This window comes from Phodopus roborovskii, unplaced genomic scaffold (assembly GCF_943737965.1).
Source record: "Phodopus roborovskii unplaced genomic scaffold, PHOROB, whole genome shotgun sequence".
NCBI classification, from domain to species: Eukaryota; Metazoa; Chordata; class Mammalia; order Rodentia; family Cricetidae; genus Phodopus; species Phodopus roborovskii.
This window is the reverse complement of record NW_026126558.1, coordinates 28,516,897-28,588,985: the sequence shown is the minus strand read 5'-3', so window position 1 is coordinate 28,588,985 and position 72,089 is coordinate 28,516,897.

Sequence of the window (72,089 nt, the reverse complement as noted above, 5' to 3'; positions counted from 1 at the left end):
TAATATTCTATAAGTAATGTGAAATTCAAAAGCTATAGACCTACATACATGTATTAGTAATTCTCTAAATTCCTTTTCCTTTTTAATGCCATTATTAATAAACATATTTATTTATCTGGACAATAATTTGTCTAAAGGCAGTCAATAACTAGATCTTTCATTTTATTAGGAGAAGGTCTTTGATAACAATGTCTTACCATTGCCAGGTAACTGCCAGGATCACTGCCAGGATCCAAGGTAACATTATCATATGTACAGTTTAACAAAGCTTGAAGCATTGGAAAAGGCAATTTAACAAAGCTTGAAGCATTGGAAGGAACACTAGAAGATAAAATATATTTTAAAAATGATTTACTTGGTTAAAATTGGTTTTAGTTTATTTTTTGCATCATCATGTTACTTTATTTACTTACCATCATCTTTTGATTATTCTTAACCACACTAGTATTAATCACACATACACACACACACACACACACACACACACACACACTCACACACAAATTTTTATACACATACATGCATATGTATATATGACATACAAACTACTACTCTACTATTTTGCTTTTGTCAATTTGCCTTCAGTTTCTTTCCAGGATCTTTACAGGGGTAAAATGCAGTCTTCATCTTCCCAGAAACAGACTACTGTGTGTGAAATTTTCCTAGAGTTGAGAGGAGTAAGATTTAGAGCTATGTGGAAAAAGAAACAACAAAAAGCTAAAGAGGCAACATGAGTTAGGCATTCATAACATCCTGTGAATTGAACACATTAATACAAAAGAACAAGGCTAGGCTGCACTGTTTTATTTGACCTTCAAAAGTGAAAATAAAAGACATGTTCCAGTCATCTGATCAGTTGGTGACATCATCAAAGCTCACTGTAGCAATTACTTTTTTTACTCTTGTTCTCAATCTGTCCTTTAGATGTCAGCTATAATAGAAACTGACAGCAAATGGTAGAAAGGGTAAAGTAAAAATTTCAAAGCCACTTGTGAATTATAAATAAAGTATAACACCATATATTGAATTGTCACTCCAAATCCCTCACTCAGTGATGATAAGGAGGTTTGAACCTGTTTTAAAGTTTAATATGACCATCACTCAGTAAAGTGAACTTGCTTCATAAAATGATTCACACATCCATATTGCTACACTTTCCTTAACCATTTTCACAAATCGTTGTCTTACCTGCACCTGATACAAATACTTGTTCACAGATATGAGAAATGAATTTTCAGCTGTCATTTTCATGGAATGAATATCATTTATTTGGGTTGTGGTATATTTTTCATGAACAGTATGACTTAGCATTATGAATTTGACTGCTTTAACATGTGCTAAACTTAAGCATATGTGTGTGCATATTTGTGCCTGTGCATGTGAGTGTAAATTCATACAAAAACTGTAGTGTGTGTGTGTGTGTGTGTGTGTGTGTGTGTGTGTGTGTGTGTGTGTGTGTGTGGAGTCCTTGATTGGTTTAAATAATAAAAGCCAGAGTCAGACACAGAGGGAAATGATAAAGATCAGAGAGAAGGGGGAAACCACAGCATACTTTAATTCCTTAGTGTTTCAGCAGACAAGAGAGAAATTTCCTTTTACCCTGCTTATATCCTGTTTCTACCAAGCTACAATACTTACTGTCTATCTGTACAGACCTCCAGACCTCCATGGTTAGCTAGTGGCAAGCTCCACTCTCTGATCCCTAGACAAGCAAGATATCACCACAAGAGTGTGTATGTGTGTCACTGTGGTGTGTGTGTGTGTGTGTGTGTGTGTGTGTGTGTGTGTGTGTGTGTGTGTGCGCGCGCACATGCATGCATGTGACTCAGTTTGTGAGTGTAACTTCATCTTCCATGTAGAAATATTCTGGTCAAAGGAATAAATTTGAAGTTCATTTGAGGGTAACACTGAGAATTTATACCATCTTTCCTTATGCACAGAGCAAATTAGTTCATTTTTCCTGCTTAAGGGTCAGCAATTTTTCATTTAATTTTAAATCATTTCTTAGAATAAATAATGTCAATGTATTCTGACTAGAGTAATTTCTATCGAAAATAAGAGAATAACAATATTAGCAAGTGAAATTGTCTGCTTATTCATAGAATTTTAAACCTCTTCTTTACCTGCCTTTTCATAAGTCTGTATCTGTGAAAATGAATAATCTAGGACTTCACCATTCATATTTGTCTTTTAAATATAGTAAACTGATGTAAAATGGCAAAATGAATAAGCCACTGAAACTTTAAAGGGTGTATATTCTACTCCTAAGTCTGTGGTAATTAACAGTAAGTGATGAGAGATATCTTTATCTGAGGAAATGCGTGTAGTTTTCTAATGAATGTTATTTAACTTACTGTTGGTTTCTTTTTTCTTTTTATTTATTTATTTATTTATTTTATATAACACAGTCCATTTAAATGAAAACAAACATTTATAGACAATATTTGGGGATTTGGGTGTCGTTCTTTCCAAACTACTTCCTGCTGGTAAGGGGCGCTGTCATGGGGGATTCTAAGAAGATGCAGAAATCCTGGCTATAGACTGTAAGGCTGCTTTGTCCATCTGTTTTGAATGAAGGATCACCTGGTACTCTGTTTCAGGCAGTCTGGCTTGATCAAACCCCATCAGTCTGGAAGGAATCCACATCTTTTCATTTTCTGTGGAAACAAAAATAAAAATCCATTTCCACAGTAACTTGTCCTTAACTTAAATTTTATATTCAAAACATTCTTTTTCATTAAATTTATTATTTTACAAGTCGATCCCAGTTCCCTCCCCCTCCCTCCCTAACTCTCTCCTTACCACAAACCCTCCCTCTCTCCCTGTTTCCCTCCCTCCCTTTTACCCTCTCTGACCTCTCACATGCACCCTAACCACCATTCCCTCCCAACCCTGACCCCAATACCAAATGTAGGGGAATGCCATCCAGTTGGGGTCATGTAGATCTGACAGGTCATGTGAAGTAGGGACTAGGGCTTCTCTCCTGTCTCTAGATTAAGGCAGTTATCGCTCCATTGAGGATGTGTTATTAAAGTCCTTTTATGCTCCAGGGATACATCCTGGCTCCACTGTCTGAGGTCCCTTAGACTGCTCAGTCATTCTGGCTGAGACCCATATTCAGGGGGACCTGAGTCAGTCCCATGCTGGCTTCCCAGGTATCAGTCTGGTGGCCTGTTAGCTCCTCCTTTTTCAGGTAAGCTATCTCTATGAGTTTCTCCCATCTGGTCTTGTCCTCTCCATCTGCATCTGGGTTCTACTTCGACTCAGTGTTTATGTATGGGTGTTTGCTCCTGTTTCCAACAGGCATTAGTTGAGGGCTCCATAGATAAGTTAATTGTTGATCTCACTAGCCAGGAAGGGCATTTATGGTAGCCTTTCCATGGATGCTCAAATTGTTATTTGGCGCAGTCAAAAAGAAAGGTCTCTGGACCTTTCTTTGTGTTCAATTTTATCTTCAAGCCAATATTGGCTCCCTCTTCTTTGTTATCTCTCTCTCTCTCTCTCTCTCTCTCTCTCTCTCTCTCTCTCTCTCTCTCTCTCTCTCTCGTCTTCTATTATAACCAGGCTCAATCTTCCTGGTTGCACGTTTTTTTTCCTTTCCTTCCCCTCATTTTCTCCTACTTCTCTCTACATTCTATGCCCCCCCCCCACTTCCCCTGTGCTCTGGGGGACTTGTCACCACCCGGTTCAATGAGGGACTTTAGATTGAATCTCTTAGAATACACCTTATATCCTAGTTCCTCTGGTGGTGTGATTATAGACTGGTGATCCTTTGCTCTATGTCGAAAATCTATATATGAGTGAGTACACACTGGGTTCCTCTTTTTGTGACTGGGTTACCTCATTCAGGATGGTTTCTTCAAGTACCATCCACTTGCTGCAAATTTCAACATACCATTATTTTTTCTGCAGAGTAGTATTCCATTGTGTAGATGTGCCACATCTTCATTATCCATTCTTCAATTGAGGGGCATCTAGGTTACTTCCACGTTCTTGCTATTACAAATAGTGCTGCTATGAACATAGTTGAACAGAAGTCTTTGTTGCATGGATGTGGATCATTTGGATACATGCCTAAGAGGGGAATTGCCAGGTATGAGGTAAACTAATTCCCATTTTCCTGAGGTACCACCATACTGATCTTCAAAATGGCTGTATGAGTTTGTACTCCCACCAGCACTGGAGGAGTGTTCCCATTTCTACACATCCTCTCTAGCATGAGTAGTCATTGGTGTTTCTAATTTTAGCCATTAAGGTCGACTGTGTCCTTTGCCTTACAGAAGCTTCTAAGTTTGAAGAGGTCCCATTTATTAATTGTTTCTCTAAGTGTCTGTGCCCCTGGAGTTATGTTCAGGAAGTGGTCTCCTATACCAATTTGTTCAAGGCTACCTCCTAATTTCTCTTCTAAGCGGTTCAATGTGGCTGGATTGATGTTGAGGTCTTTGATCCATTTGGACTTGAGTATTGTGCATGGCGACAGACATGGGTCTATCTGCAGTCTTCTACACACCCTCATCCAATTGTGCCAGCACCATTTGTTGAAGATGCTGTCCTTGCCCCTTTGTATAATTTTAGCTGTTGTGTCAAAAATCAGGTGTTCATAGGTGTGTGGGTTAATATCAGGATTGTCAATTCGATTCCATTGGTCTACTGTCTATTTTTATGCCAATACTAGGCTGTTTTTAGAACTATAGCTCTGTAGTAGAGTTTGAAGTATGGAAAGGTGATGCCTGCTGAAGTTCTTTTATTGCATAGGGTTATTTTGGCTATCCTGGATCTTTTATTTTTTCATATAAAGTTGATTATGATCCTTTCAAGGTCAGTGAAGAATTGTGGTGTGACTTTAATGGGAATTACATTGAAATGTAGATTGCTTTTCACAAGATTACCATTTTTAGTATGTTTACCATACTTATCCAAGAGCATGGGGCATCTCTCCATTTTCTGGTATCTTCTTTATGTCTTTTATTAGAGCTACAATGTTCTTGTTATATAGGTCTTTTACTCTTTTGGAAAGCATTATGCCAAGATACTTTATGTTGCTTGTGCCCATTTTAAAGTGTGATGTTTCTCTGATTTCTTTCTCTGTTTCTATGTCATTGGAAAAAAGTAGGGCTACTGTTCTTTTTTTTTTTTTTTTTTTTTTTTTTTTTTTGAGTTTATCTTATATCCTACTAGATTGCTGAAGGTGTTTATCAGCTGTAGGAGTTCCCTGGTAGAGTTTATTGGGTCGCTTATGTAAACTATCATAATATCTCCAAATAGAGACAGTTTGACTGCGTCCTTTCCAATTTGGATCCCCTTGATCTCCTTTTGTTGTCTTATAGCATTAGCTAGAACTTCAAGTACAATATTGAAGACATATGGAAAGAGAGGGCATTCTTGTCTTGTTCTTGATTTTAGAAGAATCTCCTTAAGCTTCTCTCCATTCAGTTTGATGTTGGCAGTTGGTTTGCTGTATATTGCTCTTATTATGTTTAGGTATGTTCCTGTTATCACTGACCTCTACAAGACCTTTATCATCGTGTTGTATTTGGTCGAAGGCTTTTTCAGCATCTAAGGAGATAATCATATGGTTTTTCTTTTTCAGTTTGTTTATATGGTGGGTCACATTGATAGATTTCCATATGTTAAACCATCCTCCAATCCAGGGATAAAGCCTACTTGTCATGGTGGATGATTTCAATGATATATTCTTGAATTCGGTTTGCCAGTATTTTATTGAGTATTTTGCACCCATGTTCATCAGGGATATTGGTCTGTAGTTTTCTTTCTCAGTTGTGTCTTCGTGAGGCTTTGGTACCAAGGTTATTGTGGCCTCATTAAAAAGAGTATGGCAATGAACCTTTTGTTTCTATTTTGTGAAACAGTTTGAGGATTAGTGGTATTAATTCTTCCTTTAATGTCTGGTAGAATTCTGTACTGAATCCATCTGGCACTGGACTTTTTTTGGTTGGAAAGCTTTCAATGAATGCTTCTATTTCATTGCGGGTTATAGGTCTATTTAAGGTGTTTGTCTGTTCTTGATTTAATTTTGTTAAGTGACAGTTATTCAGAAACTTGTCCATTTCCTTTGAATTTTCAATTTTTGTGGAATACAGAATTTCAAAGTATAATCTGAAAATTGTCTGGATTTGCTCCATGTCCATTGTTATGTTCCCTTTTTCGTTTCTGATTTTGTTGATTTGCATGTTCTCTCTCTGCTTCTTTGCTAATTTGGTTAAATTTTTGTCTATCTTGTTGATTTTCTCAAAAAAGCAAAAAACAATATTTTTGTATTGTTTTCCTGGTTTCTATTTTGTTGATTTCAGCCCTCAAGTTGATTATTTCCTGGTGTCTACTCCTAAGGGATGAATTTGCTTCTCTCTGTTCTAAGGCTTTCAGTTGTGCTGTTAATTCTCTTATGTGACTATCCTCTGTTTTCTTCATATGGGAACTTATGCAATGAACTTCCCTCCTAGCACTGCTTTCAAGGTGTCAGATAAGTTAGGGTATATTGTGTCCTCATTCTCATTGAATATTAGAAAGTACTTAATTGTTGTCTTTATTTCTTCTTGGACCCAGATATGGTGCAATTGCAAATTGTTCATTTTCCATGAGTTTGCAGGTTTTCTATTATTTTTGTTGTTTTTGTATTCCAATTTTAAAGCATGGTGGTCTGATAAGATACAGGGGAATATTCCTATTCTCTTGTATCTGATGAGGTTTGTTATGCCACCTAGTATGTGTTCAATTTTAAAGAAGGTTCCATGTCGAGCAGAGAAGAAGGTATATTTTTTTGTGTTTGGATGAAATGTTCTATAGATGTCTGTTAACCCCAATTGAGACATAACTTCTGTTAGTTCTTTTGTTTGTTTGTTGAGTTTCTGATTTGTTGTCCTGTCTAGTGTTGACAGTGGTGTATTAAAATCTCTCACTATAAGTGTGTGAGGTTTTATATGAGCTTTGAGTTTTAGTAGTGTTTCTTTTATGAATGTGGGTAACTTTGTATTAGGGGCATAGGTGTTCAGAACTGAGAATTTGTGTTGATGGATTTCTCCTGCGATGAATACAAAATGACTGTCTTTATCTCTTTTGAGTAATTTTGATTTGAAGTCTAACTTGTTAGATATTAGGATAGCCACACCTCCTTGCTTCTTATTTCTATTTGATTGGAAAATCTTTTCCCAACCCTTTACCATGAGGTAATGTCTATCATTGAAGCTTAGATGTATTTCTTGTATACAGAAGAAGAATGGATTCTGTCTTCATATACATTCTGTTAGCCTGTGTCTTTTTATAGGTGCGTTAAGATCATTAGTGTTGAGGGTGAGTAAGGAAAATTGATTGTTGATGCTTGTTTGATTTAGGTTTGGTGTTGGCAGTGGTACTGTGAATATATTAGTTCTGCTTTACCCTTGGTTTCTGGTGTAGTTGGATTATCTGTTGCCTACATTTTGGTGGGCATAGTTACCTTCCTTGGGTTGGGGTTTTCCTTCCAAAACTTTCTGTTTGGCTGGACTTGTAGATATGTATTGGGGAAATCTGGTTTTGACATTAAATATCTTGTTTTCTCCATCTATAGTGATTGAGAGTTTTGCTGGATATAGTAGCCTAGGCTGGCATCCGTGTTCTCTTAATACTTGTAGAACATCTATCCAGGCCTTCTGGCCTTGAGGGTTTCCATGGAGAAGTCATGTGTAATTTTGATAGGTCTGCCTTTATATGTTACCTGTCCTTTTTCCTTCGCTGCTCTTAATATTCTTTCTTTATTCTGTATGCTAGGTGTTATGATTATTATATGTCGAGGGGTATTTTTTCGTTGGTCCCGCCTATTTGTGGTTCGGTATGTTTTTGTACATTCATGGGCATGCCCTTTTTCAGATTTGGAAAGTTTTCCTCGATGATTTTGTCAAATATGTTTTTGGCACCTTTGAGATGGGCTTCATCACCTTCCTCCATGCCTCTTATTCTTAGATTTGGCCTTTTCATGGTGTCCCAAGTTTCCTGGATGTTTTGTGTTAAGGATTTGTTGGTTTTATGTTTTTTTTTTTTTTTTTTTTTTTTTTTTTTTGGTCGATGAATCTATTTCTTCTAGTTTATCTTCTGTGCCTGAGATTCTCTCTTACATCTCTTGAATTCTGGTTAGTTATGCTTGTGTCTGTAGTTCCCAATTTTTTACCCAGTTTTTCTATTTCCAGCATTTCTTCAGGGTGTTGCCTTTATTTTGTCTATTTCAGTTTTCAAGTCTTGAACCGTTTCCTTCACCTGCTTAATTGTTTTTTTTCTTGGCTTTCTGTACTTTCCTTAAGGAATTTGTTCATTTCTTCCACTTTTTTGTTTGGTTTTTCCTCCATTTCTTTAAGGGATTTTCTCACATCTACTTTGAGGGCCTCTATCATTTTTGTGATGGTAATTTTTAAGTCGTACCCTTCTGCTTCCTTTGCTTTGTTGTTGTGTTCCATTCTAGTTGGTGTAGATTCCCTAGATTCTGGTGGTGTCATGCTTGTCTTTCTGTTGTTAGGTGTTTTCCTGTATTGCTGTCTTCCCATAGCTTCTTCCAGTAGGTGTTGTTGGTGTCTCCCCCTCTCTCTATGGTACTTCTCCAGTGGGATTATTTGGGTCAGAGATTCAATATCTGTATCTCTGGGTGGTCCAAGCTCTATAGGAGGTCTCTCTGCAGATAGATACCCAGGGATGGGATCAGGGCTGAGTATCCCGTAGAAGATGCCACTAGCCAATGGCTCTAGCCAATGGCTGGTGAAATAGGACAAAGGCTGAGCTGAAACTTTGGATGTTTCTGCAGGATAGTCTGATCTAACTGGAAACTGGTGCTCTCCAGCTGAGGCCTCCTTCTTTAGCAGAAGCCCTGCTTTGCGGGTCAAGAATCTTGCTGTGAGGGAACTCAGAGTTGACCAGCAGAGATCGGCGGATCTCTGGAAGGGGCCCAGGACTCCAGCAGAGGCCTGGAAGTGGTGTCAGAGACCAAGCAGGTGGAAATCACGGGTGGCCCCGCATGGATAGGCACGTCTCCTTTGTTCAAAGTTGCTCTGAGACGTTCACTGTTTGTTTCTTATACATTCTTGATTTCCCATGTTTGTATGAAATCTAGAAGTTCAAGGAAAAGCCTACTGTGTCACATACCATGCATTAATATTTGCATAATATTAATATCTTCGGAACTTTGATATAAATGATAGGGATGTTTCTTGTTATTCATTTATGGGACTACAAATATGATAAGAATGTTTATTTTTGCTGTAGGTAAAGATTTCTACAATTTTCAAGTCTATAATTAGTTTTAATTTATTTTTAGAAAAGGCTTGACATATTTGATTTGGAAATATGTGAGAAACATTTTCTTACCTTATTTCTATAAATATTTTCCATTTTTTCTATGTAATCCCTTACTGTTTCATATGCCCTAAGCTTATTGACCCACTTATAAACAGCGCAGCATATCATAGAAGTAAAAAGTTGCCATTTCCAAGGCTCGACTTTAAAGGTCTACCATTAACATATTGGCTCACATCCTGTTTGGGTCCATGACACTTGTTCAGTAGATCCATATTAAAAACAGATTTGGCAGTAAGCCCAGATTTTTTACTTAGGACAACATTTTGCCAGTGTTCAGTTTAACAGAATATGAAGAACTCAGTCCTTCCAGTAATCCCATGAATGATCATAAAACTGTATACTCACCAATAGTTTTACTCTAATTCAAGTCACGATTGACAATAAACTTCCGAAAACACTTGAGAAATTAATGCTTGTAAATGGTTTAATATTCCACAAAATGAACAATGAAAGGAACACTGTTTATATCACTACAGTTTAGGACTTTGATACATGAAAGTACATAATGAATACACTTCCCCATTAACACAAAATGTGACTATCAACACAGAATTTTGGACTAACAGATAACTTGTTAGGGAGAAAAAGAGTCAGAATATTTATTCTAAGTAATGAATGTAAGAGTGATGGTTAGATTCCTCTTCTCTATGAAAATTTGATTTCTTAGTATAAAAAAGAATTAAAAACAATATTAAATCTTCAAAAGGAATTCTAGCATTATCAAAATTGAAGTGAACAAATTTAGAAATTGTCTCCACCTATATTTAAAAAGTTGTTGAATACCTCATTGAGTAGAGACCTATAATCTCAAGATGTTGATTTTGTTTAATTCTCAGCTTGATATGACCTAGAATCAGCTTGTAAGAGACTCTCAAAGTGGGGTCATCTGAATTGCCTGCACTGCCTTGCTTGCTGTGGGAAGAACTAGTCAGATTGTGAATAGCAGTATTCCCTGTTTTGGAGCCTTGAACTCTACTAGAATATGGAAAGCTAGCTGAAAACTAGTCATTGATACATTTATATATTTCATCTCTTGAGTGTGGCTATAACCTACTTCAAACTCTGACAGCTATTACTTTCCCACAATGATGGACTACATTGTAAAGTTGTACATTAAGTAAACTTTTTCTCTCCCAAGACATCTGTCACTACATTTTTATCACAATGACAAAAATGAAGAAGAAATAAGTTAAGTAGTGAGTCAGGCAGGTATAAGGAATAGGTGAATAACCTGGGACCCCATTTGGCTTAGGCTATTATACCCACATTATTCTCTGAAAATTGCATTTGACTTCTAGATAACAGTCTAGGACCCCAGTGTATCAAGATTCAAGTATACTTGCTTTAAACAATGGAAGTATGGTAATCTTCTTAGAAACTCCTTGATAATGCCCATGTCTTCACCCTGAAATACAATTCCTGAACCAGAGACAATAAGCTGATCCATCCTAGAATGGGTTTGTGTGAATGCACAATAAGGCAAAGTGTGCTTGGAAGTGAACTTTTAGGGAGAATCTCTTATCTACCTTCTTGTACCTAAACAGAATTGGGCATGCATATGAGTAAATTAACATACATTTTGGGAAGAGACATACCCTATAGAAAAGAGTTCTTATATAACTCACTCTGTCAATCAAGGTAAAGGACTACCTACACTATACCTTTTAAGTAATCAAACTACTTCTTATCTTGAATCCCATAAAAAGAACCTATAAACATAAATTTTGATGGCATATGCTCTTGTATATATGTGCTTTTCTAACTGGTTGATGAATAACACCGATTGGCTGAATGTCCAGGCAGGAAGTATAGGCAGGGCTAAGAGATGAGAATTCTGGGAAATGTAGGCAAAGTCATTATGGAGAGCATGGAAGAGAGGATGCACCAGACCTTCTTGGACAAGCCAAGACCATGTAAAAATACATAGATTAATAGAAATGGGTTAATGATTAAGACAGAGCTAGCCAATAAGAAGCCCAAACTACCAGCCAAAAGTTTTATACTAACATTGCATCTATTTGTTGTTCACTTGAGGATGAAGGGCAGTGGGACCACCCAGTACAAAGAGCCTCTCATTATAAGATTTGACCCTTAATTAGTCATTCAGGTGGTTCTGTCACTCTTGACAGTGTATTTCCTTTTGAAAGTAATCATATTTTTAAAAGACTTATATTTCAAAATAATGTGGAACAAATGAAGCTACCCATTTGCCTTCTTTCTCTCAAAGATTTCTGTTATTTTGACTTATGGGGAGTGGATATGTGCAGTTCAACACAGGTGCCTTCTCAGGTCAGGCAAAAAATAAAAAATGAAAAATAAAGCCAGATCCCCTGATGCTACAGGTACCCACAGGTGTTAAGTCATGTGGCATGGATACTTTGAACTGAACTCGTACTCACTACAAGAGGAGGAAGTACTCTTAACTAGTTAATTTAATAAAATGACCTAACCCAGCAGGTAACCTGTAAGGCATAAGTTACATTAAAAAAAAGTTAGGATAAAAGTGAAAATATAATTTAAGAAGGTATTGATGGTTGGAGATTAATTTATACAGGTGCATATAAAGACTTTCTAGGACTTTCCAATGAGATCCGACTATCATGCAGAAACTTCCCAAGTATCAGCTCAGCCTTTGTCCTCTTCCACCAGCCATTGCCTAGAGGTGAGTCTGGGCCCAATTGGGGCAGCCTCTCCCCTACAACCTCGCCCCTGCTCGAACTCCCTGGGTTGACTCCTGATCCCGCTGCTCCTGTGTCCTGTCCCCACCAAGAGCACCCTTGGAGCTCTGATACACCTCCACCCTACCCCACCATGAGCCTGCTCCCCTACCCTGTGCCCTACCCTGCTCACTGTCCCTCCACTCTGGATGAGCACTGGAACAGAAGGTGGAGCCAATAATGCACCCTAACTCGGGGACTACTCAGAGCAACTCTGAACAAAGGAGACCTGCCTATCCATGCTGGACCACATGTAATTTCCACCTGCTTGGTCTCTGACCAAACCTCCAGTCCTCTGCTGGAGCCCCGGGCCCGTCCCAGATATGCACCTATCTCTGAAGAACCACTCTGAGTTTCGGCAGGCATCTTCTACTGGACCCTCATCCCTGACCCCATCCCTGGGTCCCTGTCTATGGAGAGACCTTCTATAGAGCTTGGGCCATGCACAGCTATAGATATTGAATCTCTGACCCACATAAGCCCACCGGGGAAGTACCATAGAGAGAGGGGGAGGAACCACCAACACCTACTGGAAGAAGCTATGGGAAGACGGCAATACAAGAAAACACCTAACAACAGAAAAACAAGCATGGCACCACCAGAATCTAGGGAATCTACACTAACTAGAATGGAACAGAACAACAAAGCAGAGGAAGCAGAAGGGAATGACTTAAAAAGTATCATCATAAAAATGATAGAGGCCCTCAAAAAAGATGTGAGAAAATCCCTTAAAGAAATGGAGGAAAAAACAAACAAAAAAAGTGGACGAAATGAACAAATTCCTTAAGGAAAGTAAAGAAAGTATAGAAAGCAAAGAAAAAACAATTAAGCAGGTAAAGGAAACGGTTCAAGACTTGCAAACTGAAATATAGAAAATAAAGGCAATCCACACCAAAGGAACGCTGGAAATAGAAAAACTGGGCAAAACTCGGGAATTACAGACACAAGCATAAACAACAGAATTCAAGAGATGTAAGAGAGAATCTCAGGCACAGAAGATAAACTAGAAGAAATAGATTCATCGACCAAAGAAAATCATAAAACCAACAAATCCTTAACACAAAACATCCAGGAAATGTGGGATACCGTGAAAAGGCCAAACTAATAATAATAGGCATAGAGGAAGGTGAGGAAGCCCAGCTCAAAGGTGCAGGTGCATAAAACATATTCAACAAAATCATCTAGGAAAACTTTCCCAATCTGAAGAAGGATATGTCCATGGAAGTACAAGAAGCATGCCGAACCGCATATAGGCTGGACTAAAGAGAAAATACCCCTGGACATATAATAATCATACCACCTAGCATACAGAATAAAGAAAGAACATTAAGAGCAGCGAAGGAAAAAGGACAGGTAACATATAAACGCAGACCTATCAAAATTACCCCTGAAACAGGAGCAAACACCCAAACATAAACACTGAGTCGAACTAGAACCCAGATGCAGATGGAGAGGACAAGACCAGGCAGCAGAAACACATAGAGACAGCTTACCTGAACAAGGAGGAGCTAACGGGCCACCAGACTGATAGCTGGGAAGACTCAGCCCCCCGCCCCCCGAATATGGGTCTCAGTCAGAAGGACTGAGCAGTGTAAGGGACCTCAGACAGTGGAGCCAGGATGTATCCCTGGTGCACAAAGGACTTTGCGAACACATCCCCCATGGAGGGATAACTGCCTTAACCTAGAGACAAGAGAGAAGCCCTAATCCCTAATTCACATGACCTATCAGATCTACATGACCCCAACTGGATGGCATTCCCCTACCTATGGAATAGAGGTGGGAGGTGGGAGGGGAGGGCGGTTAGGGTGCATGTGAGAGGGCAGAGTGGGTAAAAGGGAGGGTAGGAGGGAGTGGAGGGAAGGGAGGGGGGGAGAGGGAACTGGGATAAACATGTAAAATAATAAATTAAATAATAAAATGCTTTGACTCCAAAATTTAAGTTCAAGGACAAGTTACTGGGGAAAAGGTTTTCTCTTTTTGTTTCCACAGAAAATTAAAAGCTGTGGATTACTTCCAGAGTAATGTGGTTTGATCAAGCCAGACCACCTGAAACAGAGTACCAGGTGATCCTACATTCAAAACAGCTGGACAAAGCAGCCTTGCAGACTACAGCCAGGATTTCTGCATCTTCTTAGAATCTCCCATTACAGCGCCCCTTACCAGCAGGAAGTAGTTTGGAAAGAACAATGCCCAAAATCCCAAATATTGTCTATAAATGTTTGTTTTCATTTAAATAGACTTGGTTATTAAAAAATTTTTTTCTCTATGTTTACATGTTTGTGATAACTTTCAGGTCATAAAAAAAGCAAAGAACATGTGTGTTGTCACTTATTTATTTATTCATTTTTTGGCAGAGATTTGGTATAGTTAGACAACAATGCATATACAGAGAGAGAATTTCCCACCATTAATTCGCTTCCTTCATTCAAAAGTTACATAATGGAATAAGTAAAATGAACATTTAGAGACAGTAAATGCTTTCATCCTGAGAAATGCATACTTACCCTTTGCTAGACATGGGGGTAAGAATCTGAAGTGAATTTCTTATTTCATTTCACTATTCAATGGTGAAGTCTTATATTATTCCTTTGAGCTTTTTCTTGAGAAAAGAATAATGATTTCAGCAACAAACATCGCCAAATGATAAAATTCAAAAGATTTTAATTTATGTTATCCAATTCAAAGAATTGCTTTAAAACATCACTTTGTTGGGGAATGATAATAAAATGGGTGACATGTGTCAAGGACTTGCTTGGTTTTAGCATTGAAATTTAAAATTTGTATCTATTTTAGCAAGTAGATTCAAATACAATGGATTTTGTAAAGGCTTAATGGAGATCATTAACCTGTTCATTTTAAAATAGAGCTAAATATTGAACTGTGTTTCTTAAGCGCAATCTTAGTGTAATGGGGAGCTTTTTAAAAGCATTAAGATGAAAACAATCATGCAGGTAAATAAAAGCATTTGGCTTTACTGCCCAAATGTCTCAGAGACCATATAAGCTACTGTATTTGTTTGCTTTCAGGACTATTCATAATAGGGCGATTTATTCTGTCTTCTTCAAAAGACCATTGCTAAAAACCAGCCATTCTTAAAAACAACTCTATGGAGACAAAAGCCAGAGATGAGCCAAACATGCTACATATAAGAATGCAATATTTAATAGCAGCATATTTGAATTCATGTTTGAAAGAATACTTGACATCTAATGTGCCATACAAATGTAATATTGCATATTATTTTAGACAGGAAAGGTGTTATTAGGAAGCTACGGAATAATGTAAAAGAAAAGAGATATCCACTTGTCCATTCTGAGAATTCTATAATATATTTTAATGGTGGCATCGGTAGAAATTCCCATAAGTCTAAATTTATTTTATGTTTACCTAATCACAGTTAAAATCTTGCACATCTATTCATTGTAAAGCTGATTTACTAGTCTAAACCCTGTCCAACCTATCATAGTTGAAGCTCCATGGGAGAAACTTGAAAAATGGCATGTTCCACTCTTTGTGAGATGGCATTGATGCAAACAATTTGAAAAAACTAGACACATTTTAGTTTTGCACGAGCTAAAAAATCCACGTGTTGTGATCATTTGGAATTAAATAAAGATCTATACCATGTCTAATTTAAGAATTCTCTGTACCTTTGATGTTATTCATACAAAATACAAATTCTTAAGGTACTGATAGCTACAAAAATATTAATAATTTGAATAGTATATGGTTTTATTCTAAAAAGCAAACCCACAGGTTATATAATGTATATGTTTAAACCTCAATATGACCAACAGAACTATTTCTAATATCACTTCAATTTACCTTTTGAACACTGACACACACTGTTTCCAGAAAACAAGACTTAGGTTAATGAATTAATAAATGCCAATTATATGTCAGGTTTATTTATGAACTCCCATATATCTCTGCCCATTGCATTTGTATAAAATCTCCAAAAATACTAGTTCATATATATATATATATGTATATATATATATATATTCATATATATATATATATATATATATATATATATATATATATATGAGAATTTTCTGTAGTCAAATGTTTTTGGAAAATAGAATAAGGAAGTGAATCCAGGTTAATTGGATTTCAAAGTCCATTTCATTCTATTAAGCCAGATTGCCTTAGTTATTTTTATAGCAAAACAAATATTCAAAGTAGTTTTAAATTAGTTTGGAACTTATCTTAAAGCGTGTATATACTCACTGTTGCCAAAGACTTTTCATCTTTATGTAAAAACGATGCAATAATGCATATAAATTAGCTTGCACTCAATAAGAACTGGTTCATCCCCCACTCTTCCTCTAGCATCTGTGATATAGTTGAAGATGGATGTTGGAAGGTCGCATGACAGATGGGGGCCAACATGTCTAGATGCAAATTAAGAATTTAAAATTGGAGATTAGAATCAAGTACCCTAACAGGAAGGATTGGAAATCTTAAATTCTGGGTGATGCCCTGATTCTCATTGAGATTCTAACTGAAAATAAAACAAAAGTCTTTAAATTTTAATTAGCACCTTTTAGGTCTAGAAATATCACTGTACCATTCATGTAGATGATGAGTGGAAGATGATTTTTATGATAATAATGAGGTGATTTTTTGGCCATCAACATGGCCTCCAAAAGCCATCTGTTCACCTAGTCAGTGAGCAATAAGGATTTATGAGTGACTCCTAAATAACTCTGTGTGAATACAGCTGCTGCTTATTTTCATCAAACATCTTGATCTGTTCTTCAAACATTGCAAATTTGATGAAACCCAAACAGTTTGTCAACTACTTTCTTCTCTAATTAGGAAAATGATCTGAATGTTAAGAGCAATTGCAAAAGATGTTTCTGAATCATTCCTATTTAGATAAAGTCACCCATGTTGTAGATCTTATCAATGCCCAACCTCCCAGTGTCTACCACAACAAACAAGCAGAGCAAGAACATGTACAAATTCCCACATACTAAGGCAACTGTATGTATCATTCCTTCTAACATGTCTCAAACTTTAGGGAAGTATAGGGTTTATCTCTTTAAAATATATGCTCACTGAGAATGCTACTGAGTGAATACAACCATGATTGCTAATAGTTATCTTTATGGATGTTTTTCAGCATCTTAAAAATTCTTTTAAATTTTACCTCTATTTAAAAGGGCACAGAGTGAAGGTAAAAGCTATCTTAAGATCACAAGGCCAACTCGGTAATTAAAAAGAGAAAGGTAACTCCATTGGGGAATAATTCACATACATTAAAGTTTATACTTTTTGAAATTGGTAAGGGCTGTGTAAATCTTGACAAGCATTGTACTGTAAATATCATAAAATTGAAATATTTCTATTACTATGAAAGTCACTGCTATACCCTTTTCCAAGATATTCCACCCATCTCTAGCCAAGGTAAACTTAGTCATTTTATACTTTAGATTAATTTAGTCTTATTTGGGTGTGGTCACATATCTGTAATCCCAGTGTTTAGGATATTCATTCAACTTTCATAGTCAATGTCATCTATAAAATGGAGTTAAGGCAAATCTTATGATATTACACTTTCTTTTAGAAACAAATAGAACAGTAACTACTATGGTTTGAATATGAATAGTTGCCTGCAGGATCATATATTTGAACACTTTGTTCCGAACTGATGATGCTGTTATAGAAACTAACTGGTAATAAGTTATGGAACCACTTTGTAATTCAGAAAAAAATAATAGTTCTTTTTTGCTAAATTGTTAATACTTGGCTTTTTCCCCACTTATCCATTTATTTTAACTTTTGGTTTGTGTTGTATAAGAACATGAATTACTTGTAGTTATTGTTTTAACATTGTAATAAGATTTAGCGAATTCCCCTTATCATGGTAAAATGTGTTTTTTAAATTATTTTAGGCATTATGGAAATCTGGAGAAGAGGATAGGGAAGAGGGTAAATGGGAAGCAAGAGGCAACAGGCAGGACGGAGGGATGAGAAGACAGGAAAGAGGGGAAACTGCTTGGTAAGTAAATTGAATAAAAATTATGCCACTTAAAATTTTAAAAAAAGAAGAACATTAAAACATTTTTCTAGTTAATTTCACCTACCCATTATGCTGTCATGCACATTCTCCTTACTGCTATGTTACAAACACTATAACATATTGAATTTTACATAATCATTAGCTGTATATAGAATAACAAATAACCAAATAAAGGGGTTAGAGAGATCACTCAGTGGTTAAGTACACCAGTTGCTCTTCTAGAGGACCCAGAGTGATTCCTTGTACCCATAATGAGACTCACAACAGTGTATGCAATTCCTGAGTATTGGATGTCATCCGCTGGCCCCTGTAGACCTTGGGCACATGTATTTCACAGACACACATACAAGCAAAACATTCACATGCAAAAAGACGCTAAACAAATCTTTAAAAATAAAACAAAGTGAACTTTCATCTGGTATAAATGCCAGGTATAAGGTACTTGCTTTAATAAATCTTGAAGATCCATAAAAGTCTTATTCTCTTTTGAAGTCTTTCAAACTACTTTTCTTAGTAGGTTTCATAGAAATACATTGTTTCCCTTTAGTAATAGCAAAGAAGCAATGAACTTTTGTGACTACTCACAAAGGAGTTAACAAGGAGGTTAGAATCCTAAATTCTTATGTGAACATGAATTGTAGAGACTTTATAGTTTTGAATGAAGTAGAGGGTAAGAAAAAGATTGACAAAAACAACATATGAGGTAGTAAAGTTAATATATTCTAAATCAATTTTGTCTCATAATCACAGGACTTCAGGGCAGATATAGTCATGGACAAGGAACTGCTATTTAGGCACATAAAGATAGTCCAAGATAAATTACCTTCAGGCCCTGGACCAGCAGCATTACAAACTCTACACACAGAAGTTCTAGTCAATCAGCCTTTGTAGACTCCACTTCCTTTCACGGATTCCAGCTCACATTGCCCTGTCATCAGGGAAGATGGTCTTATATTCCTGGATTTGGCTATTACACTGTTGTGACAGTGGGTCCCAGGACACTAGAATTACTCAGGTTTATCATCCTGGGAGCAGGAAAAAGACCAAACATGGTGACCACAAGAGAGGGATCTTCTCTCCTAGAAAAAAAAAATTCATTCAGTTCTGACAAGTTTTCAGGCCACCTTGCAGGAGAGACTGCAGCCAAGACAATTATGGGTGAGTGACAGGTCTTTGACAGGGACCAGTTCATTAGTCCATACCTCTTGTCAGGATTTAAACCTAAACTTACCACAGTAAGACTGCAAAGATGGACTTTGGAGTGAGAAACCTTGAACCTTTTTATTTGTCCCTTCTATGTTTGTGGCCACATTGATTATGTCTCCATTCTCTGATTTTTCACTATGATTTGTCCCTTTAATTGGTCTGCTGAAGACAGCTGGCCAATCTTAGCTTGTTAGGGCAGCTGAAACCTAGGATCTGACCCTAATGCTTCTAGTAACAAGGTTGGTCAATTTTATTCTGACTGTGCTTCAATTTAAGAATTTAGCAGTCTCTAGAGAGAATAAATTCATGATGCACTTGTTTTTTTTCCTTTGCAATCGCAAAGCAAGCACGAAAAAGAAGAATTGGGGATAACACTAGCACTTCAGCGCAGCAGTCTGGAGGCTCCTATACCAAGGTGGAGAAGTACACTGCCTTCACCCAAAGATCACTTGCAGGTCTGTTTTATCTTTTTCACTTAATGTGTGAAAGCAAGTGATGAGGATTTTGTTTTGTTTTCTGAATTGGACTGCACCCTCTAGAATTGTTCGTATAAAATGAGACATAGATCTTTTATGAGTGTTGAAAGTGTTCTAAAATTGTTTTGCTGTTGCAGTTGCAAAATTTTGTAAATGTATTTAAAATATGTTTGTGTGAATCATGCCTTAATTATGTTTTTTTATCCAAAAATAAAATAAGAGAAGATAAAATAAAGTGTTTTCAGAAAGGATGGAATAAGAGGGTTGTGTGTGAGGAGCAGCAGCCAAATAAGGAATTTGGTGCAAATTAGACTGAAACCATGTTGCTCTTTAGAAGAATTCTCTCGGAATATTCCCTCAGCAAGGAATAAAGCACATGAATAATAGACATTTGATGTGTATTATATGGTTTGCTCATAGAAAGACCTCAGAGGAACAGTATTGTAGTCCCAGATATGGAAGGTCTCATCCTCATCTTGGCTGTGAATGTTTAGAGATTTGTATTGTCTGTATTAAAGTGCATCCTCATCAGGGATAAGGTAGTCTAAAGAATCAGCACTACTAGGAAGACATATGGCATGATCTATCTATTATAGATGACTTTTGTAGAACTTCATGTTCTAAGCCATTTACTCTACAAGAATCTGGTAAGCAGTCAGAGGACATAAACAAATTTGATGTTTATCAATTTGAAATATTTTAGTACCTAGTGAGATCCTATATTTGTTCAGGTGCTCAACCTGAACCATTTAGGCATTCTGACCTGAGTAATTCATTATTCCAGATATGTGGGGAAAGTGGACAGTTGTGTTTTCCTCCACACCATAGAAGATTGCTGGCCTTGATTCATGAGTCAATACTCAAACAGTTTTGGCAATAAAAACTGCCTCCTCTAAGCATTGCCACATGGCATTTCTTCAGTTGAGGAGTACTGTTCTAAATAAAGGAGTTTGATTAGTTTGCTTGCTTAAATACTTCATTAGGAAAAGCACCATGAAACAAGCATGCATCTAGTTGCATCAATTAAAAAAAAAGAGTTCTAGGTGATATTTCAAGTGTGCTCAGGTAGGCCAATATATATATATATATATATATATATGTATATATATATATATATATATTTAATTTTGATTGTCCAATTGACAAGATCTAGAATCACCTGGTATACTAGGCAATTATTATTTAATGAGATTAATTGAGATAAAAGACAAGCCCAAAATGGAACAGTATCATTTCCTGGCCTTGGGTCCTGGGCTGTACAAAAAAGGTGAGTCATAAAAGTGTGTACAACTGTGCCGTATTAATACACATGACTGTAATTTTATTAAATGTAAGCACAATAAATCATAAAAATGAATGCATTTACCCATGTTAATAATTCTTTGTCCAATCATGTGAAGGAGTGGCTGAGATTATGATGAAAAAAAGATAATGAGATGCGCTGTCTCCCAAAAGGGAAGTATCAATGTAATAAACAACAACCTGATATGGTATAAAGGGAGACCAAGAGAGATATCTAGATTTCCATCAAACTTGGAAATACATGGATACTCGACTCTTCTCCACTGGTATGGGGTTAGAAGAAGCTATATAACAAGTCATAGCTTTTAAGCATTGGCCAGAGGTAATAATGTCATCCCTTACCCTCTGCTGCCTGGAGAACATATATATCAGCAATAAGGAAATCCTAGTGAAAAGTCATACAATATTGCATGGAGACTTACAATGCCACACATCTCTGTGATCTTCCCAAGAACCCTTGCATGTCCTTAAAATATGCTTTGTGGGGATGTGTCAATGACTAGTTAAAAATACACCTGAGAAAAAAAGAAACATTGATGATATAGTTCAGAGGTTCAGAATTTGAACTGGTATACAAGACTCATGCTTCAGACCACAACAAATGTATAAATAAATTTATGAATATGTCTCTTCAGTGAAGTGAAAACTTCTTCAAAGTAAAGAAGAATAGATACAAATTAAATGAAACTTCTAAAAGTAGGAAACAACATATTCATCACTATACTAAACCTCAGTAGTTACAAAAAAAAAAAATAAAATAGAATAACCCCATGTGTCTTATCAGGCCACCATTTATAAAGTTAGAATTCAACATCAAAACAAATTGCAGAAACTCTAAAACTCATGGAAATTGAACAATGTGAAATTGCACCATTCCTGGGTCAAGGAAGAAATGAAGAACGAAACAAATGATTTCCTAGAATTCAATGAGAATGAAGACACAACATACAAAAACACATGGGATACTTTGAAAGCAGTACAAAGAGGAAAGTCCACTTGTAGAAACCTGAGAATAGACACATTAGACAATTAACAGCACAACTGAAAGCTCAAGAACATAAAGAAGCAAATTCACCATAGAGGAGCAAATGCCAGGAAATAATCAAATTGAGAGCTGAAATCAATAAAGTAGAAACTTGGAAACAATACAAAGAATCAATATAACAAAGAGTTTGGTTCTTCCAGAAAATCAAGGAGATAGATAAACCTTTGTCCCATCTAACCAAGAAGCAGATAGAAGACACAAATTAACAAGTTCAGAAATGAAATGGGGGACATAACAACATACACTGAGGAAATCCAGAGAAACTTCAGGTCATATTTTGAAAGCCTGTACTCCACAAAATTTGAAAATTCAATGGAAATGGGCAATTTTCTGGATAGATATAACTTACCAAAATTAAATAAAGAACAGATAAGCAATTTAAATAGGTTTATAAATCCTAATGAAATAGAAGCAGTTATCAGAGTTATTAAAAGCCTCCCAAGCCAAAAAAAAAAAAAAAACACCCAGGTCCAGATGGTTTCAGTGCAGAATTCTACCAGAATTTCAAAGAAAAAGAACTGTTAATACAAATATTCCTCAATGTGTTCAACACAATAGGAACTGAAAGGTCATTGACAAACTCTTTTTATGAGGCTACAATTACCTTAATGCCCAAGTAACACATAGACAAAACTATAAATGAGAACTACAGATCAATATCCCTCATAAATATTGATACAAAAATACTCAATATAATACTGGCAAATTGAATCCAAGAACACATCAGAGAACTTATTCACCATGACCAAGTAGGCTTCATCCTGGGGAAGCAGGGATGGTTCAACATTTGAAAATCCATCTATGTAATCAACCACATAAACAAAACGAAAAAAGAAAAATCACATAATAATTTCAATAGATGATGATAAAGCCTTTGACAGAATCTAGCACCCCTTCATGATGAAGGTATTAGAGAGATTAGTGATAAAAGGAACATACCTAAACATAATAAAAGCAATATATTTCAAACCAACAGCCTACATGAAACTAAATGGAGGACAACTCAATGAGATTCCTATAAAATCAGAAACAAGACAAGACTGTCCACTCTCCATATCTCTTCAAAATTATACTTAAAGTTTTAGCTAGAGCAATAAGAAAACGAAAGATCAAGGGGATACAAATTTGCAGGAAAAAGTCAAACTCTCACTATTTGCAGATGATATGATAGTTAATATAAGTGATCTGAACATTCTACTAGGGAACTCCTAGCACTGATAAACAACTTAAACGAAGTGGAAAGATACAAGATTAATTAAAAAATTAGTTGTTGATCTCACTCTCCGGGAAGGGCATTTATGATAGCCTTTTCACGGAAGCTGAGATTGTTAGTTGGGAACAGTCTTGTAGTTCTCTAGACCTTTCTTTGTGTTCAATTTTATCTTCAAACCAATATGGCTCCCTCTTTTATGTTCTCTCTCTCTGTCTCTCTGTCTCTCTCTCTTTCTCTCTCTCTCTCTCTCTCTCTCTCTCTCTCTCTCTCTCTCTCTCTTTCCTATCTTCTATTCCTAACCAATCTTCCTGGTCACACATGTTTTCCTTTCCTCCCCCTCATTTTCTCCTACTTCTCTCTCCATTCGCTGCCCCCCCCCCACTTCACCTGAGCTCTGGGGGACTTGTCCCTTCCCAGTTCTGTGAGGGACTTTATATGAATCTCTTAGAATACACCTTGTAGCCTAGTTCCTCTGGTGATGTGAATTATAGGCTTGTGATCATTTGATCTAGGTCTAAAATCCATATATGAGTGAGTTCCTGTTTTTGTGACTGAGTTACCTCATTCAGGATGGTTTCTTCAAGTGCCATCCACTTGCCTGCAAATTTCAAGATACCATCATTTTTTTTTTCTGCAGAGTAGTATTCCATTGTTTAGATGTGCCACATCTTCATTAACCATTTTTCAATTGAAGGGCATGTAGGTTGCTTCCAGGTTCTTGCTATTACAAATAATGCTGCTATGAACATAGTTGAACAGAAGTCTTTGTTGCATGGATGTGATTCCTTTGGGTAGATGCCTAAGAGGGGGATTGCCGGGTCCTGTGGTAAACTAATTCCCATTTTCCTGAGGAACTGCCATAATGATCTCAAAAATGGCTGTATGAGATTGCACTCCCACCAGCAGTAGAGGAGTGTTCCATTTTCTCCACATCCTCTCCAATGTAAGTCATCACTGGTGTTTCTAATTTTAGCCATTCTGGCAGGGGTAAGATGGTATCTCAAAGTTGTTTTGATTTGCATTTCCCTGATAGCTAAGGATTTGGAGCATTTTCTTAAGTGTTTTTCAGCCTTTTTGATTTCCTCTATGGAGAATTCTTTCTTCAGTTCTGTACCTCATTTTTTAATAGGGTTATTTAGTGTTTTGTTGACTAGTTTCTTGAGTTCTTTGTGTATTTTGGAGATTAGCCCTTTGTTGGATATAGGATTGGTGAAAATCTTTTCCCAGTCTGCGGGCTGCCATTTGTTCTTGTCGACTGTGTCCTTTGCCTTACAGAAGCTTCTAAGTTTGAATAGGTCCCATTTATTAATTGTTTCTTTCAGTGTCTGTGACCTTGGAGTTATGTTCAAGAAGTGGTCTCCTATACGAATTTGTCTAATGCCTGTTGAAAACAGGATCAAACACCCATACATAAACACTGAGTCAAACTAGAACCAAGATAAAGATGGAGAGGACAAGACCATGTGGCAGAAACACATAGAGACAGTTTACCTGAACAAGGAGGAGCTAACAGCCACTAGACTGATAGCTGGGAAGCCAGCATGGGACTGACTCAGGCCCCCCTGAATATGGGTCTCAGCCAGAAGGACTGAGCAGTCTAAGAGACCTCAGACAGTGGAGCCAGGATGTATCCCTGGTGCAAAAAAGGACTTTGCGAACATATACCCCATGGAGGGATAACTGCCTTAATCTAGAGACAGTAGAGAAGCCCTAGTCCCTACTTCACAGGACCTGTCAGATCTACATGACCCCAACTGGATGGCATTCCCCTACATATGGAATTGGGATGGGGGGATGGGAGGGGAGGGTGTTTAGAGTGCATATGAGAGGGCAGAGAGGGTAAAAGGTAGGGAAGGAGGAAGGGAGGGATGGGGGGAGGGAGGGAATGAGAGGGAACTGAGATCGACATGTAAAATAATAAATTAAATTTAAAAAAAAATGCTTTGACTCCAAAATTTAAGTTCAAGGACTGGGGAAAGTACTGGGGAAAAGTATTTCTATTTTTGTTTCCATAGAAAATGAAAAGATGTGGATTCCTTCCAGACTAATTTGGCTTGATCACGCCAGACCGCCTGAAACATAGTACAAGTTGATCCTACATTCAAAACAGCTGGACAAAACAGCCCTACAGACTACAGCCAGGATATCTGAATCTTCTTCGAATCCCCCATGACAGCGCCCCTTACCAGCAGGAAGTAGTTTGGAAAGAACGATGCCCAAATTCCCAAATATTGTGTATAAATGTTTGTTTTCATTTAATTGGACTTTGTTATATAAAATTAAATAAAATAATAAGAAAAAATAAAAAAAGATTAACTAAAAAAAAAATCATTAGCCCCATTATATCCAGGCAATAAATGGTGTGAGAAAGAAATCAGAGGAAAAAAAAATATCTTTTACAATAGCCACAAACAACATAAAATATCTTGAGATAATACAAAAAAAAAAAGAAAAGAAAAGAAAACAAGGGAAAGGGAAAAGGGAAAGACCTTTATAGGAAGAAGTCTGAGTCATTAAAGAAAGAATTAAAGATACCAGATGCTAGAAAGATCTTCAAAGCTCTTGGATAGGTAGAATCAACATGGTAAAAATGGCAATCATGCCAAAGGCAACCAACAGATTAAAGGTAATTGACATCAAAATGCAAGCACAATTCTACAAAGACCTTGACAAACATTATTCATAGTCCTAAAAACAGTTTGGTATTTGCCCAAAAATAGACAGACCAATGGAATGGGATTGAAAACTCTGATATTATCCTACACACCTATGAACACATGAATTTTGACAAAAAAGCTTAAATTATAAACTGGTATAAGAATGTTTCTTCAACATATGCTGTTGGCATTACTGGATGCTGACCTATAGAGGACTCCATATCTATCTCATGCACAAAACTTAAGTTCACATGGATCAAAGACCTCAAAATTAATCCAGCTATACTGAACCTCTAGGAACAGAAAGTAGGAAGTACGCTTGAATGGATTGGTACAGGAGAACCACTTCCTAAACATAACACCAGTAGCTAGCACACATATTGAGTTCATCAATTAATAAATGGGACTTCCTGAAATTGAAAAGCTTCTCTAAGGCAAAGGATACAGTCAACAAGACCAAATGGCAGCCCATAGGACTGGGAAAAAATATTCACCAACCCCATATCTGACAGAGGGCTGATCTACAAAATATACAAAGAATACCAAATAATCCTATTGAAAAGTGGGGTACAGATTTAAATAGAGAATTCTCAATAGAAGAATGCAAAATTACTGAAAGACCCTAAAGAAAGTTTTAAATATCCTCAATCATCAGGGAAATGCAAATCAAAGCAACTCTGAGATACTATCTGACTGCCTTCAGAATGGTTAAAATCTGAAACACCAATGATAGTTCATGCTGGAGAGGATGTGAATAGAGAGGAGAACAATCCTCAACTACTGGTGGGAGTGCAAACTTGTACAGCCATTTTGAAGAGCAGTATGGTTTGCTTGATCAACCATGTTAGTCTGAAAGGAACCCATAGCTTTTTATTTTCTGTGGAAACAAAAATAGAAGTCCTTTTCCCCAGTAACCTGTCCTTAGACTTAAATTTTTAAATTAAAGCATTTTTTAAAATATACAAATTGAATTAATCTAGCAGCATTTCTTTTAACAGTTGTTATTTTCTCAGCAGTCAAATGACAATATAGTACTGTACAGTATACAGATTCTCTCTGTTTTCCATCATTATGTAGTTTTTATTACTCTATTTCTTCTACTTCTATTTTTTCATTTTTTGAGACAGGATTTCTCTGTGTAACTATTATCTGTCCTAGAATTAACTCTGTATACCAGATTTACTTTGAAATCACAGAGATCTGCTTGACTCTCTCTCCTGAGTGCTTGAATTAAAGACGTGTGCCACCACAATCAGCTACTTTTTCTTTTTTATTATTCTTTTTTTTTAAATCATTGTATCCTGTTTTTTTTGTTTTGTTTTGTTTTGTTTTTTATCTCTCCCAAGCCTCTGTATATTTTAAAACACAGTGTAAACCTTTAGAGGATTTCTTAATCTGAATCTGTCTTTACTGTGAATCTTTATCTTTTTCTGGCCATGAGTCTTTTATCTGGTAAACAACAACATTGCTAAAATGAAAGTCATAGCTGTATTAGCTGGGGTCTTTCCAAGATGGTGGCAGGTAATTTACCCCCCAGAACTGAGAGCTATGCTAACTGCCTTGGTCTATGATACCATCCAGCAGCATGCTACTGGCTTGGGGTTATGGTCACTGCCATTGCCTGCTCTTGTACACACCATGAATTTGTTAGCAGAACTCTTTAAAAGCCTTGAGGTTTTTTGCTACTTATGCTGAGTCAAGAAATCTCCCCTAAAGGAGCAGCACAAATCTCTGCTTGTCTCTCAGAAAGCGGACCCCCAACTGAGAAAAAATGTTGCTACCAAGAAGCCCTGCTTGTCTCTGTTCTTTTGTTTTTAAAACCATTTCTTAAGCTTTTCTTAAGTTTTAAGTAGAATTTCTAAGTAGCAACATTGGGCGCCATTATGTTATACTTAGTGTCCTGTGTGCTGGTCTTGTCCCTCTGCCGCACCAGCCCCAAATAATGTAGAGATGCTGTATTAGATATAATTATGTTGGCCAGTTACTAGTTTCTTATTGGCTAGCTATGTCTTAATATTAACCCATTTCTATTACTCTAATTATTTTCACATGGTCTCATCTTATCAGAGTTCTGTTCCATGTTGAATCTCCTCCCTACTCCTTCCTCTCTCCATGTAGTCTTCTTTTCCCACCTTTCTTGCTTTCCTATTGGCCAACAGTGATTTATTCATTAACCAATAAGAGAAATATATTTACAGAATGATGTCTCCCATCATACATGGTCCCCTGGCAAATGGGGAAAGGACAGTAATTCCCTAGCAAATTGGGAGCATGGAGAGCAAGGAGGGAATAGGGAGAAGAGGAAGGAAGAGGTGGGCATAACAGAGCAGGCAGATTTAGTCAGGAAAAGAATAGAGCAGAGCAAATAATGAGATTCCATAATAGAGGGAGCCAATATAAACTTAAAGAGAAATCAAGAAATCTGGTACACTAGAGATATGTACAGAGATCTATAAGGATGTTCCCAACCAACAATCTAAGCAATAGTGGAGAGCATACCTTAAATGACCTTCCCAAATAATGAGGTTGATGACTACCTTATATGACATTCTAGAGCCTTCATCTAGTATTTGATACAAGCAGACACAGCTAAATACTGAGCCAAAATCTTAGTTTTCAGTTTCAGAAAGGGAGGAGTGATGAGCAAAGGGGTGAAGACCAGGCTGGAGAAACCCAAAAAAACTGCTGACCTGAACAAGGAGAAGCTCACAGACTCCAGTCTGATACCTACAACATCAGTACTGGACTGAACCAGATTTCCTGAATGTGCTATTTGTTTGGATAACTGGGTAGTCTATGGGGCCTCCTGTAGTTGATCAGTATTTATCCCTACTATAAGAATGAACTTTGGGTTGATTCCAGGTTCTTTCTATTACAAATAATGCTGCTAAGAACATAGTGGAACACATGTCTTTGTTGCATGGATGTGGATCATTTGGGTATATGATTAAGAGGGGGATTGCCAGGTCCTGTGGTAGACTGATTCCCAATTTCTTGGGGAACCACCATACTGATCACCAAAATAGCTGTACAAGTTTCCACTCTCTCCAGCAGTGTAGGAGTGTTCCCCTTTTTCCACATCCTCTCCAGCATTAGCTGTCATTGGTATTTCTAATTTTAGCCATTCTGGCAGGAGTAAGATGGTGTCTCAAAGTTATTTTGATTTTCATTTCCCTGATAGCTAAGGATATTGACCACTTTCTTAAGTGTCTTTCAGCCTTTTTTATTTCCTCTATTGAGAGTTCTCTATTCAGTTCTGTAACCAATTTTTCAATAGGCTTATTTGGTGTTTTGTTGAATAATTTCTTGAGTTCTTTGTATATTTTGGAGATCAGTCCTCTGTCAGATGAAGGATTGGTGAAGATTTTTTCCTAGTCTGTGGGCTGACATTTGGTCCTGTTAACTGTGTCCTTTGCCTTACAGAAGCTTCTCAGTTTAAGGAGGTCCCATTTATTAATTGTCAATCTCAGTGTCTGTGCTACAAGAGTTATGTTCAGGGAGCAGTGTCCTATACCAATTTGTTCAAGGGTACCTCCCACTTACTCTTCTAAGAGGTTCAGTGTGGCTGGATTAATGTTAAGGTCTTTGATCCATTTGGACTTGAGTTTTGTGCATGGCAATAGACCTGGGTGTATTTGCAGTCTTCTACATACCATCATCCAGTTGTGCTAGATGCTTTCCTTCTCCCATTGTATACTTTTAGCTGTTTTGTCAAAAATCAGGTGTTCATAGGTGTGTGGGTTAATGGCAGGGTTTTTGATTCGATTCCATTGGTATACCTGTCTATTTTTGTGCCAATACAAGGCTGGTTTAAGGACTATCGATCTGTATAGAGCTTAAAGTCTGGGATGGTAATGCCTGCTGAAATTCCTTTATTGTACAGGTTTGTTTTGGCTATCCTGGGTCTTTTGTTTTTTCATATAAATTCGATATTATCATTTCAAGGCAACCTACATGCCCCTCAACACAATAATGGATAAAGAAGATGTTGCACATTTACACAGTGGAAACTAGTCTGTGAAAAAGCAAGCAAACAAACAATCAAACAAACAAAAAACAATGGAATCTTGAAATTTGCTGGCAAGTACATGGAACTTGAAACAACCATCTTGAATAAATAACGCAGTCACAAAAAGAGGAATATGGTGTGTACTCACTCATATGTGGATTTTAGACATAGAACAAAGGATCATCAACCTATAATTTACATCACTCAAGTAACTAGGATACAAGAAGGAACCCAAGAGAATCATACAAGGCCCCTCATAAAAGGGGAAAGAAACAAGATCTCTTGAGCATTTGAGAGTGGAGAGGTAGTTAGGAGAAAGAGAAGGGGAGGGAGAACATATGGGACCAGGAAGATTGAGTCAGGGGAGGAACAGAAGAGGAGAGAGAGAAAGAGAATAGCAGTGGGAGCAATGATAGATTTGAAGAAAAAATTAAATCTAGAGAAATGTCCAGAGACCTATAAAACTGACCCCAACTAACAATTTGAGCAATCATGGAAAAGCTACCAGAAATGCCTTCCCCTGTTAATGAGATCAATGACTAACTTATCGGCCACCATACAGCCCTCATCTAGTAGCTGATGGAAACAGAAGCAGACATGTACAACTAAACACTGAGCAGAACTGGAAGGCAGATGCAGAGGGGTAGGACAAGACCAGGCTGCAGAAACAGAGACATCTGACCTGAACAAGGAGGAGCTAATGGGCACCCAGACTGATAACTGGGGATTCAGCATGGGACTGACTCTGACCCCCTGAACATGGGTCTCGGGTGGAAGGCCTGGGCAGTCTACGGTACCTCAGACAGTGTAAAGACGATGTATCCCTGCTGCACAAAGGACTTTGGGAGCACATTCCCCATGGAGGGATACTCCCTTAACCTAGAAACAAGATTGAAGGCCTACCCTCTACTTCAAATGACTTGACAGATTTAGATGACCCTTCCTGGAAGGCATCACCCTACATGTGGAGTGGGAGTGCTGGTGGAAGGGGAGGGTGTTTGGGGTGCATGAGAGGGTGAGAAAGAGGGAAGTAGGGAGGAAGAGGGAACTTGAATCAATAAGTAAATTTAAAATATAAAATAAAAAACGAAAAAAAATATAATGTAGAAAAAAAAAAAACAAGAATGACCTTTGGGAGCCCATTCCACATAGAGGGATGCTCCCTTAGTCTAGGCACATGGGAGAGGGCCTGGGCCATGCTCCAAATGATATGACAGACTTTGAAGACTCCCCATGGAAGGCCTCAACCTCCCTGGGGAGCAGAAAAGAGGTAAAATGGAGGTTGGGATGGGGGAATAGGGAGGACAGGAGTTTGTGGGAACTAGGATTGATATGAAACCAAGCTTGTTTCTATTTTAAAAGATATTTATTAAAAAGTAGGAAACAACTAGTGAAACAAGGAAACAACATATGAGGTAAATAGAATCATGGCCAGTAAACCAGTACTGCATTTGTTGGTAGAATAATTGGATAACTGCACCAGAAGGTATGAAAAAGAAAAAAAGTTATAAAAAATAGATGTTGAGATGGTTCACCATTAAAGGCATTTGCTAGAGAAGCCTTCTAACACCCTCCCACACACACACACACAAATGAGTAAGAGAATATATATATTCATCAAAGGATGAACTCAAGAGATTTTTCTATATCAGTGTGTAAAATCACATGCACACACACAAAAAGAAAGAGAATTCTCCTTTGTCACAAAGCACATTGCCAGAAGACAGTTACGTTTCTTTGGGCTCCTAAAATTCATCCGAGATTGAGCTGAACATTAAGGCTTCCTGCCCTTAGTGACTTGCTGGATTTCTGACCTAGTCTCCATGATTTCAGGAAAGTTGTTGGTTCATTGGGGCATGTTCCTTCTGGCCTTGCTTTCAGAAAGACTCTATTCTTCCTATGAAGATTCCAGATTAATGACTAATTGAAGCATTCATTTTACAATTGAGGCAAGCTTTCCACAGTCACAAACAGGACAGGCATTTCAAGTCCTACATTTCTACATGCATGCTTCTAGTCTCCATGCTGGAGGTTCAGACACAGCACAGTTTGTAAGAACACATGAAAATACATTTCCCAATACTATAATTTCTTTCTTTCTTTCTTCTATCCATTTTTCTTACTTTCCCTTTTTTTCTTCTTTCCTTCTTCCCTTCCTGTCTTTATTTGCTTTCTCCCTTCCTTCCTTCTTTCCTTCCTTCCTTTCTTTCTTCCTTCTGTTCCTCCTTCTTTTGTTCCTTTCTTTCTTTCTTTCTCCCTTCTTTTTTGATGCATTTTTTTCATTTGAAAAAAAAATAAGTGAAAACATACTTATACAGTGAGTTATTTACTAATTCTTTTAGCTATTTAAAATGATTTTTCTTATTTCCCTGAAACACACTATGCATATGCAGAAGGATACCCAAGGGAGAGCTATGGAACAAGATAGAAAGTCAGTGGTTGCATTGTTCCCATAGAGCAATAACCACCTTAAAGAATGGAAACTTCGAGTTGTCATAATTTGTTCTCTTTAAACATTTAAATCATATAGCTGCCTTTCACACATAATTGTAGTGTTCACCTAGCAATTTTGATGATTATTTCTACCCACATATTATTTCCCTATGGGAAAGACTGAAATGACTGAAAAATATAACACATAACAAGAGAGCACCATGTTCTAGTACAAGGGACTCTGGTTTCTCAATAAATACTACTTAGACAAATATGGAATGCCTGTAATGGCAATTGCGTTATACAAGGAAACATGGCGTTATATTATTTATGCCTCTGGAGACAGTCAGCTTTTGTTAAAAGACTGAGGGAAAGTCCTTGCTCCTCCAAAATACACTTTTCTATATAGATTCTTGGAAGTTTTTGTTCCTTGGTATTAGAGTGACCTTCATCTATTATATCTTGAAATTAGTATAAGTAGATAGAAAATGTAGCATAAGACCTTATTAAAATATTACAAAATAATCTACAAAGGTCTGATTCACACTAAGCCTAGTTATATTCTAAGCCATATCTTTCTTATTCAATAGGATTTAGATAAATTGAGCATATGTCTAACTATTAGAGTAACAATCATTTTCAATTATTTTCCTTGATGACAGTGAGCAATATTTTTGTTACTTGCATATGCAGAATGCATCCTGTCTTATCTGCTATAATTTAAGTAATGTTAGAAGACTTTTTGCTTTATCTCCCTAATCAACACAGCAGTCATAAGACTTTGTTTCTTCTCAAATCACAGTTCTAAAATTTGGTAGCAATTTATTTTGCTTAGTTATTGTTCCCATGGTGATTTTTTATGAATAAAAGAAGAATACCTTCCTCCTCAGATGGCACTGGTTCTCATCTTAGGAGGTCCCCAAATGGTATTGTATGTTACATTTCAAGCCATTTCATTTTAGAGCTTCACCTTGATGTAGAGCCACAAAATCTGACAGTGAAAAGACCTTTGGGTGTGGATTGTTGATGTTTATATTTGATCATTTAAAGTGAGTAGTTTGCCTGCTTTCTTCCTTTATGTCTAATGAGGACAGTGGCATCACTGTTTGAAAAGCCTGACATCATGTTTTTTTGAATACACTGTTTCTTTCTAGTATAATGTGCTTTAGAAAAGAATTTTTTGGAAGCCAAAGAAAACTCTATTAGTTGCCTGAGTCATTCAAGGGAACAAAGAGTTTGAGAATAAATATGCTGGGTGGAGGTGTGAAAAAAAATCTCAGGATCAGGAGGAACATGGTTGCCATTTTCAGCAGTTCATTTTATGTACCATGGACTTCAGTGTTCATCTAAACTACGATTTTCAGAAATGTATTTTCCAATTACTGAGAAATGTGTACAAATCAAAGCACAGATGGAAGGAGAATACAAAAAGAAGTGAGAAATGGAGGGAAAGGGGGCTAAAACTGATGCTTAAACTTTCCTCCACTCATAGGGAAGATATAGGCTGTAAGGGGGAATTGATTGATTTATCTGAACAGTGGTTTTCAACCTCCAATTTTGCAATACTTTAATACTGTTTTTCATTTTGTGGTGACCCTAGACCACAACATTATTTTCATTGTTGCTTCATAACTTTAATTTTCCTACTGTTATAAATCTGATATTCAGGATGGTCTTAGCTGAACCCTGTGAAAAGGTTACTTGAACCCTAAAAGTATGACAGCTTGAGAATTGCTGTTCTAAAGGATCATATTTTCTCAAAACTAATTTGTAAATATCTGTGTTTATATCCATAGATGTGTGCTACTCCATACTTTGATCAGTGGTGCCTCTGTTGGTGAAATGTTAACTGTTTCCCTTTTTTTTTTTTTTTTTTTTTTTTTTTTAGCTATTGTGAATACAGAAGCAATGAACATACTGCAAGAATCCCTGTAGTAAGATATAAAGCTCTTCCGGTATATAATAAGAAGTTGTATAGTTGGTATGTATGGTTTTGAGAAAATGTTAGACTGATTTCAGAAGTTATTCAAGTTTGCACTGCCATCAGCACCGTGTGTTACTTTCACCTTATATCAATGTCAATAGTTTCCATTTGCATTTCTTATGTTGGCCAAAGTAACTAGAGTTATATGTACTCTCACTGTAGTTTAATTTGAAAGGATATCTAATTCTAAATGGCTTACTCTATATTTTAGATTTAGTTATGTCTTGTGGGCTTACTTTTACAATCCTGTAGTCTACTCTAGCACATGCCACATTTCGGTGTTTTCTTTTTGAGTCATTTTCACTGACCAAGAGTATGGAGTATGGAGATATTTTTTCCTGAAACTACCTAGAATGTTCAAATAGAGATGTTTGTTATCTTTCCAATAAAAATTACTTGTTTCTAAGAAGAATTGGAAAGAGATGTGTATTTAGCCTATATAGATATAAATTCAGTAAGGGATAGTGAAAAGGAATTAGAAATTTTTCATTTCTGAGAATTCAAAATGACAAGTTTTAAAGCTGACTGAGAACAATGTGTGCAATTTACATCTGAAGTCAGAGCAGAATGTGCTAACATATTGCAAAGAGTAACAAAAATGCAAAAAAAAATTAAATGTATCTACACACACACATACCTACAAGTGACTGTGCTGCAGAACTTATTCACCATGAGGACATTGACTCATATATGTACATGCTGGAATTAGGATATATATTAGGAATTCAAGGTATAGAAAAAGTGAAGAGTTGACCAACTTTATGTACAAACTACTAAAGAACTAGAAGTAAAATTTCTTTCTCAAAACACATTACATCTCTACATTACATCTCTAAACTGCATGTGATAAGTTCTAGAAAAATTTTGTTCTTATTCAAAGAATAAGAGTAACCAATTGTCATTTATTCCTTTTTAGAGTATACTTTTTAAAATATGCTACAAATTTTCCACTGAAAATTTTGAACAAATTACCTTTTCCTTTTTACATAAGTCATTTCACAAAATTCTAAGTGTTCAGTGGAGTTTCATGTTAATTTTACTATTCGATGAACTACAAGAGCAGTATATTGTAATTTCTACTTTATTAGTGCCATAAGTTGAAAGAAACTTTGTCTCATTATAATTCAAATTGAAAGAACCATTTGTATTGATTCTCTAGCATTGATTTATTCTAAATCCTGTTTCTGTAGAATTCTCTAGACCACTCAGACAGTTTTTAGCCAATTAAAAGTCATTATTCTAACTAGCTGGACTGCCCCAGGTGTTCAGAGACCTAAGTGTGGATTTCGGTGTGCAGAACACAGGGTTCTTAAAGACAGAAACCAGGTTGTACTATATTGCTTGGCAGCTGCAGGGGCACCTTACAGAAGCAAACAGTTTTAACAGAAGCAGGCAGTTTAACAGAAACTAAGATAAGTTAGCCAGAACATCCTGACCTTTGGTTCCTAAAATAGAGTTAGTTAATTTTCCAAGAGATTCTCCATCAGGAAGATCAAATTCTAGTTAAACCTGGAACGGCCTCAGAAAGAAGACAAGATGGAGGAACCTCTGAACTGATTTGCTGTGTCTCAATTTTTTACATAGTAAAATCAAGGTCCTCTTAAGAATCGGAAAATATTTGATAGGAGCAGTATGATTAATCCACCACTCAAATATGAGTTCTATATCCATGACCTAATCAAAGAGATGTAAATATGACCAATAGAGGGAGAGGATTTGGGCAAGTGCAGGCACTATATACTTGCTCATATGTTCATATTGTGATACTCAACAGAGTTTTGTTGTGGTGTGTGTGTTTTTTTTTTTTCCTCCTTTAGGCATAAATTTTAATCTATCTCAGAAAGCTGCTGTCTCTCTTACTCAATTTCTTCTCCAAGCATTTGACTAAGGCGTATGCCTTCTATAAAATAGGGCTGCTACTTCTTTTAGAAACCCAAAAAATGCAGGGGCATAAAAAGTAGCCACACATTGAAAAGTTATTAAAGTTTGAGCACTGTGTAGTTATTAGATTTTAAAGAATTTGTTCTATATTAATTTTGTTGCTGTGATAAAATATCCTGTAAAGGATTTATTTGGCTTGCAACTCAAGGTTCTGATCCATTTGTTAAGGATTATGTCTATATTAGTAGCAGAGGAAGCACATGAATTCTTGCTTATGTTCTTGCTATTAGCTAGTTTTCTCATTTTATATTACTCAGGAAATCCTGCCTAGAAGATAGCATCACCTTCAATGGCACCATAAATTAGCAATGAATATAACCTATCATAGGCATGCCTACATGCCAAGCTTATCTAGATAATTTTCAGTGAGATTCTCTTCTAGGTTTTGATTCTAAATTGTGTTGATTTGGTAGTTAAATCTAACCTGTGCAGAAATTTTTCATATAAGTGAATACAAGCTAGAAAATATAAAACTTTTATCTCATTATCTAAAAATTAGACTGTATTACAGATCTATCTATCCTTGTCAATATATGTATATACATGTATTAATGACATGCATTATAAACTTATACATCAGCAGCACAGATGGGGTATTTTTTCATACTACATTATGATAATAATACTACAATGAATATGAAAATGTAACAACCTCCACCTACTACTGATATAATTCCTTTATATAGATACTTGGAAGAGTTATTGTTTGGTAATAGAGTTGTGATAGTTTTGATTTGGGGGTAATATCACAATATTTTTAGTATAGTTGTAACTATTTAAAATCATCACTGACAATGGAAGAGGCTTTCTCTCTTCTGCACAGTCTCCAACACTTGCTATTTCTTGTCTTTTTAATAAAATTGTCCTACAGGAGGCATGGTGACTTTCATCATGGTTGTGAGTTATATTTCCCTAATGATTAATATACCTAATGATTTGGTACACCCTTTCATGTGCCTGCTGACTATTTTTATACCTACATTAGGGAAATACTAAGATTTCTTCAATTAGGATTTTACATGTTTTGCTTATTGACTTAACTGAGTATCTTATATATTTGGATATTATCTCATATATATGTGGATATTAATATCATCTTTAATTTTGTAGGCTGTTCTTTCAGTTCATATTTTAATTTGATTTCATCACTCTTCTTTATTATTATCTGTTGCCCAAAATTTTGATGAGACCTGAAAAAAGTCATCGTTAATATCAATATCAACAAGAGATGTCCCCCTGTTCTTTCTAAATAGTTGTACAGTTTCTGTTAAGTTTTTGATGTTTTAATCCATGAAGAGTTTGGTTTTGTGTATTGTGATATCAGGGCCATTCCTTCCTCCATCCGTGTGTACTCACTTTTCCAAGCTTTGTTTAATGAATTCCTAGCCCCCTCACCTTCTTTCCTCACTTTGTGTGTGACTGTTGCACTTGCAAAAACCTGTCTACAGTTGAATTATTTCATGTCTCTGTATTCTGCTACAATGTTCTATGTTCTCTAGGTATATAGTGACTTTATAAGGTATACTTTGAAATAAGGACTTATTCAGTCTAGAGAAAAACTATACTTGATCACTGCTAACCAAATCTAATTCTGCTTTGGGATATAACAAGTGCTGAATTACTCTCTATCTGTATGCTTTCACACCAATTATTTTAAAAAAGTGTTTTAATATTATTTCATACATTTAAAAATGGAACTTAAATGCTTATATTGCTGTGACATTATACAAAGTTAACTAGAATTTTAAAAGATATCTCTGGTTCAGGACATGACAAACATCTTACAAATCTGTGTCTTATCAGTGAATTTCAGTTCCATGTTATTTTTTACCTAGCCTGATTAGAAAAGCAGAAGGTTAATAAATCACTTATGAGAAATAGAAATTGTCAAGCACATGGGTGGGGCTTATACTTTTATCACTGGTACTTTTCCTTCTAGTAAAAGATTTACTGAGGGAAAGAACTGTTCTCGTATTGCTGAATTTGAATACAGGTTTAAAGCTCTATTAAATACAAGTTTACTCTTATCATAACCTTTACTTCATAGATTTTTCAAATCAACTTCCCCAAATACCAAAGCATATGTAACTAAGTAGTTCTTTATCAGCCAAGTGAATCTGTGGTAGGTACTTCTCTTGAAGCTATGACAAGATACATGAGCAAAGCAGCTTAAGACAGTCAGGATTTATTTGGCTTACACCTTGAAAGAATACAATTCAAAATGGTAGGGAAGGTATGGTGTAAGGAGTAAGGTTTTTCCGCCCACCGCCTGGTCTTGTCCTGCTGCCACACCGCCAGCCCCAAATAACGCACAGAGACTCTGTATTTGATACAATGTTATTGGCCAGGTGCTAGTTTCTTATTGGCTAGCTCTGTCTTAATTATTAACCCATTTCTATATTTTTCCATGTGGTCTTACCAAGAGTGGAGGAATGGCGGTTCTGTTCTCTCCAGGCTCTCCATCCTGACTCCTCCTTCCTACTTCCTCTTTTCTCCTCGTCTCCTAGTCCCAACTATCTAGCTTTCCTATTGGCCAACAGTGCTTTATTCAATAACCAGTATGAGAAACATACACAGAACAACAACTCCCATCAGTATGTCAGGTGGATCTTGAGGCAGCTTGTCACATTGATCAAGTAATCATGTAAGAGAAAAATAATTCACTGTGCCCATATTACATAGTTCACCACTATATCCCACAGGATGGTGCCACCCACAGTTAGGGTGGGTCACTCTTATCTTCCGAAAATTCTATTTCAGACTCATAAATAGGCTTGTTTTCGAGGTGATTGGTCAAATTGGAAGTAAGATTAACCAACACAAAATGAAAACATCCCAATAGCACACAGTTAGGAATTTCTTCTCTGCAAACATACTTAGTTTTCAGGGTGAGCTGATCAGTTGTGGTCCCTAGAAATCGATCTATTGAAGAAAGGCAAAAGATTGAAACTGGGAGCTTTGAGGATAATTAATTAACACTCTCCATAGAAGATATGAATGTTGACATAGTTTTATAACTCTCCAAAATGACGTCTATGAACTATCTCTTACCCTGAGATGTAGTCTGCCTCAATATCACATGTTGACATTTGTATTAATTCTTTCTCTCTCTAACATACATGGAAACACATATTATTCTTCAGGCCAATGTAGAAAATTTAAAATTTTATAAATAATGCTATAAATTTAAGGGAAAGTGTATTATTATTTATTCATCAAATAACAATAGAGTGTTTGAATTGCAGTCTTGACTTCCAATATGATAAGGAGAGCTCTGCATTCACCTGCAAGTTGATGTGCAAAGCATCTGGTATTGGATTCAGTAAAAAGTGAAAGTTTTGAATGTCCTAAACAAACAGAAAGTGAACATTTTGAATTTACTACTACAGTAAAAAAAAAAATCTGAGCAAGAAAGGGCTGAGCTAGAGTGGTTAAAGGAGGTTAATATATTAACATTTATTTCACACATTTTCTTATTTAATTCCTAGAGCAAATCAAAGTGATAAGCGTCACTAGCATTTGTTTTACATTGAAGCAAACTCATGCTTTTGGAGGTTAAGGAAATTGATCCAAGTGACACAGCTGCTAGAGCATGTAGCAAGTTAAGATTTAAAACTCTCATGCCACTGAAAATTTAGCAAATGAATAATTTTGAATTCAGACTGATATTGTTTATGTATTCCGTAGCATTGGCTTACCACAGTGTATCTCAACCTCTTTAAATATTAATTCACTTAGAAAGCCAAACATAGTGTCTTTTACTCAGCAGGCAATCAATAATCATGAGTTACAGTAATGTTTCTGAAAGTAGTTGGATAGGATGCTACTTCATCATTCATCCTTCACCTTACTGGGATTCGGTGCTTCTGTTTCAGAGATTTATAGACTAGAGGACAAAATATAATTTTGCTTAGAGAAAAAAGATGGGCTAGAGAAGGAAAGATAAAAGAGAATGAAGAAGATAATTTTGGAAATCAGAATATTTAAGCCCAATATTATTTGTTCTAAGGTAGATAACAAGATAAAGACCAATTGTTTTTTGTTTCTATTGACTCTTTCATGTAATGAAAAGAGAGTAAGTGGGCTGGTTGTATAGTAAATCTTAGTATTTACCTGGGTATTCTAGGGCTATGCCAGTAACAGGCACAAAGTGGGGGATGGATCAATAGGTCCCACTAAAGTGACCATGTAAGCAATCTAAGGGGCTCACATCTGGACAAGTTGAAAATCAATCAGCACAGACAAAAGATAAGCAGGCACAGAACAATTTCATATCTACAGCAGTCAAGAGTGAACACTGCATTCCTTTTCAAAACAGTGCCTGCAATAAACAAAGATGCATGGAGTTTTCACTCAGAAGGTTGCTTTATTTTCATATTTATTTTCAAATACTTCGGAGTAGGCACATTAGAGTTTAAGGTTACAGTTTAAGAAGGCTGGAGGAAAACATGATTATGAACATCATGAGTTCAAATTTATGGAGTACATGCTCAAAAGATACACAGGCTTCTGGAGCATGTTTAGTTCCTCTCATACAATTGGGGTTCAAGCATTCTTTCTTTTCTAGATGAATGAATCCCCTGTGATTCTGACTGCTTTGCCTTTCAATGTACTCTTCATAACTGAGTCAAATTTAAACTCTAAAGCTTAGAAACCATGTGGTTAACTTGTCTTTATACAAGCAACATAACTAGACAATTTAAATGTAATGCTGGAAAGAAATGACCAGTAACTATAAAATAATGACAGCCCTATTGGATCTTTCCAACATTTTATGAAATCTGAGTAAAAGTAAACCATAATTATTTATTTCTCATTTAAGCAAAATGCTTATTTAGATGGTTTTATATTCTGCCTGCTCCTGATATCAAAAGGGAATTATAATTGTCATTGGGTACCAAAACTAAAAGTGATATTTCCTAAATATAGCTATAACCAAGATATAGGCAAAAAGACACAGGATCAAGTAAGAAAAAGAAAAAAAAAGTAGGGAATAACAGAGAGAATGAGGGAGCGAGGGATGTAGAGAGGGAGGAAGGGAGGGATGGAGGGAAGAGCAAAGGGGTATATAGAATTTCTTACAGCTGTGGATGATGATGAAATATCCCAGAGTCTCTTCCTAGGGAAAAAATAGACCATAAAATATAATCTGTATCTGAAAGTACACAGGGGATTAGAACTAAATATGCTTGATTCTCAGGCAACTTCTAAGACTCTCTGCCATTAATGGGAATAGATAAACCACTGGAAAAATTACTGAAAAGAGAATTAAAAGATAACAAGATCAGAGCCCCAAATGTTGTTCCTGGTATTAGAAAGATATCAGTTTTGGTTGGCCTCTAACTCACCATCAACTGGGGCAGATTTCACATAAATCTCAATGTTTGTGGGTCTCCTCCTTCCAAGAGATTGTTGGCAATCCTCCACAATGGAGTAGTGAACAGAGGAGGTTATCAGGATTGAGACATCCATTGTTATGACAGAAGAAGTGCTCCAGGAGACAGTTTCAGTGTTACAGCTCAATTTTAGTTCTGAATTAGGGTAAATATATGACATAGACAGTGGTTGGACTTAATTTGCATTTCCCAGCAAGATTCTACCATGGGCAGCTGTGTGAAGGCAGCACCTGAAGTGATCTGTGTCAAAGGTCCCACTTGAGGTCAGGCATCCAGGCTTAGGGACAGCCTCCAGAGAAAGTCAGAATCTAATTCTAAATATACTATCCAGGCAGGAAGGAAGGCTTGCTGCAAACAGAGTCTTCCATTTTGTGCTGAGCTTAGAGAGTATCTGGACATGGTTGACTGCAACCTTAAGTGCAGGATACTCCAACAGAAGTTGATGGTAGGGCCATAAACACTTTACAGAGTAGCAGGACCTCCTGAACTGTTCTTAACCATTTCTTTTAGATATTTGTTCCTCATATCCTGCCAGTTAATGAGTATGAATGGGACTCCATGCCAAATAGCTCATTGTGTCTTTACACTGTCTATAAAATAATTTATTTCTCTCTTATGCTTTTTCCTAGTAATGTCCTCTCCAGTTTTGATAAAAACAGATACCCCAAAGATTTTATATATCCTCCTGAAAAGCAAGAGGAAACCCAGACCATTTGTATAGTTAGCACATAAATAAATTTAAAAGCTTTAGTGTTCAAACTTAAAAACATGAAAGGTTACTATTGGCCCCTCCTTCCTTGAAACATTATACTTGTCTATCTAAATTTATTTCCAGCTAGTCTTTTGTTCATGTTTTCTGATATGCAAGATTAAATGTCATCTTTTATTTGGGCCTACACCTTTACTCCAAACAAGACAACACATGGGTCTTTGACTTTTCCCCGTGCCCTGTACTTCTTTAATCAAACAAAAATTATCTTCTATTCTGGACAATTATTGGAATAAACTATAAACAATGTATATTAATCAAACCAGTCTTATCTCTCTGACCCTGAACCTTATTGCCAGGGTCTACTAAATCAAAGTGAGTGCTACTGATAATTCTACTGGTATCTCATCTGCTTTATACAATCTAAAATTTTAAGTTATAACCATGCCAGACATCACCATTCCTTTCAGAATTGGCCCTCAGGATTGTAGTGGTAGCATTCAGGAGTTAAGCCCATTATAATCTTTGTGATGATGTGTCTTTAGATATTATATACCAAATGGCTATTTTAATTTTATGTTCTATCATTTACAGGAGTTCTTCCCTCAGGTGGTCCTAGAGCAGTTTAACACCATCTACCTGGTCCCGCAAGAGTCTTACCTCAGACAATAAATCAATAGGATTGTGGACTCTAAATCCTTATATGACCCATTTGGGCAGAATGCAATTCAATTCACTTAATGATTTTAGAGTCTCAACTCTTGATTGTGGGTTACTAGGAATCTATTTAGAAATTAATAGTTTTATAATATCATTGGGAATACAAATCTACTTCAAAATCAGTTCCTAGAATCAAAATGTTAAATCCCTGTTTACTGATCAAAAGAATAGAATCTGGGTTCATCTCTGATTAGAGATGTAGCATTCATAATGGCCTGAGAGTCAGTAGTAGATAACTATCTAAACCTTCTAGGATTCCTGATTAACTAGAGATTTTCTAGTAATGATTTAAGATCCTCATATAAGAGGCTTGTCAATCACTGGGAAAGGAAAATCTACACCAGAAGAAGCAGCCACTTCTACAGACTCTTAAAATAGTTTAGAGCCTACCTAAAGTATAGGCTGGCATGAATATCTCTTTGGGTATCATTTGTTGCCACCACTTGAGAGTAATTTGTTCTGCCATAATCTTTCAGCTATTGTCTATGTGCTCTCCTCCAGAGTATTTCATTTCACTCTGTAATAAACCCCAGCTATTTTGTAAGCAAAAGAAGCTACCCCTCAAAAAACAAAAGAAAACCAACCAAACAAACAAACAAAAAGATGGTGGATTGAAATGCTTCTTGACATGCCCATGTTGGCCAAAAATGTAGTGGAAATTAAAGAACGGCTAATGTTTCATCAATATAGAATATTGCTTATAGCACATGGACCTTATCTTAGATGAGAAAAAGAGAAAGCAAAGGTTTCTGGGAGTATACTTTCAATTATATTTGCACTGTAAATTTCACACCTTGTGCTACTCCAGGTTCAGTAATATTTATTAACTTTTTACTCATAGCATTTTCTCCCTCATTACCTATCATTCATTCTTCTCCTTTGTTATTGGCATTATTTTCTTTAAAATCCCTTGTCAATTTCATTTTTTTCAGTTTGCATTATTTTTCAAATAATGCAAACTTCTTGAAACATCTTCCAGAGGAACAAATACATATATGCATAACTTTGATAGTTCAGTGTCCAATTTCTGTAAAACTAAAGCTATCATTCATCTTGTGCATATGGATTTAATGCCCATTATGACTGCAGATTCAAATATAATGTTATTTTCTAAGATATAGTCTCTATTTAGCCATTTTAGGAACAATTGAAAGGTGATGATGTCAAATGTACTTGCATTCTCTTCAAGTGAAAAGTCATTAAAAGGATATAATTTCAGTTTTAGATTTTTGAAAATGGTAATACTTAGTTCATTGAGTTATTGGGAGATAGGCTTTTTTAATGTTTGGTTTTGAAAGGTTTTTTTTGTTATAATTTTGTGTATGTCAGGCTAACTTTAAACTCACTATTAGTAGAGGATATTCTTGAACTTCTCGCTCTCCTGGTTCTACCTCCTGAGTGCTGAGATTACAAATATACACTACCACACTCAACATATTTGGTACCAGTCAAGGGACTCAGTATTTTCTAAATATTAAACAGGGACAAGCTCAGGGAATTTTGCTGAAAACTGGGAGGGAAGAATTTTAGGAGCCAGAGGTGCCAAAGGCATCACAAGAAAATACACAACAACAACTTATTTGGCTCACAGACACTCAAAAGTGTCTGAATGAAAAGCCAGGGAGTCTGAATGGGACCAACTTGTCCATATATGTGACAGTTGTACAGCTGGGTCTACTTGCAGGACACTTAACAGGGTGAGCAGGGGCAGTTCCTAATGCTTTGTCTGGCTCTTGGGAACCTATCTTACTGTAACTTGAAACTCTATGCTTTGAAGATACCCATGGAATCCCTGTACCTTTATGAACAGAAACAGAAGAGGAGTTGATTGAGGGGAGCAGAGGTGGTATGGAGAGAGGGAACGGAAGGAGATGGGGGAAGGGAAACTGCGATCAGGATGTAAAGTAAATTTTTACAATGACACAAGCTAAAAGAGTATGGACTGTATGGTAGAAGTTGAAAGAAGAAGAGTGTTTGATCATAATATATTGTATGAAAACAAATTTTGTTTCAAAAATATTTAAGAGGGAAAAATAATTCTATCAACAAGTGTGAAAGACAACCCCTGTAAAGAAGTTCCACCTTTATTTTCTGATTGACTGATGAGATGTAGACATGTAACTGAATGCTATGGAGAGATTGTAATGTTGCAAATCCAGAGCCTAATTACAATTTATCTTATGTTATTATTAATTCCCACATCTTGGCTACCTCTGTTGCCTCTAACATCTCATGACTAACAGATACAAGTGTTTTGGAATATATTAGCTAGTAAAACTCTAGGATCTGTTAAACAAAAGCCTAAGAGTCAATGGATAGCATCTGAGATCCATAGAGACTTCTATGATCTATTACAACTTCTATAAACTTCCCACCAACATATTTCAAAGATCCCTTCAGTATGACATTCTTTTTTAGCAATATAAAAACTTCACAAAACTGCATTTACATCAGAACATGGAATTTTGGTTAACTTAAATTTGTTTTGCCAGGTAATGGCCATGCATATTTGACTCCAGAAAACAATGATTTCCTCTTTGAGGTGAGAATTTTGTTCTTGTATTGACATGATGTATATTGCCAAGTTGAGACAGATTGATGGGAGATGTAATTCTGTAAAAATGTTTCTCTTATTGGTTAATGAGTAAAGACCTGTTGGACAATAGGAAAGCAAGATAAGCGAACCTAAGAGACAAGGAGAATTCTGGGAAATGTTGTAGAGAGGAGTCAAGATGTAGGACTTGAGAGAAGAGGTCCGGATCCTCTCTAGTAAGATAAGACAACAGGGAAACACTTGCATTGATAGAAATTATTTAATATTTAAGACAGATTTAGCCAATAAAAAGCTGTAGCCATTGGCCAACACCTTTATAACTAAGAGAGTCTCTATGAATTATTTTTGGGAAACACAACTGTGAAACCAGGCTGGCAGGTAAATTCTCATAACAACAGCTATTTTTAAGAATTGTTCATTTTGGTGGTAGACATTTTGTGCAGTTATTTCTTGTTGTGTGTATAATACCAGGCATGTGTAAAGACACTGAAGAGTTATGATATTTAATTGACAAAAATAATACATTCTAGTGGCATTATAACAGAGTCAGCTAAAGTAGGAAGCCTTTAATTTGTAACAAAATGTAATTCAAGATAATACCAGTGTTTTCTACTGGTGTAAGATATATATATATATAAAAACCTTAAGAAGTACTTCATATCTAGATTTTCTCTAGCAACTTTGAAAAATTGCATATACAGAAAGGACCCTGATCTTGAGACAGAAACTCAGAACAGATGACTTTCATTGCTAAAATGGTTAAATGAGTGACATGATACCAATGAGATCAAAATTTTGATTGGAATGAAACTCCAATTTAACAACACATTTTGTCCTGAAGAGGTGGTTTGCAGACATGCTGCTGTTGAATTTAATATTTCCAACGATTGCCATTCAGTTGGGTTAGTCAGGATTGAGTGGAGTATAATTTATAATGCAAAATGCAGCAAAAAACAATCAGAGGCAGACCAGATCTCACCAGCCTGCTCTGTGTGACATGAGAACATGTGGAGGAATGAAGTGTTCGTAATTATGAATAGCAACTATATTACCATAACTACATTATTCATGGCTTCAAATGGAAATGCTGGCTTAAAATTCCATGCCACTGATTTTTTTGTTAAATAATAATAATTTCTCTCACTCATTGTTTAACAGCTCAACAGCCTCAAACCTGTATAATGAGGGGAGCTCTTCTCTTTTGACTTCTAAATATGACATGCTAATTTGGCAATAAACAATAGGTAAAATGAAATGAGACTTGTGATAGGGAGTCTAGGCAGTGGGGTAGAGCCTAACAGACAATTAATATCTCCCACCCACAGAAGAGTGAAGAAATGGGATGCTGATTGCTGCTCTCAAGTACTCTTTCACCCTTGGGTGCCAGAGCAAGTTTGGGTCAGCAAAACTGCACTCTGTCAACAAGACTTGATCTCTACTGTATGGAATGTAGCTTCAATTCATTGCCTTTGGAATATCTTGGGGTAAAGCATATCTCAAAATAGCAGACTTTGATTTTCGGATGAATTATAAGTTAAGCATAAGGGAAGAAAGAGAAAGGAGAAGGCCCACCCCTTGCTCTCTGGAGTTTAATGGGTAAAAAGGGACTTATCACATTATTTTACTTCATCCTACACATCGTGGTGGAGTATATGAAGTAGACAGTACTTTCACCAAAGAAAATAAAATCGCATAAGCTCAGTTTATAATGTGGCCTAAGGGACAGTGAAAAGTTGTATTGTTAATATAAGTCCCAGGGCATAGTGGCAGGCCCTCTTTAAAGTCTTAAAAGACCTTGTGAAAAATCTACTGTTTATGAATAAATATGACAGTTTAAGTAAGTTTATTAATATAAAATACTTTTGCAGTCTTGATTCATGATGCCAGTAAAATCGTTCTTATCCATACCAGGAATTCTCAGTAGAACATATATATATATATATATATATATATATATTTCCATCCCAGTTCCCTCTCCCTCCCTCAACCCTATGCCCTCCAACACCCCCTCCTGTCCCATCCCCCGCCACTCCACTCCACAGGGAGGGTGATACCTTCTAGCATGGATCATCAAAATCTGTCAAGTCATTTGGAGAAAGAACTAAGCCCTCCCTCCTGCCTCTAAGCTATGGGAGTATCCCTCCATGGGGAATGAGCTCCCAAAGTCCTTTTGTGTATCAGGGATACATCCTGTTTCCACTGTCAGAGGTCCCTTAGACTACCCAGGCCTTCTAATTGAGGCTACCTTAAATGCCCTTCCCTGATATTGAAATTCATAACTAGCTAATTTGCCATCATAGGCCATTATTTTAATAATAAAAATGGTGATATAGTTGAAAACAGAGAGACAGGCAGACAGGTAGGTAGAGAAATGCCAGTGTCAAAAGTCTTATTTACCATCTCCCAATGTTAATAGGTTATCAGTTTTTGCCAATCATGTGGCAAACCCCTCATGATGGAAGAAAAAATAGTAACTATTAAAAATGGTTCTCTGACCTTCCATGTTACCATGATAACTGTATCCCCTTCCACACACATTTAAATCACTAAAACTTTATTATTATTATTATTATTATTATTATTATTATTATTATTATTAAGGCAAATGGTCTTTTTTGTTTTCTTTTTTTCTTTTTTCCTCAAGACAGGGTGTATTGCTTTGGAGTCTGTCTTGGAAATAGCTCAAACCCACAGAGATCTCCCCTGCCTCCACCTCCAATACCTGTCTAAGGCAAATGGTTATAGTACAGTCTTCAAATGATAATGTTTTAAAATTTATAATGGCTCCCTATATTATTGTACCTCTTTTCTTGGTCTCCCCTACTTTTTCTCTTACTCAATTTTCCTGCCCCCTTATGTCTACCTCTCCTCTTCCTCCTAACTCCCTCTCCCTTCTCCCCATGCTCCCAAATTGCTTGGGAGATCTTGTCCCTTTCACTTTCTCCAGGGGGAATAGGGGAGGACTGAAGAGTGAGGGAACTGGGATTAATATGTAAAACAAGCCTGTTTCAAATATAAATAAAAAATTATTTAAACTAATGTTTTAGACTTCACATGATTTTAATATGAAAAAAATTCCTTACATAGAAGTCCCCTATAGGAATGATGCATCTGGAGTAACTTCTATTTGCTAATAGCTTCTTATTGCATATGTAAGGATACCTGTACAACTATGAACATATCAGATGACTGATTATTCAATGGTTCCTGTTTATTATGTCAGAAATCAGAAGCTGATATCTTTAATAACAAATAGGAATCATGAACTTTGTAGAAAACTGAGCTAATAATAGTAATAATATTAATGAAAAATATTTCAGAATCTCACCCATCCAGAGATAATTGCAGTTAATTTCTTTTCTGATACTCCCCATGAAATAATTATAGAGACAAACTACAGATAAATCATACTGTGTTGGAATACAAGAGATGGAAAGATAAATTTATATAGCCTCTATTTCTTTGACTTCTCAATGAAAGAAAATATTATCTGCCCCTGACAGAAGACAGACTTAGAAGTACACCCTTGGGCATGTCTGGAGGGTTCCACTTACTTATGCAAATTTATACCAGGCTGACCTCTACCTCATAGGGAATACACAAAGGAATCTTTGTGTGGCTATGAAATCCAGGCTTCTCTTTACCATGTTGAAATGTGAATAGCAATAATAGATTGCAACATTTGGGTTTTGTTGTTTGTGTGCTTAGATGGGGACAGGAAGTGGTAGAGTCAGAGCTGAACTCTTCCCCCAAATAAGGACTCAGATCTAAAAGTATATGACTAACACAAAACAAGATTTCAAGTATACACTACAATGCTGAGAAAATGACCACAATAAGGGTTGAAAACAGGTTTATTGGGTCATGACTGGTGCAAATACACAGGGCTCAAATGGGGACAGGTGGTTGCTTCTGTGTGCTATTCTTCTGCTCTTGAAAGGTTCTGTGATTTCTAAACAGCAGCCATTCTTTTGCTTTGGGCCATATAATTTAATTACTTAATTAGTTTGGAAAGGGAAAGAAATCAGTGAGCAGGTGACAGCAAGGGAAAGACAAGAAAGAGCTATGTTAGTCAAAGTTCATATGTAGGAGATAAAAACACATTTTCTGTTGGCAACTTGCTCCCTTTAATGCGACTGTGTGTGTGTGTGTGTGTGTGTGTGTGTGTGTGTGTATGTGTGTGTTTGTGTGTGTGTGTGTGTGTGTGTGTGTGTATGTGTGTGTGTAGGTGATGAGAGGCATGGTCTGTAATGGAATAAATCATGGACAGAGGCGGTGCCCACATATAAAAGCACCACTTTACTGAGGAGAACATCTTTTCCTTTTTATTTTTCTTTAAAGATGTTAGGAAATAAGATACAAATCTCTACAGCAGAGTTCTCCTAGGTCTCAATAAGAGCCTGGAGACAGATAATGGAGAAAATGCTGGGAGATCAGAGAGATGAAGAAGCAAGCCACAGTCACATTACCTATTCAACTTCCCAGCCAAAAAATGAGGCTGAGCTCCTGCCTGTCTCTTCCTGCCATATCACTTCCTGTCTCCATCCAGTCATATCACCTCCTGTGTGCCTGTACAAATGTACATAACTCTATTGTTTACTAGTGGCTAGCTCAACCCTTTGATCTTCAGATAAACTTTATTTGTTAGTGTATAAATGAGATATCATCCCATTTTACTTTTTTATCTAAAAATAATAAAGGTAGATAATACAAAATGTATTAACTAATATAAAAAACTATACACAATAATTATAATAACTACATATAATATATACAGGCAATAAATACATCAATATCTAGTCCATTAATAAATAACCATGTAGTGAGATAGTTCTGTGGCACTGACTATGCCCATTGGGGGGTGGAGCCATGGGCGGAGTGACCTGTGGAAGGAGGTTGGAGAGGGCCAGGAAAGGCACTCTCTTTCTGACGTGACTCGGACTGGAGAGGATCGGGTTGAATTTCCTCGTGTTCATCTGTCTAGGTTGTAAGTTATTTCTCCCTGAATAAACATCTATTCGGCCTATTTGTTTATCCTGATCCTTATTTACCGCGATATAACCAATTCAGAGAAAATACTGCATTATCTGTCCTATCTTGGTGAGTTCAAAATGTTGTACCTAATTCTTTTTCTATTGTAACTTGCATTACCCAAACTAACTTTTTTATGTCTCTCAACCATACACACCTTAACTTTCTTAGTGAATTTCTTTTCTGAATCTGGTAACAAGGAAAACTATAAATACAACTGTAAAGTATTCAACTCCATCAGAGACCTTGGAAGGAAATAATATTACTTGAGTAAGCAGAAAGTACAAGCAAGTGACTTAAAAAAAAATGTGAGAATTGATAAGAACAGCTGCCTGCCTGGACAGTCACCCAAGGTTCCTCTGTAATGTTGGGGCATACATCTTCAGACCACAGGCCTTTTCTTTGAAGCAGGGTATTCTGAAGGGCTATCCTACCTTGTCTTGGCAAAGTTCTTCAGTCCTTTTTGTGTGTCTTGCTTGTCCAAGTTAGACATCATACAGTCAGCAGTCAAGGCAAGGACACTTTCTTGCCCAGTGGATAACTTTTGCCATAAGAAGGTAAACTCCATGTGAAGTTTCTTCAGTGCCCATCATCTTCTCTGAAGTAGACTGGTACTGCCAGGAACAGTGCAGACACGTCTCACTGTAATAAGACAAACAAAAAAACACAAACAAAAAAACAAAACAGAACAAAAAACCCCACATATAACTATGTTAGTAAAACATCTTAAACACCATATACTGTAGATCTCTGAAGTGTTTGAAGACAACCTGTCTAAAATATCATACCTACTATCACTACAAGTTCAATTATAATAGGTGACTAATTGCTGACCTACATTTCGTTATTATCCTAAATAGTTGGTAATAATATCTTTCAAAGGCTAGAAATTTGCATTACATTTTAATGAATTGCACAGGTACAATAACTTGAACAAGATTAGAAATGTGTATATAGTATGTTCTAAGAAAAATAATCTCAACTTTGTATAAAAAATGAAAGAAAATGTAAAATATTTAATTCTAGTAGTTGCTGTTTAGTTTTAAAATAAGATTCAATAATTTTCCTTTTTAACTTATTTTTTATCCCCCCCTAGTTCTTTTCAGAATAGATTCAGTAATCTACCCTTATATCTTATCACATCTCTTTTTGAATTTGGGGCCCTAAGTCTCATCACTCTATAAATAAAATAATTCATTATATTCAGTTCAGATTCCCAGAGTTCCAAAAATATTCCTGTATTTAAATGAATGATGGAATCTATTTAAAGAGGAAAATAGATGAATAGAATGCATTCTTATAATTTTAATTGTGGTATATTATTATAATTGTTCTGCTCTATTATTAGTTGTAATTGTTAATTTCTTATTATGACTAATTACAAGTTGAATTTTGTGATGGGTTTATAAAGGACAAAAATCCAACAATACAGTGACAGCACCATTTTTTATCTTCTAGCATCTTCTGAGACCCTTGACCTTTGTCCTGAACTGTCAAAGAGGGATGCTGGAATAGTAGACAAGCATACTTCTTTCTAGTATTTCTTTTTATTTCACTGGTGGATATTGACACATAGAATCTAATCTTAGCTGCTGGCCTTATCTCTTTTTCCCTGTTTCCCATAATGTTTAAAACATTGCACCCTTTATAAGACTAGCAGGCCAGAATTCTATGGAAATAGAAAACAAAGCAATAAACGTTCTTTGGCTTTTAGGAACACTCTGTAGCATTTTAAGTACATATATCTGTAGATAAAGCAGTGAAATAAATATGAGCAAGAATGACTTTGTTCCAAAACTAAAGAAAGATTACACAGGTTGCTTACAGGAAAATAGGTAGGGTCAAATGGGCAAGGAACAGGGGGAGGCTCAAAGCGACACCTAATTTCTATTATGGTTTTTGGATCACCTGAAGACATATAATTTATAGTTCAAACTTTCTCACATCAATTAAGGTTACAACAGAAATATAATCTCCACAAATACCAATAAAACATTGTAATATGCATACACCTCTATACTTTGTTTAAAAATAACTAACTATATTGTTTGGCCTTTGCATATCACTGAATCACATCTGTATTTATCTATTTACCCACACACATACTTTTCTACAATGTGGCAATATAATTATTATCACTGTTCTCCTTTTGTGACATGCATTGTACACCAGTATTTTTCCAGATTCAATGCATGTTTTTAACAGGTTATAAAAATTAAGGAGGACATAGTTGCATTTTAAACTCCACTTTGATAGATAGTTTTGGTTGAATATATTTAAGTTTCATTTGCTCAAGTGACTGTGAAATTGAATGAATGGATGTTGCAGAAATAGCACCATCCTAAGAGCCATGGAATCACGATGGGAGATGTTATTCTGTGAATATATCTCTTGTATTGGTTAATGAATAAATCCTGTTGGCCAATAGGAAACCAAGATAGATAGGACTAGGAGACAAGGAGAATTGGAGAAAGTAGTAGCGAGGAGTTAACATGTAGAGACTTGAGAGAACAGAGGTCCGGGCCCTCTCTCAGGTAAGATAAGACCATGTGGAAATACTTAGATTAAGAGAAATGGGTTAATATTTAAGGCAGAGCCAGCCAATAAGAAATCATTGTAACAGGCTAACCACTTTATATCTAATACATCTCTGTGTTATTTGGGACTGGTGCAGCTATGGGACAAGGCAGGCAGAAAACCTACAAATAACAGAATCAGACTTCAGAAATGGCCAAGTGCAAGGAGATCAGAAAACAGGCAAATAGTGTTGGTTTGTTTGTTATTTTAATGGAATATATTTCTTGATAATGTGTATGTAAGGTATTATGATTATATATCTCTTCCACCTTCTTTTATAGCTTTTCCTTCTTCATTAATCTGCCATTCCTCTTAAAACTCCCTCCCACTTTCATATCATTTTGCCATGGTTTTGCTTATGTTTACGTTTAATGACCCACGGAGTTTCACTAGCACCCTCTGTGGGCACGTGGTTTTAGAGTCATTCACTAAATGATTCCTTAAGTTCTGCACTAGTATTTATGGTTTTCCCCACCAAGATCATAGTATTTCATTTACAGGATCAGGCATACTTTCTCTTCTAAGTAGTTCACTTCAAATCCATAGAGAGATCAATTACCCCCATAACACTTATGTCACTCTTTCCCAGAAGTCATAGCTTGCTTGGCAAATGAGCATTATACAATGCAAAGACCTTGCTAGGTAAGATTGTTGATCACATTTACCCCAAAGTTCTCTGCAAAGAACCTCTGGCATAATGAAAGGAAGATAGCATGAAGGATGAAATAATTGAGTTTAGCTTCAACTTGAGTTCTTTGTGTGTTCAGAGCCAGGGTTTTACCATCTAGTTTTGGAGGGAAACAAAGAGCAATGGCAGTGTCCAGTGGAGTTTTTGGAGCTACAAACAATTCACAGGAAAGCATTCCACAAATAGCACTGGTAATAATTGCAAGGATTTGTCCTGCTTCTGCTCTTGTAATTAAAGTGACATTGCACTCTGAATGTGGGTAGCATGACTATTTCCTCAGGAAAACAAACCAACAAACAAACAAAAAAAAAAGCAGAGATCATAGATCCATGTTATTTTCATGAGGCATTTTAGAATATCAGCTTGCTATACTTTGTAATACATTTATCAAAACAATATGTGAATCTGGATATTTGAACAAATGCTGGAATTTACTGTTTAGACAATTCTTTACATTTATTAATTTATAGGAAATACTGAGTATTTTTAGTGTTTATTGGGTTTGTTCTTTGACAATTTCATATGCATAGGTGCACAGGCTGAGAATAAGTGATAGCTGAGTGACCTGAATACGACATTAATACCACTCCCTCTAAGGCTCAAGGACTGTTGTGGACAAGATTGAGAGAAAATCAGTTCAGGTACCTTTCATACTTCTGAAAGGCTTTATTCAGAGCCAGGAAAGTCATCAGTAGTCTTACACTGGATGCAAACCCTAGATGCTTTTCACTAATGATAATGGACCTGGTGAGGTCTGTTCCCTAGTGCAATAGTGGCATGAATGTTATGGAAGTAATAACTCTCTTCCTGAACAGATGCAAAGAATGCTCTACCAAATAGCACCCATGTCTAATACTTTTAATTGTCAAAAAAAACTTATAGCTAAGTTAGTTTTAGGTCCTATGGAACAAGCTGTTATTATTATTATTATTATTATTATTATTATTATTTTCATCATTATCATTATTACTGTTCTTACTGTAAACAGAGATACTAAAAACCTGCCCTCAAGTTCTTATAAGCATAGAGTAGTGCATCTCTCAGCCCTCCCCAGAGAAGCTTCTTTTGCAACAGACAATAATTAATACAGAGATACACAACTTGTCAAGATGTAAAAATAAGAAAATGTGGTAAACTCACCTTTAAACCTAACATTTATCACTCCCCACATTACAAGTCTCAGAAGTCATTGTGGAAAAGTGCTTGGGAGACTAGATATGTGTAGCAAAATAATATTTGTAAGACATGACAGCATATATGAAAACATGGACTTACAGTGTTTCAAGCTGAGTGAAGGAGACTTTCACAACAGAACACACCAAGATCTCAGCATGGAGGAGCAGTGGCTTATGGAATCTATCCATTATCTGAAAAGCTAAAGGAAATTGATACCTGTTGAGATAGGGAGAGCCTGTGCTCTGTGTAGATGCTGTCCCTCAGAGATATCAACCCTCTAGTAAATGGTGCCATATGCATTCACATACATAAAGCACTGAAGAGGCAGCACTAAATAGATTCTGTGGGTATTTAACATACACCCCCACACAATTATGCTTGTACATTACCAAGCAAATACAAAATAAATGATCATAACCTGATTTTTCTTAAACTCAGTTAGAATAAGGTGAGTAGTTTTACATTTGTTTTAACTAATAAAACAATAAATAGTATTTGATATTTTTCTTAGTCAACAAACAAAGTAACTTAAAGGAAAGGTTATTATGACCCACAATTCAAGGGTGCAGTTTACATTGATGTAAAAATATAGAAGTAGAACCATAAAGTGGCAAGTCACATTTTATCTGTAGTCAGGAAATAGAGAGATATGGGGAGGGACAAGGGACTTGGGAAAGGGAGAGATGAAGAGAAAGATTAATAGCAGTTCTATAGGATATATAATATTTTGTCTGACAAAGCCATGCTTTAAAATATGTTCTTACTATCTGAGAAATGAATGAGTCCAGAAAGACAAAATTGAAAAACCAAGAGTTATTTTTGTTAACTGGATAGGCAAAGGATAGCTAGCATGTGTGCATGATCTGTGGAGAGTTGAGAAAGCCTTAAGAGTAGGCAGTAGAGTTATTTACTATTTTCTTCAGTCTGAAACTCTAGTCAATGATGTCTCAGTATCATATTTACTTTTAAATTGCTGTCACAAGACACCATGACAAGACACCAGGACCAAGGAGAAAACATTCCTTATAGCTTACAGTTTCAGAGGGGGAATCTATGTCCACAATGGCAGGGAACATGACAGCTGACAAGCATGCATGGCAGGGATGCTTGCATGGTGATTTATAAACAGGAGGCAGAGAGCTTACTTGGAACAGTGTGGGTGATGGCTTCTGAAACCTCAACACAGATACCCAGTGATACCACTTCTCCAAGAATGCCACATCTCCAAAGCCTTTTCAGACAGCTGTATCACCTGGGGACCAACTTTTCAAATATATGGGCCTATATTTGTCTAGATTATCCTTAAAACACCACACTCAGTTAAACCAATCCAGAAACTCCCTTAGAGAATTCCATCTATATTCTAGTCCCTGATAGGATAACACTTTGAACTACTGCAGATGACAAATTATTTCTTTAAAAGTTTTTGAGATAGGTTCTCACTTTAAGTCTAAGGCAGTAGTTCTCAGCCTTCCTAATGCTGTGACCATTTAATACAATTCTTCATGTTGTGGTGACCTCCAATCATAAAAATATTACTTTGCTACTTAAAAATGCAAGCTCACTAATGTTATGTATCTTAATGTAAATATCTGATATATAGAATATTGGATAGGAGACCACGAAGGGTCATGACTTACAGGTAGACAACCACTAGTCTAAGGGAACTTAACCTCTCTGTATATAACCTAGACTGTCAAGTTGTCCTGCTTCAGCCTCTAGGGTGCTATGAAATATAGAAATTCATTGCCGGATCCCAGAATTATAATTAATATTAACCCTTCATGTGGTTACATGCAGAAACATGTAGGAAAGTAATACATCCATTTCTGGGTCATTATGTGATTTTTTTTTTCTTTTTTACTAACAATTAAAATAAGAGATGAAAGATGCCCTCAATGCTGCCATTACTATCCAGGTCTAGAGGAAACACATGAGAACTAGAATACTAGAATATGCCAGAAAAGACATTACTTTCCTCTGCTTCATGGCTTTCTGAGGTGAGCAAATGCCTCTGTTCGGTTCTTCCAATGCCTTGCTTTTCTGTATGGCCTAAAATTCTAAGCAGTATGTATCTTCACATCCCTATAAGTTATTTCTCTCATGTATGTATCAATGTATCATAAACTTGCATATTCTGACCAAGCTAGGGGTTGGTCAAGCACACCTTTAATGCCATCTCTCAGGGACAGAGTTAGAAATATCTCTGTGAGTTCAAAAACAGACTGGTCTACAAAGTACCAGGACTGACAGCAAGTGCTGTTACACAGAGAAACATGGTCTCAAAAACAAACAAAAATACTGGCCAATATAATTTCATGCTTATGTACTGGTTGCAAGAAAGCTGTTAGATGACTTTGGATATTTTGAATTTTAATAGGAGGAAATAGTTGATTTTCACACACATAGAAAATGATGTAAGTGGAGTAAGAAAATGAAAAAGAGGAGGAACTGCAGGAAGTGTGAAAGGGGAGGATGAAGAGAAAGATGAGTAGTAGCATAGAGGAGTGGAGGAAGAAGAGAAGAGGACTCAGAGAGTGATGATCAACTAGGGACTTAAAAACCTATGTCCCAAGTCTAGTCCCAAGATGGGCATCCACCTTCAATTAGCCTATAAAAAGAGCCAGCTTAAATATAGAAAACAGAATAAGAGACATGTATTCAATGGAGCTAAACTGGGAAGGTCAATAAGATAGAGGGAATGCCACAAGTTTTACTTTGGGTTTCTGAACTGATATCAGAGCTTAAATAGAAGACCAAGGATTTGCATATCTAAGCAGTCCACCATACTGTCTGGGCTTCAGGCTCATCCTATAAAGTGGTCCAACAAGCTGTGTGAAATCTACTTTATCCAGAAGCTTGCCTCTGGCTGGAGCTTTTCCTTTTATCATCATGTAATTCCCAATGATATTTACATCTCTTTCAAGTCTACTATTACAATGTTCATATGTCCCTGTAGAACATCACTTCTGCTCATCCTACAAAGGAACAGGATGTGTAAAAGAAGGAGGAGGAAGAAAAAAGTAGATAGAGGAGGAAGAGAAGGGAAAAAAGGAGAAGTAGCAGGAGGAGATTGTGCCAGAAGATGATGAAAGTCAATTAGAAATGGTAGATATGATCCAGACTCCAATTCTATGCTTCTATGGCCTCTAATAACAGTGTAGCATAAAGACCATGTACACTGGTTAAAGTAGCATGTGAAGAAATCCTTCTATTTAGTTAGCACACACCCAATTTTGGTGGTAATACCCATAGCTGATGGTTTTAAATTGTTTTATATTTGCAAAGAAATAATACCCAAAACCCACTTGAGTCTACCCATCTGGGTATATTGATGACTCCATCATTCAGCTTTATAATCATGTCTATGACTTATGCAATGTACTCACAACTAATTACTTTTCTGCTTAAAATGGATTTTGTGATGCACTGGTTTTGCTCTTCAGCCTACCTACTAATATTTTCCATGGAAAACCCATTCCTCCTTCAGATGTAGCTACTGGGATGATACTGCTTTTGTTTTTTGTTTTTTGTTTTTTTTTTTTTTTTTCTGTGTTGATTTAAATCTTCATTTTATTCTTTTTCTGTCAAAGTATTTTTACCATTTCCACTACTAATTTTTATGTGGGGTTCTCTCTGCACCTCCAAAGGGAAGACCTCCCCCTGGCCTATATTTTTATATTAACCATTAGGATCTGCCAGATGACAATGAATACTTGCAGATTCAAAGGAAGGTTATGCATTTCTTTGTCTCCAAAGCCAAATGTGATTAGCATGCTCAGCATTTGGGTGTTGCAAATGGCTATTGGTTGAACAGAATGGGAGGTAACGCCTTTAAGCTGTGGCAAAAAGTCATTCTCACTTTTCCACCCAGCATATGCCTACCTTTTCACCATCCTTTGCCTTAGGGAGTTAACAAAAATAACTGTTGGCTTCTGCATCTTTTCTTAGTGTAAGCATCTACTTCTTGGATATAGAGAATGCATTTTAAAGCAGAGCTTTGCCCTGAAAAGCATAATACATCCTGTGTAGTTGCTATAAATGTTAATGGGATCTAATTTAATAACTGTCAGAATTTGAACTTCATGAATTTTCTATCTTAGAGAATTAAAGATATACCACAGAACACATTAAAATCTCTTCTTTGTAATCCTGTAATTCCTGCTTTGGGCTGCACATATTCAGTTTTGGAAATTATAAGGCTGTACATGGCAACCAGCTCATTCTTTCTTTTTTAAATGATGATGTCTTTATTCCTATTTAGTACTTTTAATGTGGATATTTACAGGAAAATACAAAACCTTTTATCAAAGGAAGAACAAAGGCACTACATTTTTTTTGAAAATATGTTCAAACATAATTTCTTTTAAACACAAAAGAAAATAACAGTTATGAAATTATTTTTCTTATTAAGTCTGAGTTCTAGACAACACATTTATCAAATCTTCAGAATACACCCAAAAATATAGCATTCATTTTTGTGTATGAAAAATTTCAATACTGGAATGATAAAAGGAAAATAAATTATTTTCACAAAAATTTCTTTGCAAATTATTGTAACATATATAGAAAGAAGGATGAAGGCATCTCATATCTTCAGAAGTCGACGTTGAATACCTGAGTTTCACAAATAAGCAGTTTGCTAAAAATTGATCCCAATCACTGAAAAAGTGTCATATTTGAGGTTTTCATTGTTTGCTTAAAATACAAAGTGGAAAATATAATAATTCTGTGACTTAGTTCACCCCTGCCATTACTGGGAGACTTTTCAAATTATATATTTTTCACCCTTTTCTTTGCCATTATTTTAAAATACAAATAGATTGAATGAAAAAGGAAAACACATTTAAATCTAAGGCATTTTCTTTGAAAAGATTTTCATAATATTTGTCATTGAATTTTAATTTGTAGTAAGAGCAGATATGAATAAAACTTTAACCAATGAATAGAACATACAGTTCAATTACACCCCAATCTTTCTCTGTCCTCCTCTTCACTGTCTCTTCCAGATACAGTCATTGCCCAGATTGTCAGAAGATAGATGGTATCATAGGATAATATGTCATAAAAGGTTAAGAACAAGCCAATAGGAAAAAAAAAAGTATAATGTGTCTGTGCACTGAGCCAAAGAAAGGCTCAATGACTGTTTTGATAATGTTATAAAGAAGTTTCATTTGTCCCCTTTGTTGAGTGAGACTTGGTCTTCTTGTCAAGACTTGCCACCATGTTTTCACCTCTGCTCCACTACTACCTTCTGAGGACACCAATAACGCTGGAGAATATCTAGGGGTATTCCAAAGTGAACCTGACTCTTAGGTGCTTGTAAAATGTGATGCTTCTCTGTTCAGATCTCTGCCAAAGAGCTGTCACTTTCTTGGAAAGTTAAATTTGTCACAAGGAAAAAAAAATTCACCATTGCCTGTTTAAATAAGTTAGGGAGTAGAATCTTCTCCCCAATGCTTTTTCCACGGCAACCAAATGTATCAATCATTTTATTCTCTGGAATAACAATTTATTATCCATGCAGGAGGCCTAAGTTTCAATCTGCACAGTGTTCTGCATGTCACCTCAGAAACAAAGACCTGTCATCAGTCTTTATCAGGGTAATCACTCTGCACTTGTCATCAGCTTTTAATAATAAAACTATTTATTACCTCAATAATTATTTATGACAAGAAGTATACCATTGGCATCATGAGTAAATATTGATAAATCACTTGTTTAATAAACTGGTACTATCTAAGTGGCTTAGAGAATTGGAAATGAAAGTGACATTACAAAGCGTTATTACAAAGAATGACGAAATGTTTATCTTATATTGAAAAGAATATGTTTGTTCAACAGGAACTCTGTGAAAAGAAAGTAAGAAATCTAATTTGTAAAAGGACAAAGATTCTCTATGACTGAGGAACAAATATTAATCCCCTCAAATATTTCCAGGCATTTTCATTTTATCTATACGGTAAGTTAAATCCAACAAATAGTATTTAGTTTTAGGTTGCATGCAGTGTGTGTGTGTATGTGTTTTGTGTGTGTGTGTGTGTGTGTGTGTGTAAGTAGAAATTAAAGATCTGGAAACTACACTAAATATTTACTTCCTGTCAAGATCAGTTCCCAAGAACTACAGAATTTTTAATTACTTTGATGACAGACTGGAAACATGAGTTTCAATGGAAGTTGGAAATGACATCAACTCTTCCCCTCTGATGAGCTGCTTTTGTAAACACATGGATATAATCTTTACTTTTACTTACAATGACTAACTCCCTTGGGCAAGTTTTCTGGAGGCCACAACAACAGACAATGAGCTATGACTAACAGTTATCTGGCCAGTGAAGCTGGATAATAATGACAATCAGCTCAAAAGTAAGATTCCTAGAAAGCCATTTCTCTGACAGTGAATCCTTACAGATCTCACACACTGGCTGCATATGCATACTATAGTGCATCAAAAAGTAAAACAGGTAGTGCAGGAGACACAAATATGGGAGGTTGGAAAATGTTCTATCAAAAAAAAAAAAAATGAAAAAAGAAACAGGTAAATCTGAAGTCTTGGGGATGTCTTCATAAATTCCATATAAACCATGTTCAAGCTAAGCTTTTGAGGCAGAAGGTAGGAAGAAAAGGGAAGGGCCAGTAGTATAAAGTAATTTTTGGCAACTTTTCCCAAAAGCAGACTTTAAAACAAGAGTTTATTTGACCAACATTGATCATTTATGGAAGAAATTGGGAAAGAGACTGAGGAAGCATCAAGCAGACTTTACAAAGGGCCCCAGGCACTCAGAGTTCATGAGTGGACTATAACACACGTTCAGAAAGGTGGGCTATATATCTTATTTGTCACCCATGTTCCATGTTTTGATTGGGCTATGCTGGAGGATGATATACTCAGACACTCCTTGTGTACAGTGTGAAGCTGCCAAGTACTAAATTCGTACATTGGGTTGGTGTGAAAATGTATAGAGCTAGTTAGTGAGAGGCAACATTTGCAAAGCATTGGTAGTCTTTACAACAGAGCACCTGAATAGATTTTCTTGGGATAAACAATCTGTCTTGTGGGAGTCACAACTGACCATCTCTTAGCACCAAATAAAGCTCCCATTATAGGCGAATGGTACACCCAACTGAGTTGTTAGCCAAAGGGGTCCTATGGAAATCTCCAAACAATTCAGGAGGCTGCCAAGGCTATGAGCTGCTTTCAACAAGCTGTCAGCAAAGCCTCATTGCTGAAGATAACATTTACACAACTCATTGAACAAGAACAGGTCTAGCTGGTGTCTACAGAGAACCTCCAGAGATCTAGGATTAAACCAAATACTCCTGAAAAAAAAAGTAACAATAAAATGGACTTAGTGACACTTATCAATCAGTGCTATATTCAGCCATCATCAGAGAAACCCACATACAGACTTTACACACACACACACACACACACACACACACAAACATACATAAACACACACACACGGGAGAGAGACAGAGAGTCTTTGGTATACACTGCTCTAAGTCTCTGTTCTCCATCAAATCTTTCCACTTAGAGCTCAGGGAACCCTGTGGAAGATGGAGCAGAAGAGTGTAAGAACCAATAAGGATTGAGGACACCAAGAGAACAAAGCCCTATGAATCAACAAATCAAAGCTCATAAGAACTCACAGAAACTGAAGCAGCAAGCCCAGAGCATGAATAGGTGTTATGAGTAGGTTTTTCCTGCTGTCCTGGACCCACTACTGCACAAGCCCCAATGAACACACAGAAACACTGTATTAGTTATAATTCTTTTGGCCAGTTACTAGTTTCTTATCGGCTAAATATTAACCCATTTCTATTAATCTAAGTGTTTCCACATGGTCTCATCTTACTGGAGAGTGGGACTGGCGTTCTGCTCTCCTCAGTCTCTATATGCTGACTCCTCCCTACTACTTCCTCGAATCCTCCTTGTCACTTAGTCCTGCCTATCTTGCTTTCCTATTGGCCAACAGTGCTTTATGCATTAACCAGTATGAGAAACATATTTATAGAATGACATCTCCTATCACACAGGTCCATAGGAGTTCCTTGGCATATATTATAGCTTTCAGTTTAGTATATCTACAGAAAATCTTAAGTATGTGAAAAAGAAAATCTCTGATGCTTGTGCCTTCCCTTAGGCACTTTTACTTCTGTTGGATTAACTTGTTCAACTTCCATGTGTTAGTTTTTGTTTTATTTTATATTTTGTTATGTTATGTTTTGTCTTCTCTCAGAAGCTTGTTCTATTGATACGGAGATAGCAAGCAAGTGGATATGAATGGGAGAGGAGATAGAGAGAAAATGTGAGGAGTAGAATGAGAGGAAACTGTAATCAGGATACGTTTCTTTTGAGAGAAGAATCTATTTTCAAAAAATTGGAAAAACAAAACAAATAAAAGTATCTTTCTCTCAAACACAAGAAATTTGATTGAAGTAATGAAGAAAAGCACAAGAAAATGGAGCTTAATTTTGGGGGGTTTCTTTCTTCCTTTATTTATTTGGGCAGAAGGAGAACATTTTATTTGGTGAAAGCAAACATCATCCAGAAGAGACCAGATGGACAAGGTGCTATGATAAGGGATGCTAGGAGGGGCCACATAGACATCACACTCTGGGAAAGACACTGGCTGAGGATATGGAAATGTCATCAGCGATTCAGCACCATCTGGACAAGCTCTTCATAGTTGACACAACCATTGCTGTTCTCTTGTGCAGTCACCAGCATCTTCTCCTCTTCCTCTGTCATCTTCTCCTCTAGTGTGACAAGGGCATGACTGATTTCTGCATCCATGAAGGTTCAGTCCCCTTCCTTGTCAAACACACAAAGGCCTTCAACATAATCCTCCCAAGTTCTCTGGTCCTTTTTCTTAGCCACAGTCTGCGGCATAGGCAGGAAGTGGTCAAATTCCAGCACTTTCACACTCATCTCATCACTCTTGGGGTTCCCCAGGACCTTGAGCACCTCGGAGTTGGAAGAGTTCTGGACCAGGGCCCTCATCACATCCCCACCCTGGCTGTACAGGATCTTGGCATGACCAATTCAGTAAAACAGCTAAAAAACCTACATGAATTCTGCCACCTGGTCCTTGGTGAAGTCACACATATTGGACGTTTAGCTCTGCAGGACATTTTCAGGCAGTATTTGTGTGTATCTTTTGTGATGTAAAAATGTTTGGGCCACTGAATTAAATATGTATTTAAAGGTCAGCTGTAGGTGAGAAACAAATGGTAGCGAAGTGCGTCTAGGAGATTAGAGTGACAAGGAACTCATATGAACTTCTCTCACCTTGTTGTTTTATATCTCAGATTTAATGATAGATATCTGAATTATCAAGCAAGTTATTATTCTCACATAGATTGTGAAGTGGAAGGAAATAACCTATGAAAAATAAAATAACCAAAACCTAGTACATAATGTTTACTCAATAATATTTGCTATTGTTTTATTATAACTAACTGACTGTTTCTTGAAAGGTCCAAACATGGATTTAAAATGACTATAACATACCCTCCCATCTCAGGTGGTATACTTTCTAAGGTACCACAGTTGATGTTTTAAATCATAGGTAGTATGCTATTATCCCATATGCATTCGCATCCTAGATGATAGTTTACTTGATAATTAAGCACAGCAAGAGGGATGGAGGCAGAGGGAACTGGGAGCGATATATGAAATAAAAAAAATATAAATGGAATATGATAAAGAAAAAAATCACTCTAAATGAACTTCATTTTCCTTTTTTTTTTTTTTTTTATAATTTCTCAAATGAAAAACTCATACTAACATGCCCCAACTTTTGGTTAAGATCAAACATATAATATTCATCTTAATGTAGATTTTAACAACCTTGCTATATAATATTTTTTTACTTCTCCATTAAATCAAGAACTTTTTTTTTCCACTGAAAACATAATGGAAAGTTGGTCAATATGATTTGTCCATATCACTGCCCTTGCACTTTTGGAATATTTATCAGTAACATAATACATTGGGAAACAAGCACTAAAGCACCTTGATGGAGAGTTGAGATAATAATTGAGATGGCAGTTAGGTGACTAACAAATGAATTGTGGAGCAAGGGAGTCTTGTACAGAAGATTGATTCATACTCTTCATGACATGGAGTGGATTCCTTCCAGACTAATGTGGTTTGATCACACCAGACCGCCTGAAACAGAGTACAAGCTAATCCTACATTCAAAACAGCTGGAAAAAACAGCCCTACAGACTACAGCTAGGATATCTGAATCTTCTTCAAATCCCCCAAGACAGCGCCCCTCACCAGCAGGAAGTAGTTTGGAAAGAACAACCCCAAATTCCCAAATATTGTGTATAAATGTTTGTTTTCATTTAATTGGACTTTGTTATATAAAATTAAATAAAAAAATTCCAGCACAGAAAAAAAAAAACAGCAATAATAAATGATAAAGATTAGGACAAGAGTAGGTTAAGATGAATTATCACATAAGCCATGTTATAGACGATATCTCAAGGGAGAAGGGAATGTTACTTGTCAAAAAATGGTTTAGACATGAGTAACAGTGTTCAAAGACAACAGATGGCAGAGGGAAACAAGCTGTTAAAACTTTTATCCCTTTTTTCTTTGTTGAAAAAAATTCATACAATATATTTTGATCATGATTTTCCCTGAACAAATTCTTTGATCATGTTTTTTTTCTTCTTCCTCATTTCCTCCCATTTTCCTAACTCTCTACACACTCAATTTTTTTTCTCTCTCTCTTCCAAATAAACAACCCAAACCAAAAACCAATAAAATTTTATTAAAAAAAGAAACACACAGGATGACCTCAACTAACAATCTGAGCAACAGTATAAAGGCTACTTTAAATGTGCTTCACTAAGAATGAGATTGATGACTAACTTATCTACGATCATAGAGTCTTTATCTAGTAGCTGATGGAAACAGAAGCAGACACCTACTGCTAAACACTGAGCTAAACTCCTTGAATCCAGTTGCAGAGGGGGAAGAGTGATAAGAAAATGGGGACAAGACCAGGCTACAGAAACCCACAGAGATAGCTGGCCTGAACAAGGGGGATCTAATGGTCCCCCAGTCTGAGAGTTGGGAAACCAGCATTGGACAGACTCACATTCCCTGAACATGGGTCTCAGTTAGAAGGCCTGAGTATAAGAGACCTCTGACAGTGGAACCAGGATGTATCCCTGGTACACAAAAGGACTTTGGGAGCACATTCTCCATGGAGGGATACTCCCTTACTGTAGAGGCAGAAGGGGGGAACTAGTCCCTACTCCAAATGATTCCACAGATTTTTTTGATCCCTCCTGGAAGGCATCACCCTCCTTGTGGAGTGGGGGGGGGGGAGGTGTGATGGCAAGGAGGGAGGGAAGAAGGGAGGGAGGGACAGAGGGATGGAGGGAGAGAAGGAGGGAGCGAATGAGAAAGTGAGGGAGCAAGGGAGGGAGGAGGAGGAATCTGGGATCGATATGTAAAATAAGAAAAAATAAAAATAAAAAATAAATATAATTTGCCAATTATTTTACAAAAAAGAAACACACACATAAACTCCCCACAAAACACAAAAATGAACATCAAAACAAAAAATAAAATGATCAAAAAGACAAAAAGTACCCAAAGTAAAGTAAAGCAAAATTTACAAAAATACCATTAATGTGTGCTGCTGGGCACGGGGCTTATTCTGACTTGGTGTTAATTTGCAGACATAGAGAAACTCCATTGGAGAAAACTGAATTTCCCTTTAACCAAGGATATCATTTGCAGTTATCTTTTTGGCTAGGAGTGAGACACAGTGTTCATTTCCCCTTCTCAGTGCTGGCACCTCATCTACCCTGGACCTGTCCAGGTATTGTGTATGTTGCCACAGTACGTGAGTTCATATGTGTATAGGTTTTCTTTTGTCTGGGTGATCCTGTTTCCTTGGAGTCACTTATCACTTCTGGATTTTACAATATTTCCCAATCCTCTTCTATGTACATCCCCAAAAGGAGGGTTTTGATGAAGAGATCCCATTTAGGACTGAATGATCCAATGTTACTCACACATTCTTATTACATTGCCCAATGTTAAGTCTCTGTGTAATTTCTCGTCTATTGCAAGAAGAATCTTTTCTAGTGGTGCTTGAGTGAAACACTGATTCCAGGTACATCAGCAATATGTCATTATAGTCGTTTTATTGATATATTTCTACAGTAGTATAATGCTATTATCCATTCCCTTAGTGTTATGTCCTATCTAATCTCAGGTTCTTGGTCACATTAGCAGTCCCAGATATAGCTTGTATGTCATGAAGTAGGTCTGTAATCAAATTTTTATAAAGGTGAGTCATTACTTTCACAACATTCATGCCATTAAAGTATCCGTATGTTTTCTAGATAGCACACTATTATAGGTAAGAAGGTTTCAAATGGAGTAATACAACAGCATACAAATAACTTTCCATTAAAATGAAGGTTAATCAGGAGAGATGACTTTCTAGAGCAAACATCAACTTCCCTGCATTCAAAGATTTAAGTAACTGTTGTCTTCACCAATAGGGCCTGTCAGGGTTGGAAAGTAACTCATAGCCTTTGAAATAGTCTGTGATGTTTTGGGCATTTTTAAGGAGGGCTTGTGCAAGCAGAATCTAGAAAGAAAAAGTTTAGTAAATAAATTCAAAAAGGGCTTGGAGTCCAACTCCAGCTTATGTTTTCTCTTTAGAAACATTAGAAATACATGAAGGTTTTAAGAACTAGTAAAACTTGCATCCAGGTACAGTCCAAAGACAATATCTTTAGGAGCATGTCAAAAAGGAGTGATAATCTATGTGAGGACTGACTAAAGTAAGGTTTAAAATGAGAGTTAAAGGAAGGTTGGAGAAGTACACTAAAGAACAGGTCTAGACAGTATATGATGACTACACATGAAGCATAAATATAATCTACTGTTTGCCAAATAATGAGTATGAAAAGGAGAAAGTGGTATTGAAGGTAATGCCTCCATTTCAAATGCCTATAGTTTGAAGGAGCAGACTTCAATCTTTAGTACTATAAGCTTGTTTTAGCAGTGAATTTTGAAAGATCACTGGCTTAATTAAGTGAATTATGATAACATTGTCAGTTACTTTTTAAAGTGTAATCATTCTGGAAGATGTAACCAGTGAAATAGAATTAGTCAGCATATTTGAGATTATAGTACCTGCTACCAAGTGAGCTGTCTGAAAAAGAACACATTTGCAGTTATTGTTAATTGATATAGACCTTATTATGCCTAAACTGGCCCTGCCAGTTTGCATGTTTCCATTCATTCACCAGTCTTGGGATTTATGTCATCACTATGTAAGTTAACTCAAGTGTGGGGGAAAGGCCCAAGCTTGGCTTAATCAATCACAACTACCATTTTAAATATACATTTGCAAGTATGCAAATTTTACTTCCATAAACAGTTCTAAATAAATCAGATAATCATCAACTTGAATTTAAAAGAAAAAATCACAACTAACAACTCCAAATGGTTTTGTGCATTTCTTCCATGGTTTTTCTTTGGATGGTTATTAGATTGCTATTTTTGTTTGTTGTTGTTGTGTTTTATTTTTTTAAGTTGGATTCAATTTTTCCTGTCCCAATCACAGTCTGAATTCTCAATTGTGAAAATGGCTAAGATATCTACATCAGAATAAAATTCTATACAAAATTCTGACATAGACATAGATTTGTCATCTCATTAGCTATATATTATACATTTAATTAAACAGTAACAAGTGTGAGAAAGTCCTTAGTAGCTTGTTACTACTCCAGCATGCATTAAGGACATTGTTATTTGCAGCTATTATAGTAGTTGAACTAGAAAGATATATATCCACAAAAAATGACTTATTTGAATACAAAACACAAGGGAATGTGCATTTAGAGATTTGGCAAAGGAGACCTGGGGGAGTACATGTCTGAGTGATGAGAATAAAATGAGCAAATAGTCTGTCAAATACTTCATAATAATTACAGGACTTTAACATTTCTCTATGTAAGAAAATAGCATTTCTGATTTTATCACTACTCAGCCAAAATGTTCATAAACATTGTGAAATGGGATCCAATTTACATATTCTGCCAATTATCTGTATTTATAGATAACTACTCAGAGGTTTTCCCCCATTACCCTGAATAATTGAGAATTGGCTATAGAAGCCGTTTCCCTTCCCTGCTGAATGGATGTGCTGTATTTATATTACCCATTACCAGGTGGCAGACGTAATGCTCAGTGATGTGTGTTACTTGTCTGAAACTTGAAACTCCTTTCAAGGTTCAAGCTCACCAGTTAATAGAAGATAATCTGTATGGAGCATAAATTCCAAAGAGATGTTACATTAAATCTTTCATGCATCTCCCATTTTCCAAGATGGCTCTTGCCAGAGTTGACTTTATTAGTGGTAAGAGCCATTTACACTAAATCTTGTGACAATGACAAAGCATTTACATTATATTAATTATAGTGGACATATTCTGTTTTTTCCACATTCATTTGTTTACTAACAGATCTTAAGACAGAAAGCTTTGCAATCATTTGGTAAAATATAATTAAGAATCACTGAGACATGTAATTTAATCAGGAGAATAGGAAATACATAAAAGTTATAAATGATTTCACAAATGACTTTCGAATTCTTATTCACACTAATTCTTTTATGATGCAGATTAGGGAAGTGAGTTAGATGCGTTTAAAATGTTTGCATTTCATAATATTTTAAATAATTAAAATAAAATTCATGTGGTTATCATAAATATACAAATCAAACAGTTAAAGCTCAAACACATTTAATTTCCTGCCTTCTAAATTAAGTCTCACCTACTTTGAATGTAAGAAAGTTTCGCACTGAGATGACAATGGCATTAGTAGATGGGTACGTCTTTGTGGGACTGCTTTATTACTACCTTTATTTCCCCAAATCTCAATTTGAATGGCTATCTATTTATGTAGAATTTGATCTTATGGACATTCTTACTTATTTCTTTGTCATGTTCCTCTGCATATGAGACCATAGGTCATTGAAATCTAATTCTCTTTCAAGATGAAAGTAACTATATTCAAGTATTCTTCTTCCTCTGATATAAAATTGGTTTTTATATATGAATCTTTTCTATGAAATTAATCAAATATAAACTCTGAAACAAGGAAACAGTTCTCATGTGTATAGGAAACAACTCTAAATTTACATATGTAATAGGAGTAGAAAAATTATCTTTAGAAATAAAACCTAGAGTGACAGGCTGTGACTGTAGTTGTGATGGTAAAACATTCAGCAAACATTTCTGAATCCATCAGCTCAGCCTCTGTCAAACATATCCATACCATCTGTCTTTATGTTTCATGGAGAGAGTCCAATATGACAAAGATATTTGTGTAGACACCACAATGTTCAACATGACCCATATTTTCCATCGATGACATGTTGTATTGATGCTGTTGCAATTTGCTTTGGTTTGGAAGGAACATGGACCTCTTAAATGGAATGTATCTCTTTCCTTGGGAGACTGTTGCTAACAAATCTGCATTTGATATCCATAGTGGTTTTATAGAGAGAATATATTCTTTGGAAACCCAAAATATTATATTTGATTTTAAGCTCTATCAAATTGTTTTATTGATCAATTATTTTACTAACTCTTCATACCATTGGTTTTCATTTGTTAAATCTAGATAGCAAGTTAAATGTTAGAAGTTGAGCCATTTGTGATAGACTTCAGCCTTTTAAGTGGTCTTTTATATAGATAGAAGGAATGCATTGTGGTATTTAGAGGTAATTTATCTATTAATTTAGTAAATATTTGCTAAGCATCTGCTAGGCTTAAAGATAACACAGGTGTTAACTAACCAGTATTGTCAATCAGAATCTAGTTTGTCAATGGTCTGAATTATAACAATGCTACTAATGAAAGCAAGCTAGAGTAATTCTTAACAGAGAAGCAATAGATGTGGAGAGGATTGGTCATTTCTCTTTTTGATTATGAAAAAAAATATCAGTCAGGTGTGTTTTAGATGGCTAAAGAAGAATTACCAGAATTATACAAGATGGAGTTAGATTTCAAGGTTTCCCTACAGAGTAAAAACCAAATTAACGATGACATCAGCTTGGGAATACCTGGAATTATTTCACTTTGATTTTCTTACTCTTTTTACTTTGTGTTCAAATTTACTCTGTAACTCAATGAAGGATTTCTTCTAAAACACAGTTAGTGAGATTTAATTAAATACCTCAAAAGGAACCTGATCCTGTTGTCTAAAACCTCATGTAACTAGTAAGTTATTTTGTAATTCCACCTGAAATACAACCATTTCTAACTTACAATTCATTGATTTTCTCCAGTGAACTATAATATCTGAATATACACAACATATAATTGCTTAACTCAATGTTATCCTTAATTATTGTACATAGTAAATATGGTTCCCACAATGATTGGTTATTGATTTAAAGCTAATAACCATCTAACTGGGATAAACATTTTTTGTTGCCATTTTTATGGTGCCTAGACGAAAGTAATTTGACTATGTAAATCTTGAAAGGCAAAGAAGGGTGAAGTTGATGATTAGAAAGATGACATGCAAAGATTTTTACCAATACACTTATAGTTTCTAGTTATTAAGGAAAACAAGTTGCCATTATTAATCCTGCTGTAAATCTAAAATTGTCTATATTTGTATATGAATGCTTAAATATTGTTGATGATATTCCAACTCCTTGGTAATTTATTGTAAATATTTTTAATTAAAAATTTGCTTCTTATAGAATCAAATTATTTAGAAAATGTCAGGGAAGAAAATTTAAACTCTACGAAACTAGTAGACATTTCTAGTTAATTAAAACAGCTGCTGGTTACATTGACAGGTTAATACAGAAACATT